General features: G+C 34.5%; 7 protein-coding genes, 1 long non-coding RNA gene and 2 pseudogenes across 15 annotated transcripts in view; 4 read left to right on the plus strand and 6 right to left on the minus strand.

The window, feature by feature from the left end:
• Positions 1-3,490: 3,490 nt before the first annotated feature.
• On the minus strand, positions 3,491-6,082 carry LOC133696567 (glycosyl hydrolase 5 family protein-like). The gene is made up of 4 exons (XM_062118787.1): positions 5,580-6,082; positions 4,828-5,075; positions 4,204-4,724; positions 3,491-4,087 (listed from the first exon to the last, which is right to left on the minus strand). Exons 1-4 carry the CDS (start codon positions 5,997-5,999, stop codon positions 3,591-3,593), a joined length of 1,686 nt encoding a protein of 561 aa, XP_061974771.1. The 5' UTR covers positions 6,000-6,082; the 3' UTR covers positions 3,491-3,590.
• Positions 6,083-10,386: 4,304 nt separating this feature from the next.
• Positions 10,387-12,401, plus strand: LOC133695922 (uncharacterized). The gene is made up of 3 exons (XR_009842574.1): positions 10,387-10,769; positions 11,456-11,746; positions 11,838-12,401. It is a non-coding gene; the product is annotated as an uncharacterized LOC133695922 (long non-coding RNA).
• Positions 12,402-19,402: 7,001 nt separating this feature from the next.
• Positions 19,403-24,313, minus strand: LOC133697074 (E3 ubiquitin-protein ligase RGLG2-like). 2 transcript variants are annotated; one of them, XR_009842811.1, is made up of 13 exons: positions 23,959-24,313; positions 23,509-23,877; positions 22,654-22,738; positions 22,422-22,562; positions 22,196-22,309; positions 22,005-22,102; positions 21,269-21,348; positions 20,996-21,101; positions 20,777-20,904; positions 20,471-20,672; positions 20,095-20,151; positions 19,801-19,977; positions 19,403-19,700 (listed from the first exon to the last, which is right to left on the minus strand). XR_009842811.1 is itself a non-coding variant. In XM_062119416.1 (12 exons), the coding sequence occupies exons 2-12, from the start codon at positions 23,794-23,796 to the stop codon at positions 19,897-19,899; spliced, it is 1,380 nt and encodes a 459-aa protein (XP_061975400.1). In that variant the 5' UTR covers positions 23,797-23,877; positions 23,959-24,312; the 3' UTR covers positions 19,403-19,896. The 2 variants fall into 2 exon arrangements, 1 of the variants encoding a protein (XP_061975400.1); XM_062119416.1 differs by having other exon boundaries at positions 19,403-19,977; positions 23,959-24,312.
• Positions 24,314-38,315: 14,002 nt separating this feature from the next.
• LOC133697302 (mitogen-activated protein kinase kinase 7-like) lies at positions 38,316-39,278 on the plus strand (annotated as a pseudogene).
• A 2,894-nt stretch (positions 39,279-42,172) lies between these two features.
• On the plus strand, positions 42,173-45,798 carry LOC133696637 (uncharacterized). The gene is made up of 5 exons (XM_062118878.1): positions 42,173-43,872; positions 43,968-44,044; positions 44,153-44,264; positions 44,401-44,517; positions 45,203-45,798. Exons 1-5 carry the CDS (start codon positions 42,508-42,510, stop codon positions 45,551-45,553), a joined length of 2,022 nt encoding a protein of 673 aa, XP_061974862.1. The 5' UTR covers positions 42,173-42,507; the 3' UTR covers positions 45,554-45,798.
• Positions 45,799-48,000: 2,202 nt separating this feature from the next.
• On the minus strand, positions 48,001-50,332 carry LOC133696638 (cytochrome P450 71B36-like). Its single transcript, XM_062118879.1, has 2 exons — positions 49,381-50,332; positions 48,001-48,758 (listed from the first exon to the last, which is right to left on the minus strand). The coding sequence occupies exons 1-2, from the start codon at positions 50,284-50,286 to the stop codon at positions 48,141-48,143; spliced, it is 1,524 nt and encodes a 507-aa protein (XP_061974863.1). The 5' UTR covers positions 50,287-50,332; the 3' UTR covers positions 48,001-48,140.
• A 467-nt stretch (positions 50,333-50,799) lies between these two features.
• On the plus strand, positions 50,800-55,248 carry LOC133696639 (serine/threonine-protein kinase AFC2-like). Of its 4 annotated transcripts, none has more exons than XM_062118881.1 (12): positions 50,800-51,111; positions 51,691-51,877; positions 52,431-52,457; positions 52,594-52,747; positions 52,833-52,881; positions 52,979-53,093; positions 53,353-53,444; positions 53,618-53,762; positions 53,846-53,910; positions 53,991-54,088; positions 54,204-54,306; positions 55,006-55,248. In XM_062118881.1, exons 1-12 carry the CDS (start codon positions 50,989-50,991, stop codon positions 55,024-55,026), a joined length of 1,179 nt encoding a protein of 392 aa, XP_061974865.1. In that variant the 5' UTR covers positions 50,800-50,988; the 3' UTR covers positions 55,027-55,248. The 4 variants fall into 4 exon arrangements, with proteins under 4 accessions (XP_061974865.1, XP_061974864.1, XP_061974866.1 ...); XM_062118880.1 differs by lacking the exon at positions 55,006-55,248 and adding an exon at positions 54,452-55,004 and having other exon boundaries at positions 50,804-51,111; XM_062118882.1 differs by lacking the exon at positions 55,006-55,248 and adding an exon at positions 54,452-55,004 and having other exon boundaries at positions 50,805-51,111; positions 51,620-51,877.
• LOC133696640 (NDR1/HIN1-like protein 6) lies at positions 55,226-56,588 on the minus strand. The gene has a single exon (XM_062118884.1). It carries the CDS (start codon positions 56,474-56,476, stop codon positions 55,337-55,339), a length of 1,140 nt encoding a protein of 379 aa, XP_061974868.1. The 5' UTR covers positions 56,477-56,588; the 3' UTR covers positions 55,226-55,336.
• Positions 56,589-64,906: 8,318 nt separating this feature from the next.
• On the minus strand, positions 64,907-66,347 carry LOC133697303 (pentatricopeptide repeat-containing protein At1g13040, mitochondrial-like; annotated as a pseudogene).
• Positions 66,348-68,137: 1,790 nt separating this feature from the next.
• LOC133695768 (coilin-like) overlaps positions 68,138-70,245 on the minus strand; it is a 6,368-nt gene continuing 4,260 nt past the window's right edge. For all 4 annotated transcript variants that reach the window (XM_062117714.1, XM_062117712.1, XM_062117713.1 and 1 more), the window contains exons 10-14: positions 69,734-69,931; positions 69,404-69,475; positions 69,168-69,317; positions 68,627-68,789; positions 68,138-68,514 (exon numbers count right to left, since the gene is read on the minus strand). In XM_062117714.1, coding sequence (XP_061973698.1) covers positions 68,327-68,514; positions 68,627-68,789; positions 69,168-69,317; positions 69,404-69,475; positions 69,734-69,931 — 771 coding nt within the window. In that variant the 3' untranslated portion in view covers positions 68,138-68,326. The remainder of the gene's footprint in view (positions 68,515-68,626; positions 68,790-69,167; positions 69,318-69,403; positions 69,476-69,733; positions 69,932-70,245) is intronic.

The following is a 70,245-nucleotide window of genomic DNA, read 5'->3' on the forward strand; positions in this document are numbered from 1 at the left end:
AAAAAAAGAAAAATACAATTTGAAGCAAAAAAACTAACTTATTAACACAGTTCATTTGCTTTTTATTTATCCAATTTTGCATCATATTGTAGTCCCTTGCATGGTCTAGGTTTTAACTTCAATTGTGTTGGAGTTAGCTCACTGTGGCTTATTTGACCAAGCTAATCCACATACAACTTAGTCGTCCTGTTAGAAACTCAATCAGGCTCTCAAAAAATTTTAAGTTCACCATTGTTCTAACATTTTCCAAACTTAATCAAGTGAAATTGTGAAATAGTTAATTGTCAAAGGATAAATAAAACAAAAGGTTAGGGATTGAAACAAAAGACAACGCTATATTGGATCGATCATGGTCAAACCAGGTTAACCTATTAAATTCATTGCTCGGGTCATGACATTAGCACAAAAAGCTAACCTGGTATGGTAATTTGTCCCATTCATTTCTCTTACCATCTTTTCTCCCTGATTAGGCCTCAATTAGGCTCGAGTTGTATAAAATTTAGGATTAAATTAAAAAATCATCCAAGAATTAGGGATGATAATCAAGAAATTAAGAGTCACCAAATAATTTTTCTTACAACTATATAGATAGTTTTAATGTTACAACTATAATTTGTAACATAGCTTAATGATAAGATTGATTCAAAAATAATTTGGATATAAAATTATTAGTGGTATATATAATATTTATCCTAAGAAAAACCAATTCTATATTGTGGAGCCAAAAAGAATAAAGGGAAAAAAATCATGTCCCGAAACTTCCTTTTTCCCATAGAAATTTACATTTTTTTTTTGTTTTAAAGTAGAAGAAGAAAAGACAAGGGATTTACTTAGAATTGTTTGGGTAGGGTTGTTAGATAAATGAGATGCCTAAGATAAACCTCAAAAAATACGTCTGACAAGCATGTCAGACCTATGCACCTAAGCCTAGTAACAATGCCAGACCTAAGGCGCCTAGGCCTAGCAACTATGCTAGACCTAAGCGCCTGGGTCTGCCGACAACGCCAGACCTAAGACCCGTGGGTTTGGCAACAATGTCTAACCCGCACCTGGGTCTATCAACCATAGCAGACCCATATGCCAGGCTTGACAACCAAGTTAGCCTAACAATCATTCCAAACTCAAGCATTTGGGCCCGATACCCATGCTAGACCCACGCTTGGGTGTGACCAGACCTAGGCGTCGGGGCCTGGCAACCATATGAAAACAATGAAAACACCCCTACATGTAGTCTTGTTTTTATTGAAACCTAAGGATAGTTTCGTATTTAAACTGTTTTAATAAAAGGAAAAGACTAAGAAGTCCAACAACACATGCATATTTCCCCCCACATGGGCATAATTGTATTTTCACTGTTTATTATTTTTTTAAAAAAAGACAAAAGAAGCCCTCAGCCCAAAGGTTAAAATTTTGTGCCCTGAAGGACAAATCAGTATCTATACTATAGCCTAAAAAACTAAAACAGACCATTTTATCCCCTATCATTCTTTCCATGCCAAATGTATCCCATGAAAAAGACAACCATACCCCCAATTACATGCTTAACAAGTTTCTTTGGTAATGACAATTCCGTTATTATACTGCTCCAATCCACAGTAATCTGGGTTTAGATAAGAAATGAAAAGAACACTAACCCTTTTAATTGAAAAAAATCAAACTTTTCACAAAATAAATCAAAACAAAAACCAAAAATTAAAAAAATATGGATCAAACTTGAAACTAAGACAAAATAAGAGGAAAAATAACATTTCAATCAAGGGTGAAATAAAAAAGAAATCTATAGTTTATAAAAGAAATTAAGACAAAAATCATACAATCAAAAGCAAGAAGACTTAATTAAATATCCAGATAAAATAAGAGAACAATGTGGATTTTCTGATTGTACAACATGTTTTAAAAAGCAAATAAAGGAAAAAGAAAGAAACAAAGAAAATGTTGTCGGAGCCAAACCGCCAAACAGACCACCACACGCGGCACCTTATTTGGAAAAAGATGCCATGATCTTTCTAAAGCTGCCACATATGAGAAATTTCCACCACTTAAATCCTTTACACGCATCGCATGAAGTGCGCAGAGTAGCCTAACATGCTGGCGCGTAAACAAAACACGCTAGTAAACTTCCTTCTTTAAATATTTTTTTTTAAAAATATCAAATTGTCCTTGTCTTAACCCATAACTATAAAAAGACCACAATTAAAAGATGAATAAGCCTTTAAACTCTAGTTTCAAATTTTTTGATTGAAAGGGTAACCAAGTAAATTTATTGTTGATTTTTAAAGAGAAAGACAAATTCACCCTTCTCTTGACTCGATAATTACAAAAAGACCAAAAGAAAGGAAGAACAAGCCCTTGGACTCTAGTTAAAATATATTTATTTCAAGAGGCAACAAAGTAAAATTACTAGCTTTTGTAAAGAGAAAGACAAAATTGCCCCTTATGACATGTAAAATTTCTTGTGTTTCAAAGGCATCCTAGTCATTACACTATACAATTAAAAAAGAGAAAGAAATTGCAGACCCTAATCAAAATGATAATAATCGATTGATCCCTGTGCAATTACAATTCTACCCCTAAAGGCTATGTAAATGAGTTTTTTTAGAAGGCTAAAATAGTAATTATATTATTCTCGTCGACGGTGCTCTAAGTCTGTGTGCACAATGGTTTCTCCATCTCTTTCAGTTTTTTTAAATAATTCTAATATATTATTTTCAAGTTTTGAATTGGGATTTGAAAATTTCTATATATTATTTATTATCTATTGAAAAAAATTTAGATATCTATTTTTATTAGAAATAGTAAATATCCATAAAAAAAAAATTCATTCAAGTGGTTGAATATTCATTAGATTTGTATTAAATTATCATGTTTGTGAGGGTGATTGGAAGTATGGTTGCGATTGTTTTTTAAAATGTTTTTTTGCTTAGAAATGCATCAAAATAATATATATTTTTTTATTTTTAAAAAATTATTTTTGATATCAGTACATTAAAATGATTTGAAAAAACTAAAAAAATATTAATTTGAAATAAAAAAACTAAAAAATAAATAATTTTTTTCAACAACATTTATAAAAACACAAAAATAAATAGACATAGTTTCCTTTCCATTCTTTTAATCAGCTTTAGGCTTTGTTGCTTTTAACACGGCCAACCATGCAATGGCCACAATAACAAACGATACTGTATAGCCCCTAAAGAGGCCTGCCAGCATTCTGCATTATGCTCACAATTCTCATCTCGAACTCCGTATTTTGCTCTCTCTTTATATATAAATAAGCAGTAAATTTGAGTTTCCATTTAATTTAATATTGAATATAATCATGCAAATTCAATTGGAGTTAGTAACTGTAATGTTACGTGGGACATAATTATAAATATAGAAATCAACTATTTGCTTGCTTCAGACTGGTTTTCTTGGTGGAACTCAAGAATGCGTAGACTGGGCTTGTATGGTAAAAGCCTGTTAGAAATAATTGATGCATCAGACAGTCTTGGCAATTCAACCAAAGTGTTGCTATATACTTTTAGATTGTCCAAACTAGTACAGTTGCTCCATAGGCAGCTTCTGCCATATAAGTTATAGTACTGAGCCTAAAAACTTCCATGAAAGTCCTTCGCTGGGAAATTAAGGATTGAATTCATCTGAGACAAAGGTTTTGTCATGGCGGAACTTCTAGTGCTGTTAACTAATTTAAACCATTGGCTTTCCGGGTCGCATGCGTTATCTCTACTCAAACATTTGCAAGTATTTGTCACGATGGTGTTGTTGGAATCTACATCTAGGCAAACGGCTATGCCATTAGAGGCGTTGGATGAAAAGTGCATTTTGGAATCTGAGATGGTTTCCCATTTTGAATTAGAATCTGTGCATATTATACCAAGTTTTGCTGGTTTGGCCAAGTCATCTGTTTGTAAGCAGAAATATGTCCCTTTCACTGACAGTATCTTCTGAGGTGTATAGTTCCAGGCTTCAGATTCAGTGCAACGACCTAACCTTAGTGGCTCAAACATTGATTTCCTCAAAACACAAAGACCCGTTGATGGGTGGAAAATCACTTTATGTGGATTAGCTTCTGATAAACCTGGCCCTGAATTTTACACAAAGACAACCTTAAGGATCGGCTATACAAAACAATTGAAAAGATCAAGAGCATAAGATTCAGATTTAAGGAACTTATAAGTGAAGAAGTCACAAATGCTATACCTTGAAATGGAGATTGGAGGACAGATATTTGCTGCAAGAATGTTGAATTCCTGGCCTCACACCAATTCCAATTCATAACTCCATAGTACTCATTCATCCCTAGAACACCTTGCCTCAAATAGTAGCTTCCAACTAGTGTCCACAAAGCCCAGTCCAAGTCAAGTTCAGCTGCAACACTAAGGAAGCATCCCAAGTACCTATTATCATTAACATTTGTGCCTCTTTGATCCACCCCAAACTCACTCACAAACAATGGCCAGCCTTGGTCCAACAAAAATCCAGATACCCTCATCATATTATCCACCACTCTTCCACACACTTGGTTCGAGTTGCCATTTTTCCATGCCTCCCCATCTGTAAAGCCATACCAATGTACTTCGAACACTATTTTACCACTAAATGTTAGATTTAGCGGTCGATTGCGCAGGAAAGACAAGTCTTTGTCATAATTCAGGCCCGATAGAATGACAATAACATCGGGGTTCGCTGAGTGCACTGCTTCAGCTCCTTTTTGCATGTACCTGGCTCATGTCATTGGCATGTAAACGAATCATTCGATTTAGGAAGACTACTGATTCAGGACTAATATTTCTTTTTTCAAAAAGATTCACCGAGACAAATTACCTGTACCAATCATTGACATTTTGTTTGGGGCCTCGAAGCTCATTCCTCAAGCTCATGCCCACCACATTAGGCACACCTTTAAACATGCTCGCCATTCTAGTTAGGCCTGTGATCCATAGATCCGGGTCGAAATATTGGTCACCGAAGAAGCCATTGCCATCAAAATTACTGCAGCACCAGCCAGGCTTGCTTATGTGATTGTCCAGTATCACCATCACATTATTGTTCCCAAGACTAGACACCACTGCCTGAAACACAATTATGTTGCGTTTAATTAGTGTCAGATACAAATATAGAAGAGATAAAACCGTATTTGGTTTAGTAAACATAAAATAAGATGCTTGGCTGTTACCTTTAACTCAATTTTCATTTCTCTCTGGTTCTTTTTTAAGGAAATTAAACTGAACTGAACTAAATTGATTGCGTAATAATGCTGCTTAAACTTTCACTAAACCAACGACATTTAGCATGACTTATAACAATATCATCATCATTCCAACTTCTTTCTATCTTATCAACCACCATGTTCTTATGTCAACTAGTCATACTTCAATTACAAAACCCACAAGTACAAAAGAATTTAAGCATTTGGATAACTGAGTACTTAAATATGAAAAAAAAGGCACAGAACATGATGCAAATTATCTTGTAGATACCGCAACTTGCTAATTTTTCATGATTCTGTCTCATTTTAATCTTTACTGTTAGGTGATGTGAAGCAGTGGTATGATTAGCATTAGAGCTATAATTACCTGGTAAACGTCAAGGAGGGAGAGATCAATGATGGAGGGGTTGTTGGCCTGGATACCAGATATTGATTCGAGGAGACCATGGCTTTGAAGGGATTGTCTTACAGTGAGGGAGCCCAGAGTGTCATTGGTTACCAAGAAAACTGGCCAAGTGAGTCTAACACAGTTGAACCCCATGGACAAAATCCGCTTGGCGATACCATCCAAGGGCTGCTTGCTAAGCCCCTCGGCTACCATGACCTCAAGATGTGATACCCAATTCACGCATGCCAGCTTCACTCTTTGCCCGTTTTCGTCCACGATCCACCGTGAGTCAGTTGACAGAGGGAGTGCCATGACTTGCTTTTGTGGTATCATCACATCATAGAATGTTATAAGGAAAGAGAAGATGGTGAGAAATGAGAAGAAAACAAGCCTCCCCATCTGTGGATTATTTGTTCTGCCTTTGGAGGTTTTCCAAAGGCGGAGCTGCAAGTCCTTATTTATATCCTAGGAATACATTCCATTTTAGTGTTGTTAATATGTTTCTAATAAAGAAAGATTAATTACAAACTGTATATTGATAGATATTTTTTAAAATATTAATACGGAAATATTTTAGATAATATTTATTTTTAAATATTAAGATGTGAATATATTAAATAAATATGTGTTAATTTTTGAAATATGAGATCTAAATTATAAAATTGTGATAACCTTATAGAAATAAAATCAAAATAAATTGTGAATGTTAATTCTAATTAACTTAATATTGAATGATGACAAGAAAAAATTTTAATTAAAAAAGGAAAAACAAACTATTTAGATTAACATGTCAAACTCATAATCTATGTCATAAGATCAGAATAACCTCATAGAAAAAAATATAAATCTTAATTTTCAATCAATCTAATATTAAATGATAAAAAAACAACCCAAATAAAAATGAGCTATCATTTTAAACATATAATCTGGATTATGAGATTAAGATAACTTCTTCAAAGTTAAATAAAAAAAAACATAAAGCTTCATTTCTAACAGATCTTATGTTAAAGGTTGAAATTGAGAAAAAAAAAACCTAAATTCATAAGACCAATATAACTCCACAAAAAGCAATTTGAAAAAAAAATATAAAGTACAATTTCCAGACAATCTAATATTAAAGGATTAAATTTAGAAGAAAAACTAAACAAAAAAGAAGATTAAGTTGTTGTAGGCTAAAATTAAAAAAAAATCAATTAAAAAATGAATAAAATCAACATGGCGAACCAGTAATCCTAATCATGAGACTGAGATAAACATATAGAAATGAAATAAAAAAATCTATGAAATTCAATTAAAAAATATTCAATTAAAAATGACCAAGAAATAAACAGAGTTAACCTAGATCAACAATTTAAAAGGTTACTATTAAACTTTCACTCTAGATTATGAGGTCAAGATAAATTCATAGAAAGAATAAAAAAAAATTACAAGACCTACTCCTAATAGATTTAATGTTAAAAGTTGAAATAAAAAAAAAACAATTAAAGCCACAAGATCAATATATAACCCAACATAAAAAAAATTAAAAAAATTTACAAAGCATAGTTTTCAAAACAATCTAATATTAAATAATGAAAAAAAAACAAAAAAAAAGGTAAAAAACGAAAAATTATTATAATTATTAATGTTTTATAGGTATGGTTAGATTTAGTCATATCCTTATTATTTTGTTAATTAATTGCCCCTATCAATTCTCATAGATATAAAACATGAATGGTCTTGACGGATTAAACAAGTAATTATTTAACCTAGAACTTGAATTGTATTAGATTTTATTTTGAATTGTGTTTATTTATTTATTTTTTAAATTATAGTTTGAGTTTACCTGTCTACTCATAAATTATTTTTTTTCAACTCACAATCTTGTATAAACTCAATTTTCAAATTACATGTTATAACTATCATCTCATGTATCAAATTTTAGATTCATATATCCTTGAAAAGTTTATAACCAGGAGGAGAAAAAAAAAAGACTTTCTTATGCCGCTACCATGCTTTTCTTTCCCTGGTTAGCTTTTAATGAAAGTTTTCAAGGAATTATTTGTGTATTTCAGAAAATGTTTGATTTCTTTACGCAGTTGAGCTACTATATATATAAAAAACAACTAAAATGGAAGGTAAATTTATTGTAGCTATACACACATTATTTTATTCACTGCTGCAATGAAATGACATTTTTACCCTTGGTTTTAGGAGTATTTTGGTGTTTTTATATGGTTCATTAGTTAGTTAATAATTGTGCGGGAGTATTTATGTTTTTTTCTTAATTTTTAAACATTTAAATTACTTAATTACCTCTAATTCAAAAAAAAAAAATTGTTAGCTAAATGTATTTTTGCTTTTTCCTTTTTCTTTGTACAGTTCAAATCCATATTTACCCTTGCAGTCAAGGAAAAATGAACTATTGACCAAAGGTTATTTAAGTCTTTTTAAATAGGTTTTATGGTGAATCACAAATACATAAAGGGTAATTTGGTCTTTCTCTCTTGAAATATTAATTTTTTATTTAATAAAGCTACTAACAAGTGCTTACCATGCATCAGCATATAGGAGGCACCACGCCTTTTAAGTAGAACATGTGACGTCTCTTGGTGACCGGATTAGCCCTTCCGTTGTCTCATTGGTTACATTATCGCGTCCTTTTCCATTATGTCGACACGAGTGGTTGTAGGTGTGGCGGTTTATCAATAGGTGCCATTTCTTTTCTTTTTTTTTTTATTTTTTTTCTCTCCTCCCAAAAAATGCAAGTTTGTCTTCTTTCTGTTTGATTTTTTTATTTTTATCCTCATTCTTTTTATTTCTATTTTTTTACCATTTTATAAAAGTTTTATTTGTTTTCAATTTAGTCCTTCAATTTCAATTTGAAATATTTTATTTTTTCTCATTTAGTTCTCATTGTTTTGATTATTGATTTTTTCCTTGTCCCTTTTTGTATTTTCAATTTAGTCCTCAATTCTAATTTGTCATATATAATATTTTTCATTTTGGTCTTTTTCTTTTAATTTTTTCTTTTTTTCTTTTCCTTTTTGTCTTAGGTGTGGCTTGGTCGCCAAACACAAGACACTTAAAATATTCTTTATACTCTTCATATTTTTTTTACATTTTAAAAAAATTGTTATTTGATCTATTGCGAAGCACGTGCCAATATACTAGTTATTATTATTTTAGATCTTTTCATGTAATTGGTCCTCCTCATTTCATCATTCGATATTTGATTTATTGAGAATTGGACTTTTCAGTTTTTTATATATATGGTGCTTCCATTCTAATGATCTATGTCACGAGTTTTAAAAATTATTTCTCACATACTTTTCTAACCAAACTCAATGATCAATTCGTAGCAAGCCCCGAGTCACAAGTTAAGTTGGTTGATTTGGATTAACCTAGACTAATTTTTTTTTTAATTTTATAAAATGTAAGAATGACATTGTTTTTTTAAAAAAAATTAAAAAAAAAATCAATAGGTTTTGACTACATTTTCTCATGGCTAATTGGTTAGTCGAGCGAGACTATAATCAGGATTGTTAGGTTTTTGGTTTTTTTTTAAAATGCACCTGCAACATCTAAATATTTTACAAAAAAAAAATAGTTTAAACCTGTGGTGTAACGCGAGCTGTCTTGTATACTTCTAGAGCTCATGATAGGCTAGTTGTGTTGCTTTTGCCAGGACTTGGTGAATTTGGTTTTTTTCCCCTTCCTTTTGATCATTTGTTAGAAAAGGAAAGGGAAATAATAACATATTCCAAAGGGATAATTACAAAAACTTCTTATATTTTGATCTGAATTTTACTTTTTTTTTTATATTTTCATAAATTATACTTTTCATCATGTGGTTTATATGTTTAATAACAATGTACATCTTTAACAATGTATTTTGTTTGAAATTTTTGTGTAATTTATGAAAATATGAAAGGAAAGTGAAATTTAAATCAAGTAGGATTTTTGTAATTATCTATATTCCAAATTTTAAAATTTGTTTTGTAGAGATCTAAAAACATAAGTAAAATAATTTCGCCTATTCATAAAAATAAAAATAAAAATAAAACTTAATTTGACTTCACCTAAATTTTGAATTCCACATTGTAATTTTTTTCATCAATGGATTTCAAATAATTAGGATTACTCCGTTTCTGATGAGATGCAAATCAATTATTTGATGTCAGCATAATTTGTCCAAATCAAAACCTCTTCAAGATAGGAATACAAGCATAGTTATAAAATTTAACCTGCTCAAACCTTGGCTCTGACCATATTTTAGTTACAGCTGAGTTTGTTTATATATATATATCAAATTAAGAAAAAATTTAAAAAATATTATTCTAATAAAAAAACTAAATTAACCCATTAATTTATACCAAGAACCGAAACAAGTCTTAGAATTACGAGTACAAGGACGCATCGAGAAGCATTTTAATGCTTAAAGATTGTCCTTGCTCATTCCTTCAGTATCTTTTTCTTTCATCCAGCCACACCATTTCAAACACTTAATTGTTGGAAACACGCTAAGCAATCAATACAATGGGTGTGTAGTTCCCGTTTGGAAATGCGGCTGTGGCTGTGTTTTTAAAAAATTTGAATTTATTTTTTTTATTAAAATTTAATATGGTTTGTACGTTTTGGATCGTTTTGATGTGCTGATGTCAAAAATGATTTTTAAAAAATAAAAAAACATCATTGACATGTATTTTAACACGAAAAGTTATTTAAAAAGCACCCGCAACCACACTATCAAACACTCTCATAGTGGTGCCAATGAAGAAAATCGACACCTGCGCACTCACGCCTCCTTCACCAAGAGAGATGGTGGCGGTTGCATCTTTGGCAACCTTGATAGACTTGCAAGGCAATTCATTTATGATGGCGGTTGCATCTTTCACAACCTTGATAGGATTGCCGGCCAAGGATATGCTGAGAGCTAAATTGATGCTTATGCTTCTTTTTTTAAAAAAATCTCATCATTCTAATTTTTTTTTTCTATAAAAAAATACCTTAGAAAAGCCTGCATAATTATTTTTTTAATGAAAAACATTATCCATGTACAGAGTTCTACTTGCTAAAGGATACGCTAATATGTTTCCCCGTTTTGATATCTACGACTCTGTAGGTTGTTTCCCGTTGTGAAAGTCCTGCTTTTGCTTGTGTGCGTGCATTGTTCTTGTTGCTTCACAGGTAAAGCTTGTCAATTTGCCTTGTTCTCTTTTGTTTTTTTTTTTTCTTATTTGTGTCTTGTTCAAAGAAGGGTGGTTTTGGTGAGATAAATTAAGTTCTTATCATGCTCTCTGTGCTGTGTAAGCTTGATGATTGTGTGATGATACTCCTGATACGAAAAGAAAAGAAAAGAAAAGAGAAGGACATCCTAAGCAGGGGCGGAGCGAGAAAAAAAATCAAGGGGGGCCAAATTAAATAACGTTATAGGAGAGATTTTTTTCTCTGAGACTTTGTTTAAAGGGAGGGGCTGGAGAAAATTTTCCTTGTAGGGGTCGGGGCCCCTACCAGCCTCTCTACCTCCGCCACTGATCCTAAGTACAACTATTTAGAACGTTTCAAAAATTTTGAATTTTAAAAAAATTTTATTATTTTATATTTTTAAATTATTTTGATGTGTTGTGAATAATAAATTTTAAAATTTTAAAAATATTATTTAGATGTATTTAAAAAAAAAATACTTTAAAAATAACTGTAAAAAGAAACACTAGCAGATAAACTATGCATTGCTCCATTTGATTCTACAATGACAAGATGTGGCCCAAGTGGTCTGGGGTTAAGCCTTCCAAAGTAGACTAGGGAATGCATTAATCACATGTCAACAAAATTTATGCACTTCTCATTTATCATGTTAATTATTTGTGAATCAGGTCCCACAAGCAATGGATCTTCTTCTTGCTGAGTTCCATAGAGCTTGCATCTACACTGTCCCAAAGCACAGTCGTTTTTAATCCCAGTAGCTTTACACAAGTGTGTTTAAATAATACATCAAAATAAATCAAGAGGATCTTGAATACCCTTTATTTGGTACATGCTTTATGAACAATAGAGGATACAAAAGGCAAGATCAGAGAGACGGGAAACTGGGGGAAAGAGTCCTTCTCTTAAAATTCTATTAGGGTGATATGGAGTCTGCTGTCAACCTCCTGTTGCAATCCTCTGTACGTATGAACACCAATGTTTCAGTAGATCAAATGATGACCCTGTGAATTCTTATCTTTATCTTTCAAACATTTCATCTTTGATTAACAGATAATAGCGCATCTGAAGGAGTTTCTATTATGTAAATGATTTACTTAGAGAACCTATCCAATATCCATGTCCCAGTTTCAATCTTGAAACAATTTCAGAAAGTGGAAAGATCGTCAACTGGGAAGAGCCTAAAGTTAAATCTGCGTCGAAGTGATTGTTTTCTGAAGTTTCCTCTAAGTTGCAGTCCCTCACTTGTGGGCAGCCATCAATTTTTCACCGGAAGGAAAAGCGCTACAATTTTCTCCTAGCTATTTTCGTGGTTCTTCGTTACTTTGGAACTTTATGACAGAATTGTTGATGAACGAGTTTCGCACACCACTTTCATTAATTTATCAACGTATAAATACAGAAGAAGTTAAGAAGATTTGTTACAGATTCTAGAGATTGCAATTGATATATACAGCTAAGAAAGATTTTAAACAAATCAATTTTGAATGAGTCATAGCATTATCCTAGGACTAACAATAACATAGGATAGTCAGAACACACATTAGTCTTCTGTTATGCCATCTTGAGATGGAGTACGGGTCTCCAATCTTGAATTTGAGATGAATAAATCATTGTGTAGGAACAGGCTTGGTAAGAGCATTAACGAGTTGATTGTCAGAGAAAACATGAATGACATAAAGAGCACCACTCTGGACTCGATCGCGAATAAAATAAAAATCAATAGCAACATGCTTCATTCTTGAGTGAAAAGCCAGGTTGGAACAAAGTTGTGTAGCTCTAACATTGTCACAATAAATGGCTGGACAACATGGAAGCTTAATACCAAGATCAAGAAACATCCATTACAAATCCTTATTCTACTATTGTAGTCTTCAAATTTAAGAAACATAGTTCTAGAAATATTTTTATCAGAAACTATGAAATGGTTATCTTTCTCAGCCCGACTTGCCATCATGATTGAAATCTAACTTAGAAGTAAAAAAAACTAATAACTAAGTAGCGGTCTATAAGTGGTAAGAGATAAGAGAGCAAGATTTGTTTGTGGCATTTCTTCCTTTATTTTTGTTGTAGCTCCTCTTTCTTCATGTTGACTCCTTTTCTCTTTTTCCCTCTAATTTCAATTTGTCTTTGAATTAAAAGAGGGTTACTATAAAGACATCGGAGATCGAGAAGACTACAAAAAGATTAGGAGCGTTAAACATTATTTGAAATGTTTAAAATCTTACATGAAACTATATGTGGCTCTGGTTTAAATTGTTGGAAATTTGTTTTAATTAAACAAATTATGGGTGAATGAGAAATTAATTCTTCAACATTTTAGCTTCAAAAATTCACTATATAAGGGGATGAATAAAGAGTTTTTAATTGAATTTTTTTAGATTTTACACACTCCTCCTCACCTCATTTTTAGTATTTTTCTTTTTCTTTTTATACTTTGATTTTTCTCCCAAATCTAGAGTCTAGGTTCATCTTGTTGAGAGATATTTGAGTTACATAATCTTTGGTTCAAAAATCTTATTTAAAAGTGCATCTAAACCAAGATGGAGTTATTGGAGTCTTGAGAGATATATTGCAAACATCCTGATTGTACGGGTAAGGAGCAATAAAACTTTAAGGAAAAATGATTCATTCTTGACAACAACAAAAAATTCATTATTTTAAACTGCTTCAACAAGTAACAAGTAAGTACAATTCTTGTTTTAATTTAAGCATAGTTAATTTTATTATTAGTATGCATGCTAATTTTGTTTTATATCAATTGCAAATTTGAATATATACTTAGTATGCATGCTAGTACTCTCATATTATTTTTGTATTGAAAGCATGTTTTCTATTAATTTTACTTTTACATGCTTATAGATTTAAATTTCTATGAACTCTAGGTTTTCATTGAAAACTTTCTTATATTAGCCTGTCTTATTATGATAAACTAAACATCATTACTCACTACACTGATCTAATATATATATATATATATATATATATATATATATATATATAAACTATGGTTTTACAATCTTAAGGTTTTATTCTTTTTATATTAGAATAATGAAAATAATAATATAAATTAATTGTGAAAGAGGTTTTTAGCATTTTTAAAATTTAATTTATTATTCAACTTTCTTTCAAGTTTTTATATTCTCTTATATGGATTTAATTTTATTTCTATATACTTTAATATATAATCTTTTGGTATGCTATGATTTTTTAAAAAAATTTAGAAGATTTTCTATATATATTTGTTTTAAAGTAATAGTTTATATTTTAAAATTATTTTTCATGATATTTGGATGGTTTGATGCTTGTCATAAATCTTATTAGTTTATATTTTCCAATAAATAAATTATTAATTTTTTATGATAATTTATATTATCTTGCTTATACTTTATAAGATTGACATTTGTTCACATATACATTATTATTCACATAAACAAAAAGTAAGTGTGATGAATAGATATGATTTAGAAAGTTTTGTAAGAGAAGATTGAATTTTAAATGGGACCGTTTGTAACCCCTTCAATCTTTCCTGAGAACATACTTAGTGAAAATATTATTCAAATGATATTATTTTGTACATGGTATGGTTCGTAAGTGAAATAATGATGATTGAATAAATCTTAGTGAACAAAATAGGGCTTAACATAATAATCCAAAGAAATGAATGATTGTGGATTATATCTTGAATAATTTAAATATTTTAATTAAAAAAAAAAATTCCAAGTTTTATTTTATTAATTTCTTATTGTGAAGCCAAGATATTTATTTAAAAATATTAATGGCTATTTATTTTTATAGATTATATCATGTCTTTTACTCTTTCAACTCAAGATTTGGTTGTGCCAACAAATGTTGCTTTGGCAAGTACTACTTTGGTAGTGAGGATTCCACTATCACTTTCTATGGTGCATTGTGAGAAACCTGAGAAGTTCAATGGATTAAACTTTAAGAGGTGGCAACAACAGATATCATTATATTTGACCACCTTGAACTTGACAAGGTTCTTAAAAGAAAGCACTAAAATCATTAGAAAATGAATCTAACCATGCTATTGTGATAGATATGGATGTGTGGAATCATATTGTTTTCATGTGTAAGAACTACATCTTGAATGGGTTGGACAATACACTATATGATATGTATAGTTCAATCAAGAGTGCAAAAGTATTATAGAAAGCTTTAGATAATAAGTACAAAGTTGAAAATGACGGTATAAAAAATCTATAGTCGGTAAATTTCTAGATTTTAAGATGGTTGATTCAAGGACCATAATAAGCCAAGTTTAAAATTTCAATCATGATATACATGTTGAAATTATGTCTTTAAGTGAGTCATTTTGAGTGGCTACAATCATTGAAAACTTATTATCATCTTGGAAAGACTTCTAGAACTATCTTAAGCATAAGCGTAAAGAGATGGGACTTGAAGACCTCATTTTAAGCTTGATTTGAAGTTGAGAATAGAAAAGGACAATAAGTTATTTGAAAGGGAGAACCAACTCTTTTGGTGTCCCAAAAGCAAATATTGTGGAACAAATAGTAAATCCCCATAATAAAAACTTTAAAATAAGTTCGTTGTGAAAGGTAAAAGAATTGTTAAGAAGTTCAATGGAAAGTGTTTTATCTGCAACAAGATTGGATATCTAGTCAAAGATTGCAGAAATAAGGATAAGCAAGGAAACCCTACAAAAAGGATTGTTCAAGCCAGTTACACCGAGGTTAATCACCTTACTAATAGAGTTCAAAAATGAACTTGTCTTGTGTTGTTTCTGAAGTTAACCTTATCAACAATCATGAGCAGTGGTGGGTTGATATTAGTGCTACAAGACATGTATGCGTTGAGAAGATGATGTTTTCCACTTACAAAAAAGTGGATGAAGAAAAACCTATACACGAGGAACTCATCAACCTCTAAGGTATTAAAGATGACCTCTAGAAAGCTTCTCACCATCAACAATGTATTGTATGTTGCTGATATTAGAAAAAACTTAGTATTTGGCTCATTGTTCAGAGAAAATGGTTTTAAGATGGTTTTTTAGAGTGATAAATTTATATTTTCTAAGAGTGGTATGTTTGTAGAAAAAAATATATGTGTGATGTTCGCTTTAAAATAAATGTAATGACTATTTTAACCAATGATGAGAAAAAAAATAAAAACGTCTCTTCTTCTTATTTGCTTGAGTCATGTGATATGTGGCATGAAATGTTAGATCATGCAAATTATAATTATATACAAAGGTTAATAAATCATGAATTATTACCAAGTATATTTTTTTATAAAAGTGTTATAATTTTCTTATAGCTATTTTTATGATTCTTCGTTACCTTGGAAATTTATTTACTAAAACTTTAGATTTTAATTTGTAAAGTGTTAAAAAGGGACCTCCATTTTATTGCCCATTCGAAGTACTCATGAATAATAGATCTTATGGTCTGCCCATATAGCTTGTATTTCTTAGTTTTACTTGAATCTCACCTCATTTTCCATTAGCATCCATTATGAATCCTTATTCTACCTATTATTGTCTTCAAATTTAAAAAATTGATGATGCTAGGAAAATAAAAGCAACTTGAGAGCAAGACTTTTACATTGGATAGTCGGATAATCTCTTGATTTCAGGAGTTGGATTCATTCTCCCTAACCGAAGTGGTCAATATCAAATACCTAGAGTTTGGATAACCATAGTGGTTGATGGTCAATACTTGTAAACAGATATCTCTCTCCTGAATTTAGAGACTCTCTGATATTTAAGTAAGTATATTTTCTAAAGAGAAAAATAGGTGGGGGGCAAGATCTTTCTAGATAGGATCTTGTAGAGAGAGAGATTCTTAAAATATGTATGTGGAAAATATTCAGAAAAATGAAAAGATTACCCTTTTTTCTTATGCCTCCCCTATTATATAGTCTGTCATTCTTATCCTTTTATGGAGAAAAGGGCTTAAAGATTATATTTCCCTTATAGCATCAAATATCTTTGACTTTATCAAAGGAAAAATATATTTGACTGAGCCCAAGGATGTTGAGTGTAACAACCTTGCCAGAGCAATATATATTAGGCTCAGAGCTTGATTAAGCCCAACGATGTTGGGTTTGGTAGTCTTACAAGACTTGTGTATACTTGGGCTCAACCCAAAAATGTTAGGTTTGGTAGCCTTATGAGACCCATGTATGCTTGGGCTCAACTCAAGGAAGCTGGGTCTAGCAGCCTTGCCAAACCTATATATGTTTGGGTTCAACCTAAGGATGTTGGGTCTAGCAGCCTTGCCAATCTCATATGTTTGGGTTCAATACTTAGCTTAGCCCAAGGATATTGGGTCTGGCAACTTTTTGATAACCATGTATACTTGGGCTCAGTGCTTGGTTGAGCTCAAGGTTTGTTTGGGCCATCACTCGGCCCCTAGTTCTTCTCAATGAGGATTTAAGTAAAAAATAACATTTTTGAAAAATATTAATCCATCAATTGCCTTCCAAGTCTTTATGTATTCAATATATAGATTTTGAAAGGTCAGCATCTTTAATGAAAGACTTTTTCACCTTTCATGTGATATTTGTCTATCCCACACAGAACTATTGGGATCCTTGGGTCCAGGTGGCTCGTTCTTATTAAGGCATGTGTCCTTTAAGAAATAAAAGGTAGCTTGTATTTAATGTGGTAATTGAATGGATTTATAAAGATTTAAGATGATATGAAAGGTCATTCATCCGAAGTTGAGAGTGAAAAGATGTTCCCTTTATAAACCTAATCATTATTGTTTGTCTTTTCTTTTACTTTTACCTTCTGTGATTTTCTGAAAAAAAAAAACTTCTTTACCAAAAATCTTAAACTAGTTTTGTTTTACATTAATAAGAAAACTTTATTATAGGTATCTTCTATCTCAAGCTTCTTTTCCTTCTTTTACTTTTAAATAGAAATATGGACCTAAAAAGAGTCAGTTCTGTCTCTAGAAAAAAAGATGTCGTTGTCTTTGAATAAGTGTTTAAGTTTCAACCCGACACAAAGACGAGTAGTAAGGGACAATGGTTCATCAAACTAAGCCCTAGAACTAGAAAGGGTATAGCCCTAGCATCTGCCTCAAACAAGGGGAAAGTGGTTCTCTCCACAGGAGAAGTACTTCTCCTGCTGTTTCTAGCAAATCTTAGGTGAGAGGGAGGCCTTAAACCCTAGAGGATAACACTCCTAACACACTAAGTGCAAAGGATAAAGAGTTTGTTACTCGCTTGCAATCAGGAAAATATATAACTCAAATGCTCGATAAGGCTGAGCGTATTAGCCAAGAGACCTTAGGCTTACTCAAGGTCAATTCTAAATTATAAATCTCCTTTGCATGTATACGTTGGGGTACACCTTCCCTATACAAGAATTTATGAGGGAAGTTTTTAGATATTATTAGTTAGGTCCAGGCTAGCTGCATCCTAAAGGGTGGATAATCTTATTAGTTTTTTATAAGTTTCTTAAGCTTGTAAGAATCGAGCTTATAGTTAGTGTCTTTAGAACCTGTTACCATCTAGTTGTTAGCACCAATGGTGGTAATGACATATGTTAGTTCTTTACCTTCGTAAACTAGCCCACTAAAGTTATGAAGGGAATTCTGCAGAGAAAACTTGTCTATGTCAAAAACATAGAGGGAAAGGTGGGATACAACACATTTAGGGTTGTTCCCACTATTAGAAGGTACTTCCCCTGATGTCAACAATAGACCTCGTCTAGGTTCAAATGAGAAGAAGACAGGTGTCGTATTAGCATCGACCTCAATCGAGTACAAAGTCAATAGGATGGCTAGAGGGCATTACCAAGCCCTCCCTTTCCTTTTTGGTTTATGTTTCATGTGTTCACTGTTGGCTTTGTTTTTGTGCAAAAATGACAACTGAAAGAGAATGAGAGACTTCAGTCAAGTCTACAAAGAAAAGTTCACAAAGAGTGTTTTTGTCTTATACCTTAAGTAGAGGCAAGACTAAAGAAGAGATGGAAGGCAACCCCATCATCATCGGTGAATTCTCGATTCCTAAGAGAACTACGGTGGGAGTCAAATTTCCTATAGAAAGAGAAGTTAGAGGCAGTCATACTCTCCCAACCAAGGTCAAGTAGATTTGACTCCTCCTAATATGATTGTGAGCGTTGTTGCCCCACTTCAAACTAAAAAGGATCTCCACCTTTGTGGAGACTAGTTCTTCAGCCCTAACCTTAGACGCTTATGTTATGTTTTTCCTTTGCCTCAACTCCCAGCCTTGTCTGTAGAGGCTGCAATAGCTAGGTTGTCCTTGAGGAGGTTGATTTAAAGAATGTTTTTACCAACCTTGTTTTTTGTTGTGCTCTCTTAAATTTTGGGAAGACTTAAAAGGGATTTTTTTATTTCATTTTTTAGTTTGGTTTTGTAACCATCTTTTGAAGACGATTCTCTTCGTTTCATCAATATCTTGTTTCACCTTTTAAAAAGAGAGGGGGGGACGATTACACCTTTTCCATTGTTGTTTCTTATAGATGTCAGCATGTATTTTTTTCCCAGTTAATGAAAACTGGAATATTTAACTTTGGGCACATATAAAGCAAACTTTTGTGTGCAATGTTAATAAAATTATACATGTTCCTTGGATTTACCTGTGTGCTCACATCTCCAAAATACATAAAATCCAACTCAATTTTATAGACTCAATACTTCACCGTTACATAAAAATCATTCAACATTACTACAAAGACTCCTTCCCAAGCCAAAAACAAATGTATTTACACATATAAAAGAATAAATTTGCAAAATGAACACAAGTCTGTGGAGGAGTCCTCAGCTGTGGTGTACACTTTCATGAATCAAACTAGCTAGTTTCCCGAATTTCTACAAGGCCGAGGCTGGCAGTTTTATACATCTACAGCTTGGCCTTTATTTTGGCAGAAGAAAACATCCACTAAGAAACAGATCAACCCTGCAGATCCTAAAACTGTTTCATTCTTCATGAAGGTCGTCTAGAAATCTCTCTCTAACAACAAATTAACAGGTGAAAATGGCACTATTGAATGGCTAACCTGCCCCTGCCTCAGAAAAATGAGCATTTGATTCAGCTTCCACCGAACCAAACATGTAGGGAGCAGAAATAATCTCAGAGATTGCATTGAAACTTATTAATAGAGCCTGATTCTGGTCTGTATTGGGCGTCGACATATAGGGCACAGTTGGAGGTCTTCTCCACAGTCACAACAAGTCTGCAGAACAAAAGAGGTGTCAATAAAGTACTTGTGGTTATGATCCCATTGTCCTGACAAAATAGCATAAAGAGAACATGGTTCCCGCTTAAAATAAATAAAATGAACATGATTCACCTGGTGCCCGCAGCCGAAGGCCATGTCCTTTGGATTGGTAAGACAAATGACGCAAACCTGTCAAAGTTCATAAAAAGAAAGTGTTAATTGCTTCCACACAGATCAAAATGAGAGAACTGAAAGTGTTGGTATGGATGTGAATATTGATAGTAAGGGTTATTTATTTGCTTGTTAATGCCTATACCAAGGGAAGAAGGCTAATTTAATAGCAGAGGAATTAACTCAATATGTTCTTGTATTGTAGTTTACATAGAAACAATTAAACTTGTGAGGATAGATTGGAGACTAGACCTAAAGTATAAGGACATGTTGATCAGTAATGAAAAGAAATATTAAAAATCAATAAAATGAACTGCATCTGGAAAAGTTTTTACACCTGATTATCGTACACAGAGCTAGGAGATGGAGCCTTCCCTGATGCTGTTTCGTATCCACTAACTGGTGTATCATATCTAGAATAAGAAGGTACCCGCCGCTGGAAGCTGCTTGAGCGGGAAGCATTTGATCTGCTTGAAGAATGTGGGCCGTAAAGTGGTGGGGGCAAAGGAACCCTCTCTGGCGCATTCCCTCTATGGTGACTGCGTTATCCATGGAAGCATACAAATGAGATTTATGAAAGCTTACGTGACTAACGCATCGAAGTGTATCAGTGAAAAGGACTGGACTAAGACTTCATTCTTACCCTAATAAGCCAAGCTCAATAGTTGCTTGATGTTGAGAAGGTATTTCCATCAATGATGCAAGAGCAAATTCTGTTTCTTTTCTTGATTCACTCACATTTTTGGACATTATTTCTGTAAAATTCACAAACTAACAAGACAGAATAAGGTTTTCTAATTAGTATATGTGTAGGTGTAGGGCTGCAATGTCTGAACAATTACATGACAGAACTACTGGTTACCTGGAAATTGTCGAAGGCTCGAGCAGGGATGTTATCATCGAACTCCCTCATCATGTCCCAAGGTCCATCACCAACTCCAACTAAGATGATCGATAAAGGGTATTTGCTGGAATTATCAAGCGTGTAAGCAAGCGATCAGGCAAATCTAAAACTAGCTATTCAGACTGTAATATCACATATATCTACCTTCCCCACACACACACACATATCACATATATCTACCTTGCCCACACACACACACACACAAACAGACATGTAGCTAGACTGTGTTACCTTGCTCTGACAATTGCATCAATTGTCCTTCTCTCTTGTGGACTGAGCTGGCCAGACTGCGTGTCAACACTTCTCGTCACCTATCATTGATTAAGTTTTCTTTTAAGCGGAAGTGGCACAGCAAAAAGCATTGACAGGCCAAGTACATGGAAAAACTATGAATTTTGTGCAGGAGGAATATCTTAAATATCAACAAAAAAAAAAGAGTACATATCCTTTTGTTTTGCATTTTCCATGAACCAATAAAATGTCATGACCATCACAAGCAACTGTAGCTTCATGTGATCATTGAAAACATGCAATTCATTTCCGCCTCTGTCTGATTAAAAAAACTTCACCCTGGAGAGACCTGCTTAGAAAGTAGTCTTTCTGCGAACGGGCAGATATACTGGTCTGCAAATGTTCCTTTTTCCTTTTTATTCGAACTGACGCAAATGTTTCTGACCAGTTTTTATTTCTTCAGGAATGGATTCATAGTGGTGTTCATATAACAAATAATTGCAGCTTTGATGTTGTTATGTGTATGTTTTCGAAGGATTAGTATTGCCCAGCACTCAAAACCTTGAAAAATGAGGATTAAATGAGCTACTAAAGGCAGAACAATCAAAACTCCCTGCCTTTCAAGGATACTAACCATGGATTGTTTCACCTATCTTAATAGAACATCTAGAATCACACATGATAGACCTAATCTAATCTACTCGAAAAGATAAAATCCATCTTTAAGGTGAAATACCTGTCCATCAGCAATTATCAGTAAAACATGGTACTGCCCACCACTTTGCTCAACAATAGTTATGGCCATCTCAATAACAGGTGCAAAAGATGTCGGTCCTACGATAACAAAACATAAACAAAATGCCTTAGAACCACCTGATAGAATGTTTAGAATAAGAAGACATGGTTAGACAATGAACAGAAGCTGACCCGCGAGCCGAAGGTTGGGAACAATTTCTTTGTATTGCATCAGCACCTCCTCGAATCCATTACAGAATCTCTCATCCGGAAAGAAACTGAAGACATCCTGATCATGAGTTGATGCTGCAAAAATTGATGTGAATATCATCTTCCTCGTACGAATACTAATTCTACAGAGCTTAATTCAAGAGAATTCTTCAAAAACCAAAAACAAGAATGCTTAATATAAAATTACCATCTCCGAATCCATAACATGGAATTAAGTTATCCTCATCAAATGCAGATAAAGTCCTCCCAATAATTGATATTGCTTGTTCATATGGATTTTGACCATTTCCAATATGATGTAAGCTTCGCCGATTGAATGATCTTGCACCTGATATGATTTTGAGAAAAGGCTGAGCATGGCTTCTGTGACTGAATCATAATGGATGCTATACATCAAACAAATCAGGATAAGACTAAACCTGTCCACTCGTTGCTTTTTGTGAAGTCAATTCCAACAATGAGATTAGAAGACTCTAACCCAGCTTGAGCAAGAGCAGCAGTCACCTGTGTGCAGTGATTTACTTTGTTTAGTACTTGGCAGCATGTTGAATACTAAAATTATCTAGCACGTACATTTGGCCATCTACAGAATTTTACAGAAAATCATCTGGTATAGATAGAAACAAGCACTAATTCTTTCCCAGTTCCTTATCCTAAAGATCGAAGTGTCAATGCCAGCTGCCCCCATAGGAATGTTGCCATAGAAATCCGCATTAGCTGCTAACTTGATTAACAGGGGGGAATTTTATCACCAATAGTTCAACCACAAGAATCCACCACATTTTATAATCACATTTGTGTGCTTACATATGAGGAAGCTCTGAGTAAATTATAAGCATCAAGTAGCTAGTCTTATTTCTACTCAATCTTTTGGTAGCCAAAATGTTTTTCAATAACAACTTTATCTTTCTGAGCTAAAATCTAACGAATTTTCTCTCTTCTTCACCCAAAAAAAACTAAAAAATAAGAATTAAAATCGCTTAAAAAAATAAAGAATTAAAATGAATATTTTAAATAAATTACATATATTACTCTATTTTTCAATTCAACCTCCCCCAAAAAAATTATACAATTTGTAAGATGATAAATAGTGAAAATAGCAACAGTATTTTTCCATGTGCTTTAGTTTTCGTTAATGCTCCCACAACATTTTGATTAAAGTCAAAGAGTACTATCAAATTTTTTCAGTGTGCCACTAACACCCTTAGAAGTCTTAAACCATAGGAGCCATAAATAGAAGCACTAAAATTACAAGTAATTATGGTCCAACCAACCTGATCCAGGGTCTTGTAATTGTCAGCTATTCTCGAGTATTTCCTATCCAACCTCTTCTGTGGATGTTGGGGGGTTCTTTGTGATTCATAAGGATAAGATGATGAACTAGGAGCAGGCGCATGGTGATTCTGAGAAGTGTAATAGGAATTATGTTCAGGAGATGGATACGGATATGGTGATGCTGGAGGATAACCATTCTGATTCGATGAAGAAGAAGAAGGTGAATTGGCTGAACCATAAGAAGAATAATCTCTCCAACTGGACTCTTTTGAGCTTTTACCTCCCATCAGCAATCAAATTAGTTCCAGACAAAAAACAAATCTCTCTCTTTACCAATTGAGCCGAATAAGCACTGTATCTCTCTCTACCTGTAAAAGAAAACTCACTATCATACACAGACACCATGGATATTGAAGGTGTCAACTCCAGAAAACAATATCAGATCATACCTTAATTAAAGCTTGGAAGACTCGGGGAATGCAAAAAAGCTGCAAGATTTATTTAATTATGGGGTATTTAAGTTGGAGAAGAAGGGGGGAAGTAAAAGGAAGTTTCTGAGAGTTGAAAAACATTCAGGACTAGTAGCATGGAACAGAGACTAACGAGATGTAAAAGGCGGCTTATTGGAAACTAATTAACGACCAATTCAAAGACGTAGAACCGCCGACCTCAGCTCAGACGACACAAATGTTTTGCTTCATTGCTTGCGTAGAGAAAATTAAGTCACTCTCCTGTAAGTTTCCATGATAAAGCACTCCTCCTTTCCACGCCCCCCATAACGAAAGAAAGAAGAAATGCAGGAAAGCCAAGTGCGTTTTGCATGATGAACACGCAACTCATATATATATATATATAAAATTACTGTTTCAAAAGCAAATTATTTAAATATTTATTTATTTTATATTTTTAATAGGCTCAAATCGCGTTCTTAAAAATTTTATAAATATTTTTTTATATATTTTGATTGTTTTAATAGGTTAATATTAAAAATAATTTTTAAAAAATAAAAATATATTATTTTTATATATTTTTAAATAAAAATACTCTAAACCGTAATTATTGATATAATCTTACCACTTTATCTCTTCAGTTAAATAAATTTTTTCAAGTTTTTTTTTTTTTTTGAAATACTAACGAAAGAACAGGTAAATACTTCCCAGGCAGCTTTCCTTTCTGATTAAAAAATATTAGACTAATTAGCTATAATGAAAAGGCATATTCGAAGTATCGTGCATGTAATCTCCTCATCTTTCTATTTATGGGCCCCAGCTTGCTTTGACCCCTTTCATTTCTTAATTTAATTAATAAATAATAATGTTACTATCATCTAGATGCATTCTAGAGCGGGAAAATAAAAAAGATTAACGTGATTGCAATTAATCCCGCATGTGCTGGGGACGTTGTCTTCGTCTATTTTTAGTTTATTCCTGGGAGCATTAATGGAGATGATGAGAGGTGGGGGTAGATTTGTCTTTTTAATGATCAAGATATTTTAGAATATTTTAAAAGAAAACCTTTGACCTGATATTTGAGGGAATACAGCAAATGTTTAACGTTAAATAAAAAATTAAAAGAGGCGAAATTGGTCAAACGATAAAGTAATAGAAGTTTCTCGTAATTGAAAAGGAGGGAAAGTTCATGAGTTGATAATGGCTGTGAGTCAACTATTCAATTTATTCTTAGATATGCTCAAAGATGGGAGAAAACTACACCTATAGGAATTGTGGATTATAATACTAATTTATAGTTTTTTTTTATATTTTGATTTTTTTTTATTTTTTAAAATTTAATCTTTATATGATTTATTTATAGGAATTTAAAATTAATAATTTATTAGACCATTTTAAACTTATATCTACCATCTCAGGCGATGGGAGGTTCAAAGATCACTTAGATGAAACTCTTTATATCGAATGGAACTCATTGATACCGAGATCTATTTTTTTCGTGGGATAAATCGGTGTCAACTAGAACTTTTTTTCTTTAACACCATAATCGAGCGACTTTCTCTTGCTTCTCTCAAACCATGGACTCAAACGTAAGAAAAAAAAAGTTCCATACCATAATTGAATTTTTAAAATTTTGAGGGACTGAAAAGTAATCATTTAAAAAGCAAGAGGATCAAAGTGCTCTTTTGGTTCTATTTTTAAAACCGCCACTCATTTCTTTTGTTTGCACTTTGGTCCCCCTTTGTTTCAATTTTTTCTCTCCTTCACAATCTTTGATAAATTAGCCATGAATCTCAACATCGAGGGACGCGATTGGAAACAAATAAAGTTAGAGAACTAAATTGTAAAAAAATACTACAGTGAAAGACCTAGAACCTACGAGTTTAAGATTTTCTTTCAAATTTAATTAATTTTTGCTAAATTGTTTTCAAACTTTAAAATAGTTATCAGTTGACAACTAGCATCCACTTGTACAGGTTGCTTTCTAATCATTTTCTTGGAAGCCAGCTAGTCTTTGAACAATATAAGACCTCATCTCTCTTATCTCTACTTATTTTTACTCTCTTTCATCTACTTCTGAAAAGCTTCTTTTATTTTTATTTTTTTTTAATATTGTGCTCTGTTGTCCTGGTCATGATCTGAGACTATTCGGATTGATTCTTCAGCTAGCGCGTGGCGTGGAGAATGGTGCTTTCAGTTCTCCTGTGTTTTTAATGCAAATGCAGAAATTAATAAAGTTCATGCATAGTAATTTAAATTTTATTAATTATTAATTATTTATTTTCTATGATCGGCTTTAAAAACAAAAACAACCACGAAAACAAACTAGCTCTGTAATATAATATAATTGGATGCGCCCTAATGCATATAGTTATTATATCCTGCAGCTTGAAGTATTTGGTTAAAGAGATAATATAAAATAAATATGTTGTTATGATAGTTTTGTAATGAGTTTTTTGTATTTTAAAAACAGAAAATATATATAAATATATTTTTTTATCTCTATTATCTTTATTTTTTATCTCGAGATAATAAATAAACACTACCTAAGAAATAATAATAATGATATAAAATAAATATGTTTTTATGATAGTTTTGTAATGAGTTCTTTGTATTTTTAAAATAAAAATATATATAAACATGTTTTTTATATATCTATTATCTTTATTTTGTATCTTGAAACAATAAATAAACACTACCTAATAGAAATAATAATAATAATAATGATATAAAATACATATATTTTTATGATAGTCTTGTAATGAGTTTTTTGTATTTTTAAAACAGAAAATGCATATAAACATGTTTTTAATTTCTATATCCATTATCTTTATTTTTTATCTTGAAAGAATAAATAAACACTACCCAGCAACAATACTTGGCACGACTATGTGGTGAAGTCAATCTTTTTCTTACCTAATATTCTCTTGGGTAAAGTGGATCTGCATTAATCAAATTGTGTCTTCGGTCCAAAGAATTTCCTAACCGTTTTAGTATTTTTCCCAACTATTTTGATGTATTTTTTTTTATAGGGTGCAGTGTATTTGTTTCTACTTAGAAGTTAAAATTACTTGTGTTCACCCTAAATATCCAACAACACATAGTTATCCCGAGATCTTATAAGATTATATAAACCACTTAAAAGGTTATAAATGTGATAGAAATCTCATATTATACTTGAAATGTGATTAATTATTATTTTTATAAACAATGGTTAAATTAAGAAATTTAAAAAAAAAATAAGAGAGAATATAAAAAAATTGAAAAACAAGTTGACTAAAATTAAATAGCGAAATTAATGATTTTCATGTAGTAAGAAATAATCGTATGATTTTTATATTACTTCTCTAATTTTTTTTAAATTCTTAATTTACTATATTTTCTAAATAGTAATTAAGGATATTTTAGGTATAAAAAAGGTTTATGAAATATATTTTTTAAAAATATGGAGGAGAGTTTTGTCAATTTCTTAAAACTTTTTAATAATTATTGTAATTTACCCATATAATTATTACCAAAATCATTTATCATGTGTATGAATTAAAAGCTTTATCTATTTATCATGACTCTTCTTAACTAAGAAAACATCTACAGCTTCCAATCAAGTAGAATGTGTACCTTCACCACTTCAAGATGAGGTTCTAAAATCCAAGATTCTTAAGAATAAGATTAATGTGTTGGATAATCAGTTGATCTTTTAGTTCAAGCAATTTGATTTATTTTTTTTAGTCAAGATGTCTGGTAGCTTAATATAGAAAGCTCAAATGGTTGGTAGCTTGTAGCTGGTGGTGTTTAGCAACTGGTACCTGCATAAGGTCCTCTTTGATGGATGTAAGGACTCTCAGATGCTTAAGTCATAAACTTTATAGTGAGAGAAAGTGCAATGATATTTTAGAAAGATAAACTCTAAAAATATATATACTGAAAATGTTAAAAATGAAGAGATTGTGAGCCTTGAGTTTGAAGGATTCATGATATATTTATAACCCATGAGTCTTTTTTTTTTTGTGGAGATGAGAGGCTAAAGTGTAATTTCACTCTCATGATATTTTGAGTTGTAAACTACTCAAAATAATATATATTGGATCAATACAAAATACTAAGGGACACACATAGGGTCCTAGAAAAATTATCAATTAAATTTTAGGCTCAGACAAGGTGTTTGAGCCCATTAAAAATGAAAAATAGATCTAGACGTGTTGTCTAAACCCAAGCATGTTAGGCTTAGGCATGGTAGCCCAAGCCTATGTGGGTGATGGGGTGCATACCCAGCGTCAAGGGTAGTGAGCAGCATGTCACGCCCATGCTAGGCGTACACCGAGCATAGTCTCAGGCTACCACTGTTATTAAACCCGGCCCGGCCCGGCGGGTCAACCTGGGACCCGGTCGACCCGGTGGCTGAACCGGTCCGGGTTTAATAAAAGACCGGTTGTGGCAACAGCCCGGCCAAACCCGGGCAAACCCGGACGAGACCCGGTTTTTTTTTTTCAAATATGGGATTTGAAACCCATTGATATATATACTCTATGTTCCCAGGAAAAAAGTCATGTTTTTTCAATGTGGGATAAAAAACCTTTTGGTTTAAATACTTCAACTTAAAAGGATAACATTGTATCTTTTCAATGTGGGATTTGAAGCCCTTTCATATATATACTCCATATTCCCATGAAAAAAGTTATGTTTTTTCGATGTGGGATTTGAAACCCATTAGTATATATACTCTATGTTCCCAAGAAAAAAATCATGTTTTTTCAACGTGGGATAAAAAAACCTTTTGGTTTAAATACTTCAACTTAAAAGGATAACATAGTATCTTTTCAATATGGGATTTGAAGCCTTTTCATATATATACTCTATGTTCCCATGAAAAAAGTTATTTTTTTTCAATGTGAGATTTGAAACCTATTATTATATATACTCTATGTTTCCAAGGAAAAAGTTATGTTTTTTCAATGTGGGATAAAAAAAAATTTAGTTTAAATACTTTAACTTAAAAGCTTAACATAATATCTTTTTAATGTAAGATAAAAAAACTTTTTAAAATATTCTTTTAAACTTCATAATGTGTATAATCTATATTTACATGGATTTTTTCATATGAAATATTAAAATTTTAATTTTTTTTTAATTTTCCTAGGTTAATTCGGGTTGACCCAAGTTGACCCGGGTTGACCCATGAAACCCGGGACCCGGCCCCTTGGCCGGGTCAACCCCCGAGCCGGGTTTAATAACTATGCAAGCTACCATGCTTAAGCCTATACACCTTAGTAGTAGTTGGGCTCGAGTGTGGTAGCCAGATCCTATAGGGATTTGTTTTGGGTTTTGGGGGGGGGGGGGTTGAGGTCAATTTGGGGGGTTTTTTTAGGTCTATTAAATCTAGGTTTATAAGTAGCCCTCAAGTCTTGGTGATATTGATACGTAAAAACTTATAAAAGTACCTGGTACAATGAGTTTTATAGAGTTTTTTTTCGTATGTGAAAAGGGGTGAAAACTCCAGGTAATATATTGAAGAGCCCGAGTGTAAAGGTATGCATCATGGTTAAAGAAATAATTTCTAAGTATGTGGAGGAGAACCATGGAGGAACTCATACTTAGAAAATTTATAAGTAATAAGGGGAACCTATAAAGGGTGGAGCCAGTACTTAAAAAGTTTCTAAATGGCTAGGGTGATGGACCTATATTGATGCCCATATATGGAAAAATTTCTAAGTAGTTAAGGGGATATATCTATGTCGATGTCCATACTTAGAAAAATTTCTAAATGGATAGGAGGATGGACCCATATCGACGCCCATACTTCGAAAAAATTATAAGGGGCAAAGAGGAAACCCAATGGGGTAGAGCCTATACTTAGAGAAATTTCAAAATGGCTAGGGGATAGATCCATGTTGACATACATACTTAAAAAAACTTTTAAGAAGCGGATGAGATAGATTCATGTTGATGCCTATACTTAAAAAAATCTCTAAGAAAAGAAGGGGACAGACCTATGAAGGGTGATGTTATTCCATCAATGAGATGAAGTTCATCTCTTGAAGAGTGTTCATATTGGAGTGTGAGAAGTATATGACCTCTCTAGAATGGCATAGGGCATAATGACCCTCAATTGGAGAAAGATCTCACTAAAGAGTGAGAGGTTTATAGCCTTTCTAGTGATGGTGTGGGGGGTTTGGGAAACCCCCACTGAAAAGTGTAGAAGATATGTGACTTCTCTAAAATTGTCATGGGGCATGGGAGCCTCCCACTAAAGAGTGGTTTTTTTTTCTAAGAGTTGGTGGCATATGACCTTCCTGATGATGTAATAGGGTGTGAAAGCCCCCTATTAGAGAAAGGTTATACAAAAGAGTGAGCGATACAAGATCATTCCTGGAGATAATATAAAACTTAGGAGCCTTATTAAAGATTCATGCCAATTTAAGACTATATTAGAGATATGGGAGATCTATGATAAATTCATGGCAAATTGGTGAGAGGTTTATTAGCATCACTTGGATAATGTGCTAGTTTGAGACTACACTAGAGAATGAGAGATTTGAGATCAACCTATAGTAAATTAGTAAGAGGTCCTTAGGCATCACTTGGAAAATATGTTAGTCCAAGACTACACTGGAGAATAGAGGATCCGAAATCAACCCATTATGAATTGGTGAGAGGCCCTTAAGCATCATCTAAAAAATGTGTCAATTCAAGACTGTATTGTAGAATGGAGAATTTGAAATCAATCTCTAGTGAATTTTTAAGACTCTTAGGCTTCATCTAGAGAATAATGTTATTGTAATAGAAAGACCTGAAACATATCCCTTGAATATTATTACACTAAAGAGACCAAGTCAATCTCTTTTCTAGAAAGTGTCTGCAAGTCCCGACTAAAGATATGTGGATAGAAAATGTTTATTGGAGATTCATTATTTTTATCTAAAAAATAAATTTATGTTTCTATTAAAGATTATGCATCCTGAAGTGATCTGAGTGATAGGTTCATGGAAAGTTCTTAAAAGGAATATATTTTAAAGGTGGTACCGAGGTGTTTGTTTTGACTGCCCTGATGACTTTGAATAAGTTATCCTATTTTGATTAAAGGGAGTTAGAAATCCTTAGAATACACCAAATGTCTATGGGTTGATCCCTCATGGTTCTTCCTCAATCTTTTATTTTTACTAGGAGAATGTTTTCACATAAAAGGTCCTTTATGCTAGTTATCCTTGTAAATATAAAGAGATTCATGTTGTAGCAAACTAACATCTTTTATCCATATGTGATTTTTCATGACTTCCTTCACCTTAAGCAAGTTTTGTCTAGTAAGACATAAAATTTTCTCTAAAGGGCATGTTTATTTACCCCTCTTATCAAGGCCTCCAAGGCTATTGACTCAAGCAATTCTTCTACCTTGAGCATCTCCTCATTGAACCTTTTAAAATATGTCCGTATAGACTTGTTCTCTTATTGGGTAACACCAAATAGCTCTATGGAGTTTTTTTTTTACAGATATATTAGTGTTGAAGCGTGTCACTAGCTTGGCGCAGAGGTCGCTAAATACTTCAATGAAGCTTAACATTAAATTATTGTACCATGTATGCGCAAACCCCCAGAAGGTTATAGGGAGGATTTTGCACATTGAATCATTATCCTAGATGACCAACTCTAAACTATCACGTACATTATGTACATGCTCTCTCAGATCGATCAGGCTATCATAGTTGTCCAGACTCATTTTTGCAGAAATACAGTCCTTAGAAAGTTGAATGTTCAATGCTTTTTTGGACAAAGGGAGAACACCTCCATTAATAAGGGTTGTAGTTATTCTTCTATATATATTCATTTATAAACCATCTCTTAGTTATTTATCTGTTAAGCTATTGGGAGCCTAGACAGTTTGGTATGAAACAATGGTTACAGTAATTGGTGTCCTTCTCATGGTAGCTAGAAGAGTATGATCAGAATACCAGCTTTGTACACGAGTATCATAATGGCACGAGCGACCCCTTAAAGGACTCTTGTGAATGCAATTTTTCTCAATCTCTTTAGGGTAGAGCAATTATCTACGGACACTTGGTACGGTCGATGGTCGTGGCACTAGGAAGTTATATGTTGCTGAAGATGTCAAGACTTGTTGGGGTGACAATGTCAGATTTGGCCCTTAGGTTGCCAATACGGCCTAAGTAAAGATTTGCACCTGACTGGTGAGTTATTGAAAGTCTGATTGGGTATAAATGTATGCAATAACAAATAGATTTGTCTCGTTTCCTATCTTAGGTGTGTCTTGATTATGTGTCATGGAATGATCTAGAAAAGTCAAAAACAAGTTTTAGAAATTGATGGTTTTTTTAGTTTCCCACAAGTGGTGGCACCAATTGATGAGATTCTAAAATCCAAGATATTTAGAAATAAAGTTGATGTGTTGAATAATTAGTTTATCTCTAAGTTCAAGCAATATGATTCGTTCTCCCTAACCAAAGTATATGGTGGCTTAATATAGAATGCCTAGGTGGTTGGTAGCTTGTGGTGCCTGGTAAGCCAAGATGGTTTATAGATGGTGCCTGTATAAGGTCCTTTTTAATGGATATAAGAACTTTTAGATGCTTAAGTTAGTAATTTTATAGCGAGAGAAAATACAATGATATTTTAAAGAGATATGATCTACAATATATATGATTAAAATGTTAAGAATAAAGATATTATGAATCTTAAGTTTGAAGGATTCATGATGTATTTATAACTCATGAGTCTAGTCTTTTTATGGAGATGGGGGGTTAAATTGTAATTTCACCCTTATAATTTTTTGAGTTGTATTCTACTCAAAATAATACGTATTGGATTAGTATAAAATACTAAGGAACCCACGTGGGGTCCTAGAAAAATTATCAAGGGAGTGTTGGGCTCAAGTAAGGTGTCTAAGTCTATTAGAGGTGAAAATAGATTTAGGTATGCTGCTTATACCCCAAAAATATTAGACTCGGGCATGGTAGCCTGAACCTATATACGTGTTAGGCAGCACGTCTTAAACCAACTGGGCATGTCACGCCCAGCCTGGGCTCGAGCTACCATGCCTAAACCCATGCATCCTGGTAGTAGTTAGGCTCGGGTGTAGTAGCCTGGGTTCATAAGGATATTTTTTTGGCCTTTTAAGGTTTTTTTAGATGCTTTTAAGGGTTTTTTAAGGCTTGTTAAATTTTGATTTATCACTTTCAATTTTAATATCGTGGGTAATCCTGTTTACTCTAAAAGATAGGTATGCGATGAAGAGATAATTAAAATATATGTATTTTTTATATATTTAGATAGATTTATTTTCTAAATTAAGTAAAAAATGATAATTATTGATTAAATATTTTTAAAATTTATCTGATTCAATAGGCACCCATGTCCTATTATGGAATCTGCTACCCAACCCTCTCTTTTGTAAACAACTACAAAAACAATAATGAGTGATGCAATTCCATTACTTCAAATGATGAAAGAAAAAGGCTTAAATTTTCCATTACCTCAGTTACTTTAACGGATGGAGGAAGAAGCCCAGATCAAGGGACTTTTAATTCAACAACGATTGGTCATGTGCAAGGGATTTGCAAAATAAAAAGATATTATCAAAATTAGTTTACATATTAATTAAATTATTTTTTAAAACGATTTTAAAGGTATGACTTTCATATTAATTAATTTAGTGCATTTATGAAATTAATTTCTTATAAATAATAATATTAAAGTTCAAAATCAAAATTTGTATTAACAAAAAGAACAAGTCTTTTTAACTATAAATATATTAAAAGGTCATTTGTTTACGCGGCTACGGCTGCGGCTGCTTTTCAAGCAAACCGTGTAAACAATACGTTTGGTAACAATAAAACACAAATTACTGTGTATATGGGACCCGTTAAAACCGCTGGTTCGTGACGCGGCCGCATCTATTGACTAGGTGAAATAATTCACCAGGGCACTGTTCACTCTTGAAGTGAACAGTGCCCTGGTTAATTAATTTACTTGGAAACTATTTACGTGAACAGTGCTGATTCAACTATTGATTCGATCGTGTTTGAGCAAGTAAATTTTTTTTAAAAAAATTGTGTTTTACTCGAAAAACTAATATTTGATATTATTTAATAACATTATATAAATTAGAAAGATATCGCATAACGTAGCATTTACAAAATTTGATCATAATTTCAATTATGTATTTGCTGGGTCTGACCCAGTTAAAAAAATTCAATTTTTATTTTTATTTTTAATTGTTTTTTATTCAAAAAATTAGAAGGAGATCGCTTGATGATGTAACAAAAAATTTAATTTTTGTTGTTTCACGCTAAAGAAACCATGAAAAATATAGTCCTTGTTAGATAGATTTCATACGTGATGAAATTACACATAATTTAATGGAATAATAAAAAATATTTGATATCAATATTATTTATTTCATGGTGTAATAACAGTAGTTAAATCTACAATATTTAAATTAAAAACCATCAATATATATATATATATATATATTATTTTATAACCGAAAAGCATTCTTTTAACCAAATACTTTAAACTACTTTTTGTTCAACCTCAATTTCAACCATAATTTTAACCAAACATATATTTTTTTAAACCAACCTCAACTAAAAGTATTTTTTATAAAAATATTTTTTTTCAAACTATAACTGATCATAATCACAAATAAATAACTCCGTTAAGTCCCAAAATTAGGTTCGAGAACATATACTTCACATTATGGAACAGGATAGCCTTTCCTTAATTTTGAGATTTCCTTCTTATCATTTAAAGATTTTGAAATTAAGATTATTTAATAAAATATCAAATTTAATCGTTTAAGTGCTGCTTTAAAGGGACAATTTTTTATTTTTTTTGATAATCTAATCAAGTCGATTAAAAATAGTTAATCCATGAGAGTTACATTGCTAGTTAATGTAATATGTTTGATTATATATTTATAACAAATTTTATGTTAAAACATTTGATTTGAAAAAAAATATTTTAAGAATTATCATATCATTAGGATGCTTTTATTGATAAATACTAAATATATTATCTTATTCTAAAAATACTCTATATGTAAAAATTAAAAAGACTTCTAAGTACTCTATGTATAAAGAGAAATATTTATTTTTTTATATAAAAATATAAAAAATATGTCAATACTAATATATAAATTCAAATTTATCTATTAAGAAATAAATTTAAAAAATAATATAATTAATAAAAAAAGGTTATTCTCATTTTTTTTCAATTATATATCTATTTATACATCACATAAAATCTCAAATAATATAAAATAAGCTTCATAAATCACTCCTAAACTATATAATAACTTATTGGCACTTTATTATGACCATCAAAACTCTAAAAATGCTTTAAAATAGGTAAACAAGAACCAATAGTTATTATAAAAAAAAGTAATTAAAAACTAATGAAAACTAATAAATTTATATCAAAATTTATCAAATTACAATCAAATAAGATCCTTTTTTATATGATATATATCCTTGGTTATTGTTTTATGTTATTTTTCCTCATTTACACTAAAAGATTCATATATTTTTATTCCTTTTTACCATCGATGCCAATATTAAAAGAAGACTTCTTTGCATAAAACAATTCATAAATTGGTATAGTTTTAATTTATGTTCATCCCATATATATACATATAATTAAAACTTAAAAACAATAAATTTATATAAAAATCTAAACCCTTTGTTATTATTTTTTAAAGGATGTTTTTATATCTATATATTATAGTTAGAAGGTTTCGACACAAATTATGAGAGGGGAGAGTATTGAGATAAAATGATCTCATCTAAGACTGGTAGAACATGTAGTTAACGGAAAACAAAAGGAGAGAACTAACGTTAGTTCATGTCAGGTTAGCACTTTGTTTGGAAATGAAAAGGGATTTCCATTCTCCATGCTTGTTACCATGGTGTTTGATATTGCGGTAACTTTTATGGTTGTGATTTGAAAAAAATAATTTTATAAAAAAATGCTTTTAATTGAAATTAGTTTGATATTTATATATATTTGGTTGAAACTATGGTTGAAATTGAGATTGAATAAAAAGTAATTTAATGTATTTGGTAAAAAAATACTTTTCAAATTGAGAATATAAAACAACTAAAAAAGATATATATTAATATTGATGATTTTTAATTTAAATATTATAAATTTAACTACTATTATTACATCATTAAATAAATAATATTTTTATATCAAATATTTTTTATTATTCCATTAACCTATCTAAAATTCCATCACGTATGAAATTCATCCGATAAGGACTACAGTTTCCATGGTTTTTTGAGCGTGCAACAAAATCAGGTAAAATATCATCAGATACAAAATTAAGAGTGCGATCAAATTTTACAAATGCTACGTCATCATGCGATCTCCTTCTCATTTATGTAGTGTTATTAAATAATATTAAACATCAATTTTTGAAGTAAAATATAATTAAAAATATTAGATTTTTTTTTTATCAAATCTGGTCCAACCAAAATAATAAAAAATAAAATTTAGGATGATCTAGTCCGGCTGGACAGTGGAGAACGTCTCCACTGTTTATATTTACAAAAGTGAACAGCTACACATGGAAGCATAGAAAAGCAGCAAAATCTACTTTTTGCTAACTTGTGTTCAAAACGCAAAACATGATGGGACCCTCATGAAATAAATTACTTTTCTTCAGTTACCAAACACTTGTTTTCTGTGGTTTGCTTCAAAAGTATAAGCAATCATAAAAACAAACACCTTTAGTTCATTAACTAGATGCTATGTCCGTGCAATGTTGTGGGTTTATGGCATGTATGTGCAATGTTGTGGGTTTTAAAAAAAAAACCATAAAAAAAATCATATGGAAAAAAACTATTGTAATCTATAGTGTTTTCAAGAAAAAAACTAAAAAGATAGTTTTAGAAAAAAAACATAAAAAAAACGAAAGGAAAAAAAATCATGTAAGGAAATATTGTAGCAATCTATAGTGTTTTGTGAGGAAATATACAATTGTAATTCTCAACCAACTCAATATTAAAAAAATTAAATTAAAAAAGATAATTTTTAAAAAAATCATAACAAAAAACCCATGTGGGAATGACTGTAGCAATTCATAGTGTTTTAAATAAAAAAATACAAAAATAAATTCTCAACCAGCTTAATATGAAAAATAAAATAGAAGCAACAAATACAATTATATATATATATATATATATATAAAGAAACAAAAGAAAAAAGACTCATATAAGGAAACACTACAGCAATCCACAATATTTTGCGAGGAAAGCTACAATTGTAATTCTCAATCAACTTAATATTAAAAAAAAAAACCATGTGGAGAAAACACTGTAGCAATCCATAATGTTTTAAAGAAAAAAAACTACAAAGCTAAATTCTTAATCATCTCAATATTAAAAAATAAAATTCAACAAAGATAATTTTAGAAAAAAAAATACAGAAAAATAGTGTTGCAAAACAAAAATCATGTGGAAAAATACTGTAGCAATCGACAATATTTCAAAAAAAAACTATAAAGCTAAATTCTTAAATAGTTCATTAATAAAAAAATAAAATCGATAAAGATAATTTAAAAAAAAACATAAAAACAAAAAATGAAAAAAAATGAAAATAATTTTAGAAAAAAAATAAAAAAGAAAAAAACATGGAGAATGAAAAAAAACATAAAAAATAAAAAAAACAATATGTGAGAGAAAGCTACAACCCTCCCCCACGTTTTAGAGTATTATTTAATAATAATAATAATACAGATTATCAACTCTACCGAGAAAAGAGATATTGCATTATATAGGAGATCGGTAAATTGCTCCACTCAGTCGGTACGAGGTAATTCCTTTTTCTATAATATAAAAATCAATTGATGGAATACGGAATTCGACATCGGAATCCCACAGCACTGGTTCTTTCCGAAACACCGAAACACGGACATTACGGGACATAGGTGAGGAAGAAACGACCAACCAAAATATCTAGAAGTGTTCTATCCACAGGGAAAAAAAAAAAAAAAAACCTGAGATAGTGGCTTTGGATAGGTTTTCATGGCGAAGACTGTTTGCTCAAACTGTCTCTAAAGTGCCATGTCCACTATAACCATGTTCTCAGAAGTCCGAGAATTGTCCATCCTCGTTTTTGTACATACGATATTATATTGCTAGTTGTCTACGAACTTTGTCACGATCATCTTCCCTAAATGCACTACGTCCACCATTAACACCATCCCTCGCGTCTCTTTCGCGTCCTAATTTGGTCTGTTGACAGTATATAACAATAGCAACTGGAAAATCAGAGAAACAAAATTACACTTATCAAATTTTCCTTGAATCCCTTTTGTCAGGGAAAGAAAACCAACAGTTAGAAACATGGTTCTTATTAGACACAGAATGCAACAGCATCTTAAGCTTGATCCCCTTCCAGAATTAGAGATTGATGAATGCGCTCTGTGTCCTTGGTTCCCTAAGCCCATGTCTAGCACTACGATTCAAGGGGCGGGGGACTTCTTGGACTTGGAAAAACTCTGCGTTCTAGGCCGTGGTAATCATGGCAGTGTCTACAAGGTACGCCACGGACAAACATTAGCCATCTATGCACTGAAAATCATCCAGCAGGGTTCAAATGACGCTTATGTATCCCACGAGACAGAAATCTTAAATTGCATAGACTCTCCTTTCGTCGTCAAATGTCATGGGATTTTTGAGCCACGAGCTGGAGAAAAAGCTATACTCATGGAGTATATGGATGCAGGAACACTTGATACAATTTTTAGAGCCAACGGTCCCTTCTCTGAGACTTCACTTGCCCACATTGCCTACCAAGTACTCAACGGCCTCAAGTACCTCCATGAACACAATATTGTCCATCTAGATATAAAACCTTCAAATCTTCTTGTCAGCAAGGACATGAAGGTGAAAATTGCTGATTTTGGAGTGAGCAAGATTGTCCATGGGACTGGAACTAGGGCTGCCACTAACCATCACAATATGTGTGAGGGTACACATGCTTATATGAGCCCTGAAAGGTTGGACTCGCACACATTTGGTTCAGGCTATGTGTATGCAGGAGATGTCTGAAGCTTGGGAGTTACTTTATTGGAGCTGTATGTGGGGCATTTTCCATTTTTCCCAGCTGACAAGAGGCCCAGTAATTGGATGGAGCTTGTATTGGTGGTATGCTTCGGAGAATTCCCTAGCTTCCCGAAGGAAGCATCAGAGGAATTCAGGAGCTTCATCAAGTGTTGCTTGGAAAAGGAACCAAGTAAGAGATGGACAGTCTCACAACTCCTGTCACATCCCTATGTTTGCTTGGGGGAGAGATTGGGGAAGTGACAGTGGGATAAATCAAAGCTTTTACAAGAATTAATAAGGTAGGACGCATTCACTGGTAGCAGCAGCTAGGAGTTTTGAAGATTGTGTAGTGTAATTGACCAAAATAAGAACAAAATTAAGGGCCTTTTCAGCTTCTTCTCCTTTCTTTCGCCCTTACCATTACAATGAATTTTTGTTTTTATTTTTGTTAGTCTGGCTTAATTACAAAAACAGAAGTTGAAATAAAGTCGGGGGAATTTCTAACCCTATTTATTGAACTTAATTTTTTGTGGTAAGAACGAGCGAACAGCTTAAAGAAAGCAAAGCAAAAGTACAGTGGCAAGGTGCACCGGAGACCAAAGAAGCCGGGAACCGGTTGTATAAGAAAGCTCTACGAATGGAAACAGGCAAAAACACAAGATTGACAGCAACCGAAACTTGATTTATAGAATTAATGGTTCTGCGCGGAGTAAAAGCACTTTATTTATTGACTTTTTTGTGTCTTTGGTTTTTCTTGCACGTGGAAAATGCCTTCTAAGACAAATTCTGCACCAAATATATACACGCGCGCGCGCGCCGCATAATGCTCTTTATGCTTATAGAACACTAAGTTGATCCATAGTTGAAAGATTTTTTTTATTTAGATTTTTCCATCAATATTTTTTTTTATAAAAATAGTAATTGCTTTAATACATAAAAACGATGTAAAAGGTGTAAAAAAAATTTAAAATCATAGGAATGGTGTTAGTATCTAAAAATAAATTAAAAGACTATTTTGTTCACTTAAAGGAATTTAAAGTGGTGTTTAATAAAAAAAAAAATTCATTTGTTTATCGAAATTTCTAATCTATTTTTAACTCTATTTTTCAGTTTTTCAATGAAATTTTTTTTTTAATTTATTACAATTTCAAGATATTTTTCTATTTTTTTAAGTTAAATTATTCTACTAGATGGAAAGAAGGTAATGATGAACTTATTATAGAATGCTAGGAGATAAGCAATATGTTTAAATGAATATAAAAGAGTATGTTTGTTAAAATAATACATTTAGAATTAAAGTTGTTAAATTTGGTTTTATAATTAAATAATCTAAGACAATATTAATATGATCATATCAAGTTGATTCAATCACAACTCTTATTAAATATATAAAAAAACAAATGAGAAACCAATTTACCTAGTGTAGGAATTTAGTTGATGAATTGAACATTAGTACTTTTAGCTAATTTAAAAAAACTTTGTCAACTTAATGTGAAAAAAAAATTAATTTCAATACTATATTCTAGTTTCAAATAAAAATAATTTGCTAGAGAAAAAATATGTAGCTTGTGGGATTTAACTCATGCCCTCTCCTAACTTATCTCATTAAACCTAATTATAAAAAAAATTAATATAAAATGACAATTAATATATTGTAGTTGGATTTATCACCATAATTAATTCATGATTTTAATGAGTTAAAAGATTTAGGATAAATTTAAATCAAGATCTAATTCAGGTTCGACTATCATGCTAAAAATAAATTTTTTATGGCATTTTCTCTTCTCTCACGGACAATAATTCAAATTTATTGTTTTGAATAAATTTTATTATTTTGAAACCTTTTAATATATGGGTTAAAAGAAATGTTTTTTTTATTCCTTTTAAACACTTTGTTTCACACTAATTAATAAATAACTACTATGCAATTGGCTAATATTTTGTATTATCGTTTTTAAGAATTAAATATCAGTTGCTTACATGCATATTATAATTTTGCACTGGCGTAAAATAATAGTTTAATCTGATTTTTCATTGAAGTAATTAAATTAACATTTTTTTCTTTATTTAATAAAAGAAATTAGTGTTTAATACATAATATATAAAAAGAAATCTATTGTGGGGCAATTTTTATTCTACTCCCAGTTAAGTGATTTGTTGAAGTGGGCTATTGAAAAGGAGTTTTTAATGAAAAGGAATAATTATATGTATTTTATTTTTTATCGATTAGTAACTAATAAAATTGTTTCTTTATATATATAATTTATCTACAAATCAATCATTTTTATTGGGAATCATCTGAATAAAGCGAAAAAACACGAATTTTCACATATGTAGCGTGAATGGCATTTCTCTTTGGTTGGACTAAGCAGCTGTATTTGATTCGACCTCAACGAACACTAGCTAAGCTAATGATACAGCCCAACGAGCAACAACGGACCCGAGGGGACCATCAGGGCCTTGGCCCTAAGATTGAAAAAAGCTTGACCCACTCAACCTAACCATACATACATTCAATCTTATTCAACCTTTTCATTTTGATCCCTGTAATTTTAAACTTCATACCGATTTTCGCCCCTACAGGTAATATTTACCTCCTAAGAATGGATTTTTTTCTCTTTTTTACCATACTTGACGAGTCAATTCAGTGATCCACTTACCTGGGTCAATAAAAACACCTTTTTTTTCTATTAAAATTATATTGTTTTGAGTTTTTTTTCAAAAAAAATAAATAAATTAAAGAACAGGTTGATATGGGTCAACTTGAGGTCAACCCTCGACCCATAACCCAAATCTGAGACTAAATCGGCCCTCAAGTTAGCTTTTATAATTATACTAAAAATTACAATAAATGTGTTTTATATTTTATTTTAAAAATTTTAGTATGATTAACATAGTAAAGACTTGGGTGTTAATCTCTACCGGTTCAAAGAAAAACATTCTTTAAGTTCCCAAGACTTCTTTCCTGGATTCTATCACTGAATTACAATCTAACCATCACAATATAAAATATTGAGAAGCAAATTGAACTCATTATGAAAGTTCAGAGCCTACCTAAACCTTTTGATTATTTGAGGGACCAATCATTACCGTCCCAAATAATCAGGGACTAATTTGGAACTTCCTTGTTCTTGTTGTAAATTTCCTTCGAAGAAAAACAGACAGAGACCGGTTGTTGGGAAGTCAGATTGCAGCTTCCTGTGATTGTCTCATTCTCTCCGGCCTTCAATTTCGCTTCTTAAACTTACAATTATCTCTCTAATCAGTCCCTCCCTTTCCCAATCCGTATCAAATTCCAGCTCCTCCTTTCCTTCTGTTTTCCGTCTATTGCAAGTTATCCTTGTTCCAACGAACTTTTATTTTCAATTTTTTTTATTTTATCTAATAGCGAGGGCTTAAAAAAAAGACTCCTAAATTATAGTAATTAAAAATAAATCATGGTCTGATTTCTTCGATTGAAAAAAAATATATATAGTACTGGAATTTTCAAATGGCGAACAACGTCGACGATGACGCCGATGCGGTGTTGAGCGATGTGGAAGGGGAAGATCCGGTGTCGATCGTTATAAAAAGTCCGAGTCAAGAAGATATTTCGGTTGAGAAATTCCGTGAGCTCCTCGATCGCGAGCGAGCGGCACGGGAGGCAGCCGAGACTTCGAAATCGGAACTGCAAGTGTCATTTAATCGATTAAAAGTTCTCGCGCACGAAGCATTAAAAAAGCGAGACGAGTGCTCGAGGCAGAGAGACGAAGCGCTGAGAGAGAAAGAAGAGGCGTTGAAAGCTAACGAGAAATTATCGAATGAATTGATTCAAGTGAACGGATCAAAAGAGGAGATTGAGAAGAAATTCGATGATTTGCAATCGCAGATTGAGAATTCGAGGCATATGTTAGTTAGTGGAATTGATAAGATATCAGGGAAATTTAGTAATTTCAAGAATTTCGCAGCGGCAGGATTGCCTAGGTCGCAGAAATACAATGGATTGCAGGCGGTTGCGTTTGGAGTTATTAAGAGGACGAATGAGATTGTCGAGGAGCTTGTTAGGCAGATTGATGTCACTGCAAAATCTAGAAATGATGCTAGAGAACAAATAGAGCAGAGGAATTACGAGATTGCCATTGAGGTTTCTCAGCTTGAGGCTACAATTAGTGGATTGAGAGATGAAGTTGCCAAGAAAACGACGTTGGTTGAGGATTTAGAGAAGAGTGTGGTCGAGAAAGAGGGGAAAGTATCGGAGATTGAGAGAGAGATGCTGGAGAGGAAGCATTTGGTGGAGAAGGAAGCATCGGGGTTGAGGGACTTGGTTGGTGAGTATGATGATAAGTTGAGAAATATGCAGTCGAAGATGGAATCACAGAGACTTTTGTTGTTTGATCAGTTGAATTTGGTGGCGAAAATTCATAACCGTCTTTATGATGTCATTAAGATAGTTGATAGCAATCATTTGGATTCCGAGGTGTCAGAGTCATTGTTTCTCCCCCAACAAACGGAAGTGGAGGAGAATATACGTGCTTCTTTAGCCGGGATGGAATCAATTTATGAGGTGAGTAGAATTGTTGCTGAAAAAACAAGGGATTTGGTAGAGGAGAAGAATCACGAAGAGAAGAATTTGAATGAAACAGTGGGTATATTAGTGAAGGAGAAAGAACATATTGGTTCTTTACTTAGGAGTGCCTTGTCGAAGAGGATTGAATTACACCCATCCTCCAAAACAAGTGAGTTGTTTCGAGTTGCTGAAAATGGTTTAAGAGAGGCTGGGATAGATTTCAAATTCAGTAAGGTAGTTGGGGATGGTAAGGTATCTTATGATAAAGGCGGCTTGCCGGACACAGAGAGTGATGAAATATACACTATGGTAAATATCGTTTAGAGTTGATTTGTTCAATCATATTTGTTATGTTTGTATGTTTGAAATCCGAATTTGTCGTTGCACTTGTATGTTGTACACAGGCTGGTGCTTTGGAGAATATCGTCAAGGCATCTCAGCTTGAAATCATTGAGCTGCAGCATTCTGTGGAGGAACTAAGGTATTTCAAACGATTCATCTAATAAGGCTGCATGTAGATAGTGAACATATTTTATTTGTGTACTGACTAGGTATTCTTCTGTTATGTTTTGTGCTTTCCTTTATGAAGGGCAGAGTCAAGTTTACTTCAAGAGGATGTAGAGGTTCAAGCGAAGGAACTGAGCAATAGAATGCGCAGGGTAGAAGAGCTTGAAGAGAAGGAGAGAGTGGCAAATGAAAGCGTGAGTTTTTGATGTTGTGTTGAGCCAGTTCAATATTAGGCAGTTAACTGCACAGTTTATGGACAACTTCAGAACGACAAATAATTTTTAAGCGTTTGGTGTCTTGATTACCAAGTTGGCCTCTCCGGCATTGTAGGTTGAAGGACTTATGATGGACATTGCTGCTGCAGAAGAAGAAATTACAAGGTGGAAAGTAGCAGCTGAGCAAGAGGCTGCTGCAGGCAGAGCTGTCGAACAAGAGTTTGCAGCTCAGGTATGCTGGATAAATTGTTCATAAAAATTATGCTAGACATTTTACCTGATATTTGATGTCTGATTGTATGAACTCGTGAACCCCACTTTCTTTATATCGTAATTTACTTGAATATCCTAATGATAACAGAAGATGGTTGCGCAAGTAACTTTGGAGATAATGGCTTTTTGATTGGTGAGAGCGATTTAATTTGAGCAAAATAAACAGTGAGAGTTAAGCTAGAAGCTTGTTATTGTTAAAGCCAATGAAGGAATGATTTGTTACAAAATCAGAACCAAGCAGGTTTTGTTAGACATAGCAGTTCTCTAGGAAAGTACATGAGAAATAATTGCCTTATTATAATGTTGGCTAGAGAACGTTTAATTTGCTGAATAGAAAATGCTTTAGAATAATGATGTCTTGAGAATTTTGGAACACTTGCTTAGCCTTATTATAGTTGAATTCCATCATTGATTCCATATCCACTTTTTTGCTGGTGCTTCTCATAGACTGAAACATGTGAAGCATAATTGGTTATTTGAATGTTGAAATTATGGAATCGGGTTATTATGTTTACAGTCAATATGGTTTGCGGCTGGTTGATGAGGTGTTTAAAGCAAAGTCAAATTCCAACGTATCTTATACTCAATATACTTTCCGAAGAAGTCCTGGTTGAATCTTGTGCTTAATCAATGTGTACTTGCAGTTGTCGGCAGTTAAGCAAGAACTTGAAGAGGCAAGGCAAGCCATGTTAGAATCAGAGAAGAAGTTAAAATTCAAAGAAGAAACAGCAACTGCTGCCATGGCAGCAAGAGAGGCTGCTGAGAAGTCATTGAGCTTGGCAGACATGAGGGCATCTAGGCTGAGGGATAGGATAGAGGAGCTCAGCCACCAGCTGGAAGAGTTGGAAACTCGAGAAGATTCGATGGGACGAAATCGGCCTAGATATGTATGTTGGCCTTGGCAATGGCTTGGGCTGGACTTTGTAGGCCATCACAGACCTGAGACACAACAACAGGGTTCGAATGAAATGGAGCTTTCTGAACCCTTCTTATGATCGTCTCCGTTATTTTTCTTTTTTGTGTATGTATCATGAACTTTCATGATCTTAGAAATGGTAGCTAATCCACCTTCATTCTTCAGGCTAGCTTTTTTTCTTTTTTCTTTTTTTTGTTTCTTCATACAATGATGAAGATTTGCACTAGTGCCTCTTTGTTGTATACGACTCTGATGACCTACTTCTCACTGTTCAAGATTATGATGATGTGCTTCACAGTCAAGATGGAGCAGTTTCTTGTCGTATCTCTTCAATTCAAACTCTCTTTTCTTCTCAGTATTATGATGCACTTTAAGGTATTATGCCGCCTTCTCCACGATCCTTTTATATGAAGGGAAGATCTCTTAAGTTGCCCGTGTGCATCTAGTATGCTACTTCAGCTTTTTGAGACTGATTTTTTTTTTGTTTTTCCCTCTTTAGCTGAAGAAGATAGGTTCTGCAATTCATAACAAAACAGCGCATCCTCCACCACGTAAATTATACACAGATATCTTTAACATACAGACAAACCGATACACAGGAGTATACAGACACGTAAGAACACGTGTTCGGAGATGCAAAATAGTGGTATTCAGCACGTTTTACCATCTTTTTAGAGATGATAGGACCAGCTGCCTCTTCCATGTTGATATCTATTGCTTTGGCTGATTTCCAATCCAAACAGTATAAGAGATTTGCTAGGGCAAGCTCCTCCATTGTTACTCCCACAAGTATCCCAGGACAACCTCTTCGCCCTGATCCAAATGGCAAAAACTCAAAATGTTGCCCTTTCTAGTCAATGGAGCTGTCAACAAATCTTTCAGGGAAGAACTCCTGAGAATCGTTCCAGTTCTTGGGATCTCTTCCAATTGCCTGAACATTAATTTGTATCAGTATTTCGGGGTAAATGTGATAACCATTGATTTTACAGTGAGACATGGTTTCTCTTGGGAGAAGTAGTGGAGCAGGAGGGTTGCCATCTCAGAGTTTCTTTTATTACCATCTCGAGGTATTGAAGCTCATCTATACTCGCCTCAGTCAGTCTTCCTTTCTTCCCAACAGAGTTCCTAATTTCATCTTGTGCTTTCTTCATTGTTCTTGGATTCCTAGCAAGCTCCTCCAATGCCCAGAAGACAGTTACGGCACCAGCGTGGACTCCGCCTAGGAATATATTATGAAACTCGAGCATCACAGGTAAGTTGGATAAGATATCTTCATTTCTTTTTGTCATAAACATGACATAAAAGAGAGATATCAGGATCTTAGTTTCATTGAGTCCTAAAAACTAAAGTTGAATTAGGAGAATGACCGGGCCATATCTTTTGGGGAGTTGCCGCAATGCACCAAGTTGGTGCGAGTTGCCTATAATTGGCAGCTTAGGAGGGCTTGGTGGAAGGCTCTTGCTTTGTTCTTCCTTCTTTTCTAAGAGAAGCAGAAAGGAGAGAAGAAGAAATGCCAGAGGTAGATTTTAGAAAATCATATGAGCACCCAGATTCGGTTTAGATAGAATTTCTGTTAACATTCCAATGTTAAGTGATAGGTAGACCGACAAGACAGATAACAGTGACAAGTGTAAACAAATTTAAATTAAAAAAAATAATTAAAAAATGAAATTAAAAAAAAAATGTTTTAAATTATAAAGCATGGGCTTCTTATGGTTACTTCAACCCAAGATAGTGCCTTGTGTTTTATGAAATAATAAATATCTTTATTTATTAAATCATAATAACTATAATGCTAATTATTAATATTATTGTTCAATTATGATTCTAAAAAATATTATTAGTTTTTGAAGAAAAAAAATATTATTCATTTTGCAAGGAACATCTTATCTTTTCATAATTTAACTAATTTTTTTGGTATTATGACATGCAATTAAATATAATCTTAATTAAAAAAATACTATTTAAATTATAAAAAACCGTTAGTAAGACATGTTACTGAACACAGCCTAAAAATTCCGTTTTCTTCTTCTCGTAAGAGCAATAACTCTTAAATTAATCTTGAATCTATTAATCGTAAAACCCCCTAGTTATCTTTGACTATATCTATCTGTATACAGCAAACAGAGCATAATCTGGGATTCATGCCGCAGAGAGTGGTGGTAATTTTGAGTGATTATGGAGATGAGGTTATGTCGCAGAGGGTGATGCTAGTAGTCTTGAGATGGATTTGCGAGACTTGAGGAGAAGGGAGGTGAGGATGGATGCATGGATGGTTTTAGCGGACTTCGATGTGAAAAAAGGTGAGTGAAGAGGCCGGATGATAAAAGAGAGATTTGGGTTTTCTTAGGAAGGGTAAAGAAAGGCAAGAGCAAAGTTATGGTGTAATAATGGTGTCTTGTGGTTTCTTCACTGTCAAATGATTCTGTTCTCTCTTTTGACACTATAAAGCATATGAATTCTACAGATTCAATGGGATGATATGATATGCTATGCTATGCCCCTGGCTCAAATGGCATCCATATCTCCACCCCGAAAGAGGTCTTTCCTGCTCGACCCTGTTCTTTATTTTGAACACACATGCAAAAAAAAAGAGGCACAGATCATACATTCTTTAGTGCATACAACTATTTGAATGCTTATGAGCTTATGAAATCTTCTGATAGTCACTGAAGGTAGTTGACAGGTACGAGGATTACAGGTGTCTTCTTAGAGGGAGCAAGGCTAACACCAGCTTTCTCTTCCATGTTGATATCTTCCTTCTGCATCCCATGGGGCAAAATCCAATCAAAACAATGCAAGAGATTTGAAAGTATAATCTCTACTGTTATAGATCCCATATGAATTCCAGGACAAATTCTTCGACCAGATCCAAATGGCAAATACTCAAAACTTTGTCCATTGAAGTCGCAGGAGCTGTCCAGAAATCTTTCAGGAAAAAACTCTTCAGGATCCCTCCAGTACTTGGGGTCACGTCCAATTGCCCAGACATTAACATGGACCAGCGTCTTCGGATAGATATTGTAGCCACTGACTATACAGTGAGACCTGGCTTCTCTTGGGAGAAGTAGAGGGGCAGGAGGGTGCAGTCTCAGAGTTTCTTTTATTACCATCCTGAGATACTCAAGTTGATCGACATCCCCTTCAGTAACTCTTCCTTTCTTTCCAACACATTTCCTCACTTCATCCTGCACTTTCTTCATCACTCTTGGATTCCTGACAAGTTCTGCCATTGCCCAATTCACCGTAAGTGAACTAGTGTCTACTCCGCCCAAAAATAAATTCTGACAGACAAACATCAGAATCCAAGTAGACAGTTAATATGTTGGAACTATAGGGAAAAGTAGGCGATTAATTTCATAATAACAGGAAGCAAATATTTGTTTATAGCTTTAGTTTATAACAACGATTTCATCGCATGATGCTGCTGGACAGCAATCTGCTTCATTGGCATGTTGCTCATGCTATCCCCATACACTTGCAGAGAGATGAATCCCAAGAATCATGCAAATATATTAAGCACAACAACTTATTTTTTAGATTATATTCAGAGGAATGTTTCTTTTGTAAATGGGACGCCTTTCATGCCACGCAACATCAACACAAGGACACAAAGCACATGCAACAAATTTTTATGATTAAAATTCAGGTATGTTAGATTGCATTCTTATGATATCAATTTCATCATTGTAATAACACATGAAACTATCAAACTTTGAGGCTTATCAGCTAGACTATGGCACTAGATGAATAGATTCCTGTTTCAGAGAAGCAAAGGCCAGTAGTGCCTTGTGCTGCCTATAAGCCTGGTAGCAAATTCTGAAATATGCTAGCAGCAATGAAATGACAGGCACTGCATATACAATAAAAAAGAGGACTTCATTTAATATATGATGATCTGCATACCAGGAGGATTGCCTTAATATTATCCCTCGTAAACTGAGATGCACCCAGTTCATTTTGTTCCTTCTCTATTCTCAGCAGAACATCTATCATGACATCCTGATCCTTTATCCTTCCAGGTTTAAGATGATTATCAATTACATGCTGGAAGAAAGTATCTAACTCGTGGAAAACTCTTTCCATCCTTGCACGGTGACCAGTAAGCCAGTCTACAATCCATCCTAGATATGGGATGTATTCATCTGCTGAGATGCTTCCCCCCACAACCTCGGTGTCATGAACCACTTCATGGAATCTATCTCGATCAAAGCTAGTGCCTCGATAATCGAACCCATAAGCCACCCTGAATGTTATATTCGCAACCAGAGCATATACCTTCTGAGTAATATCAACTGGTGCTGCTAGAGCTGATGACTCGGAGAGAGAATTGACCAGAAAGCCAACTTCCTCTTCCCTAATGAATCGGAAAGATTGCACCCTTTTCAAGCTAAAGAGCTCCAAAGTAGTAATTTTTCTCATGTTTCTCCAGTGGTCGCTATATGGTGAAAATGCAATGTCTAGATAATTGTACGTGAGTCTGCCAGCGCCAGATAACAAAGGTCTACTGCAAAAGGCAAGATCATGAACTTTTAACACCTCCCTTGCTGCCTCAGCGGAGGAGATTACAACAGTTGGTATTTGACCAAGTCGAAGGAGCATGACAGGGCCATATTTCTTGGAGAGATGCAACATAGATTGGTGAGGCAGTGAACTAAGCTGGTGCAAATTGCCTAAAATTGGAAGCTTAGGAGGGCCTGGAGGAAGAAGCTGCTCACTTTGTCCCGCATCTTTCATCCTTTTCATAAACAAAAGCAGTAGAGGCAGAAGTAAAATGAGAGGAAGCCACAGAGGCACAGCATAGAGAGCCATGAGAGCTTTTTATCTAGAAGAACTGGCTGGAATGCCTCGATTATGAATGTCCTTTAACCTATATATATATATATATATATATATATATATATATATATTATTATCCAACCTAACTTATCCACCTTCATATTTATAAATCAAACTAAACATTGATTAGTCAAACAAAAACATAATATAAAATAATCAAATTTCTAAATAGTTTTCACTTAAAAAAAAAAAAGATTGCTTGGATACTAATATTTGACCAACAACCATGACAAATGATTATTCTATTTGAATGTATAACTTTTTCATTATTTAGTGTGTGTAATGGGTTGCGATGGTCTGTTTTTAGATTTTTTAAAAAATATATTTTATGTTATTAAAAAAAAAAAAAAAAAAAAGAAGATTGTAGGATATTAAAGATAATATTAAAAAAGACAGTATATTAATAGAGATAGAAAATGAAAAACAAAAAAAAAAAGGATGTTAACTGAACCACGGTTAAGTTGAACGCGCATCTAGCCTACTATGGTCAAACAGAAGGAATGGCCAGCTGGTCACTACCTCCAAAAGAACAGGGGTTAAAAAAAAAACAAATATATTATTATTCTGTTGCAAATAAATAAATAATTGAATTAATTTGATCGATCGATCAATGAAAATCTGATGATCTGCAGGTGGTTAGGGTTGGGTTTATTGTATGAATGAAACAATTAAGAAATGGAGATGGAGTATGTGAGTGAATTCCCTCACAATTACATGGATCGTCGTCCCAGAAAGAGGCCCAAATTAGCAGCAGCTTGGGATATCCCTCCTCAACTTCAACCTCACACTCACACCAAGGTATGGTATTCTATTGTTACTATTACTATTATTATTTTGGATAATTACATGTGAGAATTGGTCATATATAAAAAAAATCGTTTTTGGTAGTATCTTAATGGTAAAATGCATGCAGTTTGGCAGAGGAAAAGAAATATCTGATCTGTTTTTTAATAATAGAAAAACTTAGATTCGGATGCTATTTTTTTATTGTGATTTTTTCCTAGAATGAAATTGCAATTCACCCATCAGCCTATAACTGAAATTGTATTATTAATTGTTGAATTTCATAACAAATGGAGCCCTTAGGTCTAAAGATCAATTGTTAAAGTAGTCTTTTTTGGGGTAGAGTTTGAAAATTTTAAATGGTTTTTCTCATGTTTTAATGAGTAATTTGTGAAATATGTCTGAGATGTGTGCTTATATAATTTCATCGTTTTGGATTAGGTCTTTTCAATAATTTAAATTAATTTCAGTATCATGTTATGTTGCTGTTTAAAACATTTGGAGTTGTTCTTTGGTCTGGTAGAATGCAAATGCAAGGGAACATTTTGCGATTACTATTTGTTTAGTGGAGAATGAACAAATGCCTGTGTGTAGGCTCAGTCAGGATTGTATTATGGGCAAGTGGTTGGAAATGGGACAAGCATTGGATCATCAAGGATGCTCCCCGACCATGCCAGTCTTTTTGTAAAGGGATTAGCACAAAAAGGCTCTCCCCCATGGCGAGGCGATGACAAAGACGGACATTATGTATTTGCTCTTGGAGAGAATTTAACATCCCGCTGTAATTACACTTAATCACCATTGCAGAGGCTTTTGCATTTTTATTATGTCTTGCTATGTTGCACGCTGAGTTTCATGCACCTCATTGCCTGTTGTTACTTAATAATAGTTTGTTCCTTTGCATTAGTTACTTTTTCAATTTTTAGTTTTATTTTTCTAATAGGGTGCTGAGTTTTAAATCACAAAGGATTTTAAAGAGCATTGCTGTGGCCTTTGTTGTTTTCTTTTTCTTCGATTTTTTATTTATACTTTTGAGTTAAAAGTTTTTTGTGTCCTCAGTTATCTACTCTGTTCTGCAAAACTAGATCTCATTGTCCCCTCCAAATCAGATATTGCCAACTAGTGATCTACCAGATAATTAGAATTAATTGACACCCACTCAAGATTTATTCATTATTACCTTTCATTATTTCCACCTCATGCTCTGGGTGTCGAAAAGTCTGTCTAATTAGATAAAAGCCTTGAAGTATATTGGTTTTGTTTCATGGGTCTTGATCTAGTTTGATTTTTATTTTGTGAATTTTCCTTCTGTGTTTTTTTTCATCTACTTGCAGATAAGATTCACAGAAAGATTGGTGAAGGTTAGTATTCTTGTTTCTTTTGAAAGAAATTCTACTAGCTTTTAGAACTGATACCGTTCTCTTCTCATGTCTTTCTATCTACAAGTAGTATCTTTTTTCCACTTAGAGTGCATTCTGAATCCTTTTGATTTCACAGGCACTTTTGGTCAGGTTTTGGAATGCTGGGATAGGGAAACAAGAGAGATGGTTGCTGTAAAAGTTGTGCGAAGTACTAAGAAATATCGTGATGCAGCCATGTTAGAAGTTGATGTGCTCCAATTGCTTGGAAAATATGATAGAAATGGCTGTCGGTGAGTGTAATTTGTCTTTCAATTTTCTAATCTGCCTACTTTGATGCAACTTCTATCAGTAGTTTAGTGGATGTGTTCTTTGCAGCTGTGTTCAAATACGAAACTGGCTTGATTATCGTAACCATATCTGTATTGTAAGTATCACTTAATTTAGTTGCAATTGTTTTATTTTTGCCTTGTTCACAATTATTCTAGGGCTTACTTGGTAGTGAATTGAAATGGTTCTAACAGGTATTTGAGATGCTGGGACCAAGCTTATATGATTTTCTTAGGAAAAATAACTATTGCCCATTCCCAGTCAATCTTGTTCGCGAGCTTGGCAGACAGCTCTTGGAATGTGTAGCATGTGTGTAGCTGTTGCTTCTGTGATTTCTCTTACCTTTTTAAACACCCTGTTTTTTTTTTTTTTTTTTTTGAGTTGCACTGACCTCATTTGTTATACTGCTCAAGGAACTAAGTCACTTTTCTATAATTTGTTTAATAGAAGCTCCCCCTTTCTTTATTTTTCTTGCATGTGGACATTTATGTATCTTGCAAGTAAGCTGACATTGATGTTGAGCTGGATTAATAAGATAGTTGCTTTGCTTGCTTATGAAATTTTGCAGTCATGCATGATATGCGCCTCATCCACACTGACTTGAAGCCAGAAAACATACTTTGTGTTTCTTCAGAATATATAAAAATACCAGATTATAAGGTATTTATTTCTTTTGGTATGTTTTGCTGTGCTAGCAATTGAAATCTTCTTTAAACGTTTATCCTTTCCCTTTATCTTTTGTCAAGATTTTTTGCACTTAGCTTTTTTGCTTGTTGTATAAATGATCTTCTGTTTTTAACTTGTCACTAACTTGATCATTTCTTCCACTGCAGTCACACACTGAGGGGACCTTTTACAAGAGGTTGCCAAAGTCAAGTGCTATTAAGGTTATTGATTTTGGCAGCACAGCTTATGGCCATCAAGATCACAAGTACATTGTCTCTACCCGGCATTATCGTGCTCCGGAGGTTATTCTTGGTATGATATTGTTTAGTCCTCTGAGTGGATCTTATGTCATTATACATGTTGAGATTAATGAGCAAGTGAATTGCACCTTTTAGGACTTGGATGGAGTTATCCATGCGACATATGGAGTGTTGGTTGTATATTGGTTGAACTTTGCTCGGTACGTTATGTCCTAGAGGTCGGGAAGGATATTTAATTCCTGAAAACTTAATGTGAATGCCCATGTATAATTGTTTGCAGGGAGAAGCATTGTTTCAGACACACGAAAACTTGGAGCACTTGGCCATGATGGAAAGAGTTTTAGGCCCATTACCTCAGCACATGTTAAAAAGAGTAGAGTGTGTGCTCTTCTGAGACTTCTTTTAGTAATAGCCTTTAAATAATGTGAAGAACTTCAGCACACATCAATATTTTACTTATTTTATTTTGGTGGATTGGGGGTGGTTGGTTCAGCCTGCAGGCTGAGAAGTACGTTAGAAGGGGTAGGTTGGACTGGCCAGATGGTGCAATGTCTCGGGAAAGCATTAAAGCTACTATGAAGCTACCTCGCCTTCAGGTGTGGATGCATTACTTTGTTACCTCGGGTTATATTTGATTCATTCATAAGGAACATGTTCCAGAAATTTTGTGCTATATGCAAACCTATGAATCTTCTCCGGACTCATTTTTGTGCTACATGCATATTATTGTTTCCATGGCAGAACTTAGTAATGCAGCATGTTGATCACTCTGCTGGAGATATCATTGATCTCTTGCAAGGCCTCCTTAGACATGACCCTGCGAATAGACTAACAGCTCATGAAGCCCTCTGGCACCCTTTCTTCACAAGGCACAGAAGATTTTGAGTGGAGAGTTCAATAATACTCTCTTATGTTGATATTGGAAATGATTTATTAAGCGAAAGGGTGGAGCTGGCTGATGTGGGTTCCTGGATTGCTTTCAATTACCATGTTACTGTATTTCTTGACTTTGTGAGAGAGTGGGTGGCTTAGCCTGGATTTCTGAGCTGCTTGTGCAATTTTCCTTTAAAATTGAGCATTTGTACATAGCCAACCTGTAATCAGGAGAGGCATTCTCGAAGTCCCAAGTTTTGTCCTCGGAGTAGTTTTGTAGCAGTTTTTTCTTCTTTTTTCCAAAGACTGATTTGCCTTGACAAGTACCTCAGTGTTGTAATTTATTTTTTGTCCACCTTGGTGTTGTACAAGGGAGGAATATTATCACAGAAATTGTTGAAACAAGGCTTTTTTCATTGCAGATGTGTGGTAATTTCCAGTGAGTGGTTCTGAATCAGTAAAAGACCATGTTACTCCTTTCCATCTTGCACCGTCTATCCACTCCAAAGGTATTGCTGCGCTATGCTATAATAATTAGATGCATGGACATGCATGCGAGCAAGGAAAGAACTACAATCGAAAAGGACACTAAGCGTTTGTAATCCTGAAAGTTCTTGAAAATTAGAAAAGAGTAGAAAACAATAGCAAGGAAAAATCATTTCAATTCTGATACTCTTTCAACAATGTGTAAAATCCATCAATGTTTGCCAGTCGGAAAACAATAGCATGTATTGGCAAGTTACAGAATGTTTCTCATCGTTTTGTTCTGCACTTGGTAGCTCGAAGGACTCCACTGGGAGGAGCTGTCACCAAGATAGTGCAGTGACCATACAGCCTATACGAGTACTTTAGTAAAGTCCCCAGTTTAGATCGCACCCGAAATACTCCTTTCACGTCAAATATGGCTCCATTTTTACTAATCTGCTCCTGGAGCCGTGCGCTTTCCAGGACGGGAAGCCGAACCTGACTTGTAACCATATGAACATTTACGAACCTCGACTCAGCCCTCTCTGCTGAAAACGGTTCTATATATTGGGTAGCGATAAGAGTGCTTCCGTAGTATAGATCAATGATCATGTAACTGAAGTCCACGCTCACTTTCTTGTTTGGATTGGTGAAGTTTGCTAGCACAGTTAGATCAGCATTGAGTAGAGAGCCTGCATCGATGTAGGCCATGTTTAAGGAGGCACTGGACACATCAAACCGTGGACTACGTGGGCGATATACCAGGTAGACTATAAGGACAATTAGGCCTCCTAGGAATATAACGATCCAAAGAATTGCGCAGAAAACTGCACCTAACCATATTAAGGGTTTGGTTCCACCAGGTTTTGGCAACCCAGAAAACTGTGCTGGTCGGCCTACGAGACCGTGGGGCTGCCGGGGATTTCGTTCTTGATGCTGTGGAAGTGTCACCCTAGAGCTAGGACCACGGTCTTGATCTTGATTCCTCGGTGGTCCATGAGGTTCACTATCATGCTTGGGGCCATGTGGCTGGGGGGGAGGGCCACGGGGCGGTGGTGGAAGTGCCCATGGGCTCTGGAAATTCCCATTATGCAATGGAAAATGTGGGTCTTGATGCTGTGGTGTCTGCGTTGGTGGACTTTGGACTTGGTTGTCATGTTGGCCCGGATGCTGTTGTGCTGGTGTGATCCATAGACTGCGCAATTGGCCTTCATGCTCTGGTTTAACCACCGGTGCACCCTTCTTCTTGGAACCTTGGCCTTTGCTCCTTGGTCGAGTCACCAGTGGGCCCTGAGGTGGCTGGTTTTGTTGATCTTGACGACCTGACGACGGCCCCCCGTGACTAGGTGGTGTCTGGGAGGGTTGGCCTTCACGCTGTTGCAGCGGTGTTTTAATAAAATGAGGGTTTGTTTCTGGATGCCAAGACATGGTAGCATGGAGATGTTTGGGAAATGAAGGATTGCAGAAGGAGAATAAGAAGAGAGTTGTTGCTTGACCTACGAAAAAGAGGATGACTTCACGAGAACTTAAAGTAGGATTCATGTCCAGGCAAAGAATCAAACATAAGCTAATCAACGGCGGCAAGTAATCCTTGAGCGGTTCCTTTTCTCTTTAAGGTTGTATCTGTCTTAAGATATAATCTGTAGGCTATGGTCCCAGGATACAGGATTGGCTGCTTCCTAATTACACCGCACCTCAACGGCTGAACCAACCTCCGCTCCCCATTTCAATTTTGATTTTGATAATTAAGATAGTTTTTTTATTTGAAAATACATTATAAAAATATTTTTAATATTATTATATTGAAATGTTTCAAAATATTAAAAAAAAAATAATTTGAAGTGAAAATATTGTTATCAAATCAAATATTTTAATACAGTTATGAATGGCGTGTGCACTTTTGAAAGAAGCAAACACGGCCATAATAGTCCATATCGGTGACACCTTCTCAGATTCTCCTTTATTTATTTATTTATTAGGTCCTTTTCAGTTAATAACTAGGGTGTTATGTATGGACACAAGATAGTGGTAGTGGCAGCCATGTCAAGCATGGCTGCTGTCAAACATGGCTGCATGGTAAGAGTCAATGGTGGGTGCCTAAACAAAGAAAACGGTGGCCACCATAATTGACTAAATAAAGAAGATTGTCTCCCATATCAGCTATAAATAGAGGGTGCTATTGAGAGCTGAGATGTGAGACGTAGCAGAGAGAACAGATTGAGAACAAGAGAAAAACACAGAGAGAGAGCTAGGGAGAGTTGAGTTGAGTTGAGAAGAATTTTCTCCTCCTCCTTGTTTTGATTGTATTGTTTCAAGTTTGATTAATACAAACTAGTAGCTCCGTGGAGTAGGCAAGTTGTCGAACCACGTAAATTTGTGTGTGTTTGATTGCTTGAATGACCCAACAACTGGTATCAGAGCCTGTTCTTGAAAAAGAGGGTGTTTGATCCAAACTCAAAAATCAAAGTTCTCAAAACGTGTTTTTGAACATACCATCGTGTAGAGCAAGAGGAGACGAATTCACTGGTGAAAACCCGGCGAAGAACCGACGTCCTGCATGCCCGCACGCGCCCACACGCGCCGACGAAGCCACTGCCTACGCGCGCCCACGCGCAGCACGCTCTCCACGCGTCGTCTCTACCCGGATATCTGCATCTGAACCGGGTTGACCCGCCACGTCATCCGCCACGCAAGCAAAACCGTACAGTCTCCTGCCACGTCACCTGACACCTCAGCAAGTCATCTTGCCACGTCATCAAAAGTGGGTTTTGATCCAGTGCTTCGCAGACACTATTCTGGACTGACACGCGGCTTCATCTGCACCGTCCGTTGATTCAAAACGTTGACTGTTAAGATCTGAGCCATCCGAAGTCCGATTGGGGTGATCTCAGTGTCGTTTCCAATATTTTTGGTCGTTCCGGACACATCTGTAAGGTCAGATTTGACAAATTCAAATCGGAGATACAGTAAAAATGGCAGATGAAATAAAGGCTGCGGGAATTGAAAAATTTGATGGATCAGATTTTGGATATTGGAAAATGCAAATTGAAGACTATTTATATGGGAAGAAACTTCATCTTCCTCTGTTGGGGAGCAAACCAGAAAATATGCCAGAAGAAGATTGGTTGCTTCTTGATAGACAAGTTTTGGGTATTATCCGGTTATCCTTATCAAGAAGAGTTGCGCACAATGTTACAAAAGAAAGATCCACTGCAAGACTAATGGAAGCTTTGTCTGGGATGTATGAGAAGCCCTCGGCAAACAATAAAGTGCACTTGATGAAGAAGTTGTTCAACCTGAAAATGACAGAAGGCACCTCCGTCACACAACATCTCAACAACTTTAATACCATCACAAATCAATTGTCATCTGTAGAGATTGATTTGATGATGAGATCCGTGCACTCATTTTGCTAGCTTCACTTCCAAGCAGTTGGGAAGGTATGAGGACAGCCGTAAGCAACTCAGCTGGAAAATCCAAACTGAAATATGATGACATCCGAGACTTGATTTTAGCTGAAGAAGTGCGAAGGAAAGACTCAGGTGAAAGTTCAGGATCAGGATCAGCTCTCAACATTAACACTCGAGGGAGGAGACAGGATAGAGGCTTATCCAGAGGCAGATCCAAATCAAGATACAGAAGTAAAAGCAAGTCCGGACCCAGAAAGCAGGTTGAATGTTGGAATTGTGGCAAACCTGGTCATTTCATGAGGAATTGCACAAAACCGAAAAAACCAGAAGCTGACTCTGCAAACGCTACCACAGATGAGGTGCAAGACGCTTTGATTCTTGTTGTACAAAGTCCAATTGATGATTGGATTCTTGATTCTGGTGCTTCATTCCACTGTACACCACACCATGAGATGATGCAAAATTATGTTGCTGGAGATCACGGTGTAGTCTATCTGGCCGATGGACAACCAATGAAGATTGTGGGTATAGGAGAAGTGCAGATTAAGACAATGAATGGATCTACGTGGAACTTGCAAAATGTAAGGCATGTTCCTGGACTAAAGAAGAAGTTGATCTCAGTCGGACAACTTGATGAGAGTGGTCATTCAATCCTTTTTTCTGGAGGTATATGGAAGGTATCAAAGGGAGCAATGGTTTTGGCTCGTGGAAAGAAAACCGGCACCCTGTATATGACCACAAGATGTGAAGATATTATTGCCTCTACTGAAGCAGAAAATCAAGCGCAACTATGGCACTGTAGACTCGGCCATATGAGTCAAAAGGGGATGAAGATACTTCAGTCGAAGGGAAAACTGCCAGAGCTTAAAAATGTTGATCTAGACATTTGTGAAAGCTGTGTTCTTGGAAAACAGAAGAAGCTCAGTTTCTTAAAGGTTGGCAGGGCCTTAAGACCAAGAAAGCTAGAACTGGTGCACACAGATTTATGGGGACCTTCTCCAGTGGCATCTCTTGGAGGTTCTCGGTATTACGTAACTTTCATTGATGATTTCAGCAGAAAGGTATGGGTCTACTTTCTGAAAAATAAATCTGATGTGTTCGAAACATTCAAGAAGTGGAAGGCTATGGTTGAGAATGAATCAGGTTTGAAGTTGAAATGCTTAAGATCTGATAATGGAGGAGAATACATTGATGGAGGTTTCAAGGAGTATTGTGCTGTTAATGGTATCAGAATGGAAAAGACCATTCCAGGCACACCACAACAGAATGGCATTGTTGAAAGAATGAACCGGGCCATCAATGAACGAGCTAGAAGCATGAGGTTGCATTCAGGGCTACCTCAAACATTCTGGGCTGACGCAGTTCATACTGCAGTTTACTTGATCAACCGTGGACCATCAGTTCCTTTGGAGTTCAGATTGCCCGAGGAAGTATGGAGAGGAAAAGAGGTACAACTCTCTCATTTAAAGGTCTTTGGGTGTGTTTCCTATGTGCATATAGATTCTGATGCTCGCAACAAGCTAGATGCCAAATCCAAGAAATGTTTCTTCATTGGCTATGGAGATGAAGAATTTGGATTTCGGTTCTGGGATGATCAGAACAGAAAGATTATCAGAAGCAGGAACATGATCTTCAATGAGAAAGTTTTGTTCAAAGACAGATCAAATGCAGAAACAGATATGACTGATTCAGATACAAGTCCATAAAAATCTGAATTCATCAGATTAGAAGGGCTTCCTGATGTTACTGAGCAGAACAAAACTCAAGAGTCTTTACAAGAAGATTCAAGCACATCTGTACCCACCACTACACAAGACGATGCAGAGCCAAGTGAACCAATTGTTTATGTTCGCAGGTCTTCAAGGACTATAAAGCCCCCACAACGGTTCACACTTCTACTGAATTATATTTTACTGACAGATGGTGGTGAGCCGCTAAGTTATGAAGAATCCTTACAAGATGGAAACTCAAGCAAGTGGGAGTTAGCCATGAAGGATGAGATGAGTTCGTTGCTGAAGAACAAGACTTGGGAGCTAACCACACTGCCTAAAGGAAAGAAGGCTTTGCAAAACAAGTGGGTCTACAGAGTAAAGACTGAGCATGATGGAAGCAAACGGTTCAAGGCAAGACTTGTTGTAAAAGGGTTTCAACAAAAGAAAGGAATTGACTACTCTGAGATATTTTCTCCAGTTGTGAAGCTTACAACAATCAGAGTTGTTCTGGGGATAGTAGCAGCAGAGAATTTACATCTTGAACAATTAGATGTAAAAACAGCTTTTCTTCATGGAGAATTGGAGGAAGACATTTACATGCAACAACCAGAGGGGTTTGAAATACCAGGAAAGGAGAACCAAGTCTGCAAGCTAAAGAAAAGCCTATACGGTTTGAAGCAAGCTCCAAGACAGTGGTACAAGAAATTTGACAACTTCATGTGTAGTTCGGGATACACAAGATGCCAGGCTGATCACTGTTGCTATGTCAAACATTTTGACAACTCCTACATCATTCTACTATTATATGTGGATGATATGTTGATTGCAGGATCCAACATTGAGGAGATTGACAAGCTGAAACAACAATTGTCAAAACAGTTTGAAATGAAGGATCTGGGAGCTGCTAAACAAATACTTGGCATGAGAATCATCAGAGATCAAGACAAAGGCATACTAAAGCTTTCACAAACAGAGTATGTCAAGAAGGTTCTCAGCAGGTTTAGTATGGATAATGCTAAACCAGTAAATACACCTCTGGGGAATCATTTCAAGCTCAGCAAAGACCAGTCACCAAAAACTGAGCTAGAAAGTGGATACATGGATAAGATTCCATACGCCTCAGCTATCGGCTCTTTGATGTATGCTATGGTCTGTACCAGACCAGACATTGCCCATGCAGTGGGAGTTGTAAGCCGATATATGAGCAATCCTGGAAAGCAACATTGAGAGGCGGTGAAATGGATCATGAGATACTTAAAAGGTTCATCAGAGACATGTCTTACTTTCACAGCTGGTGGTTTGAAACTTGAAGGTTTTGTAGACGCTGATCTAGCAGGAGATGTTGATAGCAGAAAGAGCACTACAGGATATGTATATACTCTAGGAGGGACTGCTGTTTCCTGGAGTTCTACCTTGCAAAAGATCGTCGCTCTTTCAACAACAGAAGCTGAATATGTTGCAGTCTCAGAATCTGCAAAAGAGATCGTATGGCTGCAGAGTTTTCTGAAAGAATTGGGCAAGATGAAGGAAAAGGGTACTTTGTATAGCGACAGTCAGAGTGCAATCTTCCTTGCCAAGAATCCAGCATTTCACTCCAGGACGAAGCATATTCAAATCAAATATCACTTCATCCGACAATTGCTAAACGAGGAGCAACTGATGCTAGAAAAGATCTGCGGAAGCAAGAATCCAGCTGACATGTTAACCAAAGGAGTTACTCTTGATAAACTGAAGCTATGTAAAGCTTCAGTTGGTCTCAGAGATTAAAAGACAGATCTAGCACCATTTGTGTCCAAGTGGGAGATTGTTATGTATGGACACAAGATAGTGGTAGTGGCAGCCATGTCAAGCATGGCTGCTGTCAAACATGGCTGCATGGTAAGAGTCAATGGTGGGTGCCTAAACAAAGAAAACGGTGGCCACCATAATTGACTAAATAAAGAAGATTGTCTCCCATATCAGCTATAAATAGAGGGTGCTATTGAGAGCTGAGATGTGAGACGTAGCAGAGAGAACAGATTGAGAACAAGAGAAAAACACAGAGAGAGAGCTAGGGAGAGTTGAGTTGAGTTGAGAAGAATTTTCTCCTCCTCCTTGTTTTGATTGTATTGTTTCAAGTTTGATTAATACAAACCAGTAGCTCCGTGGAGTAGGTAAGTTGCCGAACCACGTAAATTTGTGTGTGTTTGATTGCTTGAATGACCCAACATAGGGTTACGAAAATAAAGGCAAAGAGAGTTGGCCTGGAATCTGTAAACCATGCATGAAATTGTCTCGGAATTGGCTGGGATTCCGGACGTTAATACTATCTTCTGCTCCCTAAGAACAGTTTGGTCACAATACAATATAGGAATTCCCAATCTTGCATTTCTCTTCCCACTGGAGCAATGATAAATGATTAGAAACAATCTACTGCAGAATGTCCAGCAAATTGGAGAAAAGGATGGCCTCTGTATATCCAGGGAAATTTTAGGTGCCATAGCTGTTCTTATAGTAAGCGATAGAACTCGCAGTAAAATTTAAATCATACAAGAGAGGATGCGTTCAATTTCTTCTAGCCTATGGATAATAAATATCATGACACTGTAAAGCTCTATTTCTGACCTGAAGCGGCCAGCAACAGGAGTCCAGGGTGCTTCTAAGGCACACCAGGTTTGAAAAAATGCTGAGTGCCATAAGAGAAGCCCCGCTTCACAAGCGACCAGTTCTTAAGTTTAATGTCATCGTCGTTGGAGGCCCTTCTATTGGAGTCACAGTTTCAGCCCTGAGCTTTCCTCAGAATGTAGTGTTTTATTAAATTCAGATATCGGCAAAAAGGGCAGCCAACAACTATTTGGACAACACGAGAAAACCTCAGCTCCATTCCCTTTTATTAGCTCATCTCCTGCAAGATCCAGAGAAAATAGTAGCAAGATTTAGCAACAGTCATCTCACATATGATATCTGACTTCAGTTTTGTTTTGATTTTAACATGATATGACTTAGAATGGATTGCCAGGATGCCACCTTGATGGAGAACCAATTCTGCCGAGATTTTAATGTTCGTTTTTGTGGGCTCGAGCCCCCCGGTGTGTGGGTTCTCTCAAATAGGCACCAAAACCCTAATAGCATCCTTTTTAAATAAGTAAAGTCAACAACAATTAAGAGAAGAATCCCAACCAACTTAAACAACTCAAATAAAACAAATATTAGAACTTCTTTCTCAGTATAATTGGTTCTCCATCATTTTTTCCACTACCACCCTGTCCTACAGCACACCTTTGACACCTATAGGATTTGAGAAACCATACCTCTGTATCTGGATTATAAAGCTTGAACTCAATCATTAGTGATCCTGGATGTCTGACACTGTTGAGGAAACCTAATCACACTGAAGAAACATGAATAGTTTGTTAAGTGGGTGGGAGAGAGATCGTAAGACATTCTTTAATACAAGAACACTGACATGTCACCATTATTTCTACCCTCGTGATGAGAGACAATGTTTTATATGGAAGGGGATAAATCTTACAAGGATAAGCCCCATGTTCTTCGAAGCATCTGACTTCAAAGCACCAATCCCATCATGCACTGCATATTTTCAGTTAAATGTTACTTGACAACATTTCAAGTGAAATTATCCAAATAGTGAAAAGTCACTCAGAGAAAAAAAAAGAAGATAGTCATGAAACCACATTCTTGCTGTGTCCATATCCCTTTTCTTCATATCATTTCCCGTTTCGTACATAACCAGCAGAAAATTAGAATTAATTGTATGTATGAATGCAAAAAAAGTCCAAGAAAAGACTGCGGCCCAAACCTGAGAGCCCTGTTATTGCAATTCGCGAAGAAGCCAATGGAATAGCAGCAATATAGGCATGCTAAGATGTACTCCAAGTCTCCAACCACACAGAAGACTCCAAAACTCGGGCTTTGTGATTGACTGAAGAGGGGAAGAGAAATACCAGTAAGATGAAGGGACAATCTATGTTGTTCGGTTGCTTATCCATTAAGGGCACAAGCAGAAACAGTAAGAGATTAATGTGACACAGTGAACTCGAGTCAGCATTATACATGTTAGCAATGCACTTGCTCGGTAATATTGAAAGCCTTTGGAACCATTTCCTGATGAAAATTAGAATTTGTACAAAAATAGACCTGCAACCTTTAAGGGCCATTTGCAAATTCATACCACTCTACCAAAGAGCATGCAGTCATTTTCAAATTCAGTCAATGGCACAACTGATCGGTTGGCCCAATAACTAGTTAGCATCAGTAATAGGCACTGGAAAATGTGGTGCCTAAGAATCACTAATGGCTTGCAAAACAGTAAACTCTCCATTCCATCACGTGAACAAGGATTGCTTGATAAAGATCTGGAGCATGGTAATGGCAGGTTTAACAGGATTTCTTGCATCTAAGAGCCATCATTCGTCTGTGGTCATTTTGCAAATAATCGCCTATTAAAATCACTCCACTTAACCTTCATAATTGGCATTAGAAAAGAAGAAGAGTTATTGAATTTAAATTTCCAGCCACTGTAATTCATAATCGCCATCATACAAAAATTTCCGGATTCCATAAAGTTTGCAGAAGATGGGCACTTAAGTCCAGTGCAACCAGTGGTATTGCACAATTGAGAGGCACTATGTAGGCATTGAATACTACAGAAATCACCAATACCAATAACAAATAATCCAGAACTGGCCCAATAGAATATCATTCCAATAAAACTTTTTGTTATTGTATCAGTCAGCACGCGAGCGCACAAACACACGCACACACAGAGGGTCTGGAGATGGAAATTATAAAATATACAAACCATTTCTCATTTCAATGAAGGTTCTCTTGATAGGATGGCATTGATCAGTGTTTCAGATACAGCTCTGTCGAGAGTAAAGCCCTTCTCCATCATCTGGTCCCACACCCTGCAAGCATCTGAAAGCTTCTTTCCCCGTATAAGAGCTCCAATGATCAACTTACGAGTCACCTCGTCAGGAAAGGATCCACTTTGCAGCATTTCCTTGTATAGATGCATACCTTCACCTACTCTCGAAGATTTGCAAAATCTATTTATATGGGCATTATATGAAACCACATCAGGAGTATTACCCTTTTCTATCATATCATAGAAAATGCTGTAAGCCATCTCAACTTTCTCATTCTTGCAGTGGTGATCAATGATTGTTGTATAAGATATACGATCAGGCAAAGGCCCATTCCTGCCATCAAATCAAGAAGTTCTTTCTTATATCAGAACTACCTTCTCTAAGAAAAGCTTTTTTAAGTATTGTGAACGTTACTACATCTGGGGCAATCCCCTTTCACCCCATTTCCTCAGCTTAAAGGCCCTTCTGGTATCGCAAATACTGCAAAATTCTTTGATAAAAGTATTGTATGAAGCAGCATCGCAAAACCCTTTTGGATTCATCATGGTCACCATAAATAGATAAGCTTTATCCGGGTGATGAGCTTTACAAATTCCCTTAAGAAGCTGATTATAGCTAATAGCTATATACATTAGGTTCTATCCCGCTACTCTCCATCTTCCATCTTCGTCAACAACTTCGCCTCCTCAAACATAAACTCATCACAATAATAATTCAACAACACATTGTATGAAACCAAATCTGGCTTGCACCCATTCCTCCTCATAAAAGACATTATTGCCAGCGCCTAATCAATCCCACCTGCTCTACCAAACCCACAAATCAATGCATTATAAACCAATGTACTAACCTCAAACTGACAACCACTAATTACACCAATAACAAGCTCATACGCTAAATCCACTTTCCCCCCATCACACAACCCAACAGCAAGCGCCCCACACGCCTTATTATCTGGTCTGATCCCTTCATCTAGCATATTACGCCAAACTGAACAGCACCATCAACTTTCTTCATTTTACACAAACCATCAATAATAATAGTAAATGTTACAGCATCAGGCTAGTCTCAGTCACCGTTTGTTTAGGAGGTTGCGTCAGCATTTACAGCAAAATACAGGTGCAACCTATTTGGTAATGTCAAAACACATTTTATAGTGTACGTAGGATCCATGCAGATTTTATTTAAATCGCAAGTTCACACATAAAGCAGCTGAGAGTTTTACTCTCCGCTGTTCACTTAAGTGAACAGTGGAGAGTGAAACTCCATTGTTCTGGCCGGACCAGGTCCGATCCAAAGCTAAATGCATTGAATTGAGTTTGATCAAGTTAAAAAAAAATTATTTTTATTTTTATTTTTAATTGTGTTTTATTTAAAAAATTAGAAGGAGATCACTTGATGACATAACATTTACAGAATTTGATCGTAATCTTAATTTTGTTCTTACCGGGTCCGATCCAGTTAAAAAAAATCAATTTTTATTTTTATTTTTAATTGTGTTTTATTCGAAAAATTAGAAGAAGATCGCTTGATGACGTAACATTTGCAAAATTTGATCGCAATTCCAATTTTTTTCTTGATGATATTTTACCTGTTATTGTTGCGCACTTAAGAAACTAAGAAAATTGTAGTCCTTGTCTGGTGGATTTCGTACGTGATGAAATTGTAGATTGTTTAATGAAACAATAAAAAATATTTGATATCAATATTATTTATTTAATGATGTAATAGCAGTAGTTAAATCTACAATATTTAAAATAAATTGTGTATATATATATATATATATATATATATTATTTTATAATCTTAATTTGAAAAATATTCTTTTAACCAAACACATTAAACTATTTTTGTTCAACCTCAATTTCAACCATAGTTTTAACCAAATATATATAAATATCAAACCAAAATCAATTAAAAATAATTTTTTTCAAATCATAACCGCAAAAACTATCACAAAATATTGAACGGTGAGCTCATGGCATTGTCAATACAAGAAATGGAAAGCTGAAGTAAACTTTTACATGAAGAGAATTTGTGAAAATGAAGAGAAGCTGTAGTAGTAGTAGTAGTTTCTTTTAGCTGAGCTCTAGCTGGTTTCGATGGAGAAAAGAGAAGGGGAGAGGGTCGAGAGAGAGAAGCTAGGCCCAGAACAAAACAACATCTGTTCGGTTTTTTTTTTTTTCAATATCTTCTCTTTTTTCTTTTTTATTTCAAGTCGAAATTTAGATTTCTATTAAATTTCAAAGAGAGAAGGGACGACTTAAAAGGTATGCGAATGGTTTATATAGTAAGTGAATTTATTTTTTATATCAACATTCTATATTCAAGTCTAAATATTAATGCACCCGTTGATGAGGATATTAAAAATCCTCTTCAATCACTCTCTTAAATTGAAAAACCAAACAATTGTAATTTTAAAAAAAAAAAACTAAAGGAAAATATATTATATATTTATTTTTTTATTTTTTAAAATTTATTTTTAATATTAACATATCAAAACAATTAAAAACATCAAAAAAAAATAATTTAAAATAAAAAAAATTCAAAAACACTTTTATACCTAAAAAAATAATATTTGAGATTATAAAAGTAGTTGGTTTTCAAAAAAAAAATTGTTTGGAAATATATATAAAAAAAATTAAAATAATATTTTTTTATTTTTTTAAATTCATTTTTAACATTAAAATATCAAAATAATCTAAAACTGTAAAAAAAAATAATTTTAAATCAAAAAATTTTAAAAACGCAAAAAAAAAAAAAAAGCATGAAAAAACACTCTCCATGTTGATATTAACACCTTCCTCTAAGAAAGAGACGTCAAGTTCGGAGAAAAAGACACCTGTACCCACCTTCACCAGTCAAACTCTCTTCAGACCCCCTTCAGTCGATGCAGGTCAACAAATACAAACCTTTAATAGGAGTACCCATCTCCTTTGTTCATCACTGAAGTGCTTACTCTAAAATTGCGATATGATCTCTTTTTTTTTCTAATTCAACAAAAAAAGCGCATTCCTATACGGAGAAAGCTGTGATTGAATGAAGATCTCAAAGCAGCATAAAGGAGAAAATTGACAGAAAGGAGTTCCACTCGGGCACTGCAGTTGAAGGTAAGAGACGACACTATACAAAAAAGTTGAGCCATAAATATCCCTTGCATGTTTCCATTACATGTACCTCAAGCAAAATTTAGCATCATCAGTGAAATGCTCACCCACCTTGTGGTTGCAAAATTATGTGGATAGCAAATGCACAGCCACGCTACTCGATTCATTCATTCTGTGCTCGTCAAAATTCATTTTGTGCTCTTAATAATGCAACTGTTGGACCCAATGCGCTGCCCCTCAAGGCCTTATAGGACCATGGGCTCCTGCCTGAACTCTCAGGTTTTTTACAGCTATCTTCCTGAGATAGCCATGCCTTCTGTGCTGTCAAAGCCTGGTTAGTTTCTTCCCATGGATTATGTTTTCCGTTTTCTGAAGTACAAGAAAGGTAAGTAAGCATGTTTACATTGATCGTATTGTTATCATTGCTCTTTGCACCCATCATTAACCCGACTCTTGATGTAAAAATAGTTGGAAGTAATACCTTGACCAGAAGTACCAGCTTCGTGGTTGTTGTTCAGCTTGAAACCAGTTCCAGAATCTTGATCCCTTACATGGACTTCATTAGATCCACCAGTAACTGATTTTGCTGACTTTAGATTGCCATGGTGAACAAGGCGAACTTCAAAAAGTGCCGAAAACTTTATCTGGAGAAGAGCTTCACTTGTCAACTATCTTGATTGAGAAGGACAAACAAGAACAGTTTGGCCTAAGGTAACTAAATCTATCATTTAGGCAACTGCAAACTAGACCACAGCCCAAGACTTAATCTAATAGCCTGAACGTTATGTGAATCAGTGAAATAACATAAAATTTCCACGAACTAGTCGAATCCCATTTGTCAAACACTTCAAAACTGAAAAACTGAAGAACTCCACCTTAATCAATTTAGTCAGATCCCTCAAGTTTTTGGAAGCACATTCAAATTCTGTGTTCACTAAACATAGAAACACACACCGAGACACCCACCTAAAAGAAAAAAGAAAACATACATATATAAGAAATGCAATGCAGGGCTGACATACCTCTAAGGAACCATCTTCCTGATAAGGGGATGTTTCTGGTAGTGCATCAGATGCCTCATCATCTATCTTCTCAGGAATTACTGGATATTCTGGTACTTGGGCCAGCATAACTATATTGGATTCAAGATCATATTTTGATACCTTTCCAACCTATGGACAGAGAGAATATGATGAATGGTATGCTCTGCCAATAAATAATGAGTTGAAGATCAGTTTTATTACACAAGAAGCCCTACACGGTATGATGAGAGCTCAGGGGTCCAGGATGATGACAGCTCAACCAAACGATAAGCAATTACATCACCTTCCTGCAAAAATCCAAGAATAACTAGATGCTTTGGCCTCCATACGAGAAACAAATTTGGACTATGCTCTTTGCAAATTAGGAAACTTTCAAGACAAATACAAGTTTGAGAGATCAATCAACAGATCCAGAGTAGGTCTTAAAAGTAAACTAGCAGTCACTATCACCATATAAAGCCCAGTTGCCACTGTTTATTTTCTACAATAGAAAGATATAGATATCAATGCAATGAATGGCAAATGAAGTTTTAACAAAAACAAACCTTTGGCAAGCTAGCATAGAGTGGAAACTCTTCAAAGTTGGTGCAATCATATACAGGTGTCTGTTCTTCAATAGTAAGACTGCTGTAAGACTCTTTCTTGAAATTGTTATAATCATTCCATTTACATGACACCACTTTCTCTTTACCCCACTTTTGGCCCTTCTTTTTGCTTGTTATTCCATTCCACTGAAATCTTTCCTGAAGCAGGACACGAAAACAGAAATTCAACATCGATTGAAGCTAAGAAAAAGTGATGCCATGACAACATACAAGTGTAGCGCACACAAAGCATTTTTTTTACAAGGAGCACACACAAAGATATTGTAAGAATTTGAAACTACAAATAGCAGAACCTGTTGACTAATTTATAAAAACAACCATCAAAATCCTATTTCACTGCAGTTCCAAAAAATTACAACAAACCATTTGTGTAGAACATTTTAGCACTCCCCCAGATACACCCTCATAAAGCATGGTATAATTGTAAGGCATGTGGAAGAGAAACAAGATTA

This window comes from Populus nigra, chromosome 6 (assembly GCF_951802175.1).
Source record: "Populus nigra chromosome 6, ddPopNigr1.1, whole genome shotgun sequence".
Taxonomy (NCBI): Eukaryota; Viridiplantae; Streptophyta; class Magnoliopsida; order Malpighiales; family Salicaceae; genus Populus; species Populus nigra.

Excerpts from the sequence above, each read along its gene's own strand:
- LOC133696638 (XM_062118879.1), bottom strand. The coding sequence starts at position 50,286 with ATGGCTCTCTATGCTGTGCCTCTGTGGCTTCCTCTCATTTTACTTCTG. Across the intron at positions 48,759-49,380 it reads ATATTAAGGCAATCCTCCTG|AATTTATTTTTGGGCGGAGT; the intron begins GTATGCAGATCA and ends TTTGTCTGTCAG.
- LOC133696640 (XM_062118884.1), bottom strand. The coding sequence starts at position 56,476 with ATGTCTTGGCATCCAGAAACAAACCCTCATTTTATTAAAACACCGCTG.
- LOC133696637 (XM_062118878.1), top strand. The coding sequence starts at position 42,508 with ATGGCGAACAACGTCGACGATGACGCCGATGCGGTGTTGAGCGATGTG. Across the intron at positions 43,873-43,967 it reads GTGATGAAATATACACTATG|GCTGGTGCTTTGGAGAATAT; the intron begins GTAAATATCGTT and ends TGTTGTACACAG. Across the intron at positions 44,518-45,202 it reads AACAAGAGTTTGCAGCTCAG|TTGTCGGCAGTTAAGCAAGA; the intron begins GTATGCTGGATA and ends GTGTACTTGCAG.
- LOC133697074 (XM_062119416.1), bottom strand. The coding sequence starts at position 23,796 with ATGGGAGGTAAAAGCTCAAAAGAGTCCAGTTGGAGAGATTATTCTTCT. Across the intron at positions 22,103-22,195 it reads TCCCAACCTTCGGCTCGCGG|GACCGACATCTTTTGCACCT; the intron begins GTCAGCTTCTGT and ends TTGTTATCGTAG. Across the intron at positions 19,978-20,094 it reads CCTTCGGCTGCGGGCACCAG|ACTTGTTGTGACTGTGGAGA; the intron begins GTGAATCATGTT and ends TTTGTTCTGCAG.
- LOC133696567 (XM_062118787.1), bottom strand. The coding sequence starts at position 5,999 with ATGGGGAGGCTTGTTTTCTTCTCATTTCTCACCATCTTCTCTTTCCTT. Across the intron at positions 5,076-5,579 it reads CCCTCCTTGACGTTTACCAG|GCAGTGGTGTCTAGTCTTGG; the intron begins GTAATTATAGCT and ends ATTGTGTTTCAG. Across the intron at positions 4,725-4,827 it reads AATGTCAATGATTGGTACAG|GTACATGCAAAAAGGAGCTG; the intron begins GTAATTTGTCTC and ends GACATGAGCCAG.
- LOC133696639 (XM_062118880.1), top strand. The coding sequence starts at position 50,989 with ATGGAGATGGAGTATGTGAGTGAATTCCCTCACAATTACATGGATCGT. Across the intron at positions 53,094-53,352 it reads GCTCTTGGAATGTGTAGCAT|TCATGCATGATATGCGCCTC; the intron begins GTGTGTAGCTGT and ends GAAATTTTGCAG. Across the intron at positions 54,089-54,203 it reads CACATGTTAAAAAGAGTAGA|CCTGCAGGCTGAGAAGTACG; the intron begins GTGTGTGCTCTT and ends TGGTTGGTTCAG.